Source organism: Catharus ustulatus, chromosome 1 (genome assembly GCF_009819885.2).
Source record: "Catharus ustulatus isolate bCatUst1 chromosome 1, bCatUst1.pri.v2, whole genome shotgun sequence".
NCBI lineage: Eukaryota > Metazoa > Chordata > Aves > Passeriformes > Turdidae > Catharus > Catharus ustulatus.
In genome coordinates, this window is record NC_046221.1 from 116,260,233 (window position 1) to 116,319,461 (window position 59,229).

The window sequence follows — 59,229 nt, forward strand, 5'->3', positions numbered from 1 at the left end:
TGGAACAAATGCCCCCTCAAGACAGCATTGGGTGTATTACCTACTGCCATGGGCTGCATGTAAGCTTCCATTTACAGTGCAAGATGAGACTTAAAATAAGCAAAATTAGTTAAATGAAAGCTGTTTTGAAAGGATAGCAAGAAGTGAATATTCTATTTAAAATAAGAAAAAATTGAACACTGTTCAAGTGAATGGAATCTTTTAATTAACTTCTTACTGTTTAAGTTTAAAAAAATATGTCCTTTTTTTAACATATACAGTATAACACAGTCTCTTTCAAACATGCACTTGATCTGTAAAAATTAAAATTCATGTTCATTCATTGAAGCATATACAGTGATTAAAGCAGTTTTACTCACATGGTAACATATTAACAAGGAAACTGCTCTCTAGACTTAAGGTTTTGGAATCAGAAAGTGGCTCCCTTTTGGGAAAAGAAGAGTTCAATGTGTCACGTGCCTGGGAAAGTTTCTTTCCTTTTCTTTGAGAGCTGCCCTCACAAAAGAAAAATCCTCGGTCAGAAGGATTGACAGTGTTACTCCAAAGGTGTTGCAGTGTTGCTTGATATGGTGGGAACATTTGTGTAACTAAAAAAAAAAACATTTAGTCTGCCAGAGCAAAGTAGCCTAAAACATAGGGAAAAAGTTTTTTTAATTTATGGCTTCCTGGACATCCAAAAACCGTTTTACATGTATGAAATAAGCTGTAGCATTGTTGTCCTTAGTTTTGTCTGTGGCTGCCAGTGTTTGCAGATACACCTGGCAAGAGCAAAAAAGATGTCCAAAAAGATGTCCTCCTTGCACATGGCACCTTCTGATCTCTCTGCAGTTACACAGCTTTGTCTCTTTCCCCTTCTGCTCACATCCATCTTTGACTGCTCCCACAGAACAAATCTCTGCATTTTTCATATTGGCAAGTAGGTGCGCTGTTCTTGCACCAGCATTGTCAAGAAAGCAACCAGAATAATATTTGTACAAAAAGTATTTGTACAAAGTTCTACAATAGTCGTGCAAAGTTGATCTAAAATGTGCTGTTTGAGTGCAGTTTACCCCTGCAAACAGTAGTTTATGAGCAGTTCTAAAAGTTTTCACTGTTGAGATTTCATTTCACAAACACGTTTTATCACAAGGAATAAAAAGTTGGAAGGGCCATTGGTTTCATTTCATCTAAAAAGTCTGATTTAAAACGCTCTCCTTCAAATAAGTGTGTTTCATAAACTTCAGCTGCCTGATTTCTCTTTACATGTTGTTTATGTGAATGGCAGAAACTACATAAGATTTACAAGGTTGGTGCCATGCTCTATATTGCTCCATGGTGCACCAGTTGTCAGCTCCAAGGTCACAGCTTTATTAAAAGATCAAGATTTACAATAACCTTAACAAGAGTATGAATGCCTTCACAGACACCTTCTCATAGTTTACTTCCCTGAAGTCACCTGCACAATTTCTCCCCCTGCCAAAGCTACTAATCAATAAATACTGCGGTCTCCTGAACAAAGTTCAAATGGATCTATCATGTTGCTTTAGTAATAAATCTTTGCTTTTGTTTAACACCTGCCTTCAAAAGACATAACTTTATTTACCTGCAGTAATTAAACTTCCTAAGAGCCTTACTTGGTGATTAAAACCTGATCCCTTTTTAAAGATCGAGAATCTGAGGCATAAGGCCATGTTTTGCTGAAGTAATACAAGAAGAGTAAGAGACTTGGAAGCCCACCTTTGCCAGCCTTCTGTGCACTGAGGCTGAAAGCCATGCTGCCAGTAACCCAATGGTAGTTGTGTAGCATCTGAACTGAGGTTTCTGTAATTCTTCCTTTTCATGTACTGTCATGGCCTGGCTAGGATGACCTTGAAGCTGTTACACAGCTGTGGTTGATCCTCACTGACACATACAAGAAAAACACTGCATGCTACTTGCCACATAAGGTGTAGCTCTGTGTCTTCTGGCTGTCCTGCAGTGCTGATGAGGTTACTGCCACCAACTGCTGCTAATCACCCACTCAGATTGACTGAGTTGCTTCCTGCTTCATTTCATGGAAGATAGTCAATCACTTTAAACAGCAGGGGGTTTTGCCAGCCTCTGAACAGCCCAGATAACAGTAACCTCCTGAGCTAGCACAGCCACATTTACCAGACGACAATTTATCACAAGACCTCAAATCCCAGGCCTGCCTTCCCCTGGGAGATTCTGCCCAAGGAGTTCTGCCTTTTCCACCAGATTTTCTCCCAACCTGAAGCATGGGCAGCAAATATCCCAGCCCAGGCAACTTAATTCACTTGGGCCAAAGGCTTTGGAAGTGCTTCCCTTGAGAGTTTCAGAGCTCTTGGTACTTAGAGGCATGCAAATTCTGTCTCCATGTGGTCTAAAAAGAAGGTATTCAGGGCAGTGATTGGCTTTTGTTCTGCTGTCTCTGCTCTTCTTTAGGAAGGTATTAATGTCAATAGGTCATTGTGACAAGAACACAGAGCCATCATCCTTCACAGAATCACAGGATGGTTCATCTCCTCTCTTCACCTGAAGAGAGACCTTAGCTTCAGCTTCAGCTTCACTCCTTGCAGTTCCCTCTTCCCTCCAAACCATGAGCCGAGATGGTGTCATGGGCATTGCCTCTTGCAGCTGATAACTACCAGCTGAAAGAAACAGCTCTGATGGATGTCTAAAGCATTTAGGCTTTCATTCGGCTTTGAAATGCTGGAGTCTGAAAGCATACGTGAACCACAGCTCTTAATGTCTTGCACTCTCTCTTTCCCAAAAGTCTAATCCCAGGCCAGCGAAGACAGGAGGATCTCCCCACCAAGATATCTCCTCTGAACATCTAACTGTGTTACAGAGAGCAGCAGTCAAGGACACAGGGGAAACAAAAATTAAAGATCCATTTTCTCTCAGTTCTCACACTGGAACATGTTGCCCAGAGAAGTTGTGGATGTTCCATTCCTGGAAGTGTTCAAGCCCAGCTCTGAGCAACCTGGACTAGTGAAAGGTATACCTGCCCAGGGCAGTGGAACTAGATGATCCTTAAGGTCCCTTCCAACCCAAACAATTCTATAATCTCTGAGCAAAAAAGATCAGGCTTAGTCTGAATATTTTGTTTGGTTTTTTGGGTGGGGTTTTTTTTGTTTTGGTTTGGTTTTTTTTGTAGTTTTGGGGGTTTTTTTGGTTTGGGTTTTTTTTGTGTGTTTTTGTGTGTTTTTGTTTTTGTTTGGGGTCATTTAGGAGGATGAAAACCAGCCTGAACTTCAGTAATACCACTAAAACTACTCCACAAAAATCACCGCTAGTGCCAGTCACAGAATTCCAGCATCAGTTAGGTTGGAGAAAACCTTTGAGATCATCAAATCCAACCTGTGATGGAACACCATCATGTCAACTATAGCACAGCACTAAGTGCCATGTCCCATCTTTTCTTAAACATTCCCAGGAATGCTGATGGCATCACCTCCCTGGGAAGCCCATTCCAAAGTTTATTCGTTGAAGAAATTCCTCCTGATGTCTATCAACCTAAACCTCCTCTGGCACAGCTTGAGGCTAATTCCTCTTGTCTTGTCACTCTCTACCTGGGAGAAGAGGCCGATCCCCACCTGGCTACACTCTCCTTTCAGATGGAGAGCATTAAGGTCACCCCTGACCCTCCTTTGCTCCAGGATAAACACCACCAGCTCCTGAGCCGCTCCTTGCTTGTGCTCCAGACCCCTCACCAGCTATGCCGCCCTTCTCTGGACTCGCTCCAGCACCCCAGAGTCCTTGCTGCATTGAGGGGCCCAGCACCGCACACAGGGTTCGAGGCGCGGCCTGTCGGGCGCCGAGCACAGGGGGCTGGGGCCATTGTATCCGCAAACAGCCTGAGCGGGGTCACTGTCCGGGGTTGTGAGCGCTGTTGCTGTGCGCAGGGGCGGCGGGGCGGGCGCAGCGCGGTGGGCGGAGCGGGGAAGCCTCACGGGCAGGGCGGAGCGGGGCCGCGTCGTACAGCCCCGCCGGGCCGGGAGGCGATCGCCATGGAAACCCCGGCCCCGCCCCTGCCCCTGCCCCCCCGGGTGGCGCCGGGATCGCGGCCGGAGCTGCCGGGTCCCTCCTCCCCGGGCAGCGCCAGGTAGAGCGCGGGGCGGGGGCCGCGCCGGGCCGGGCGGGAGGAGCCGCGGGAGGCGGCCGGCGGGGCGCAGGCCGGGCTGGTTCCGCCGCCCTGCTGCAGCCCGGCCCGGATCCCACCCCGCGCCGGTGCCCCCGGCCGTGCGCTCTCGGACCCCCGGCAGCGCCCCCCGGGAGCGAAGCGGAACCGGGCTCTCCTCAGCCGGCCAGGGCGGGGCTTGTTCGTCGTCCGCGATCCCGGCGGAGAGGCCCTTACGTGGTGCCATGGCCGAGGGGGCCGCGGCGGCCCCGGCGTGCTTCAGCGAGGATGATTTTTACTGCCCGGTGTGCCAGGAGGTGTTCAAAACGCCCGTGAGGACCGCCAACTGCCAGCACGTGTGGGTATCCCGGCCCCCCGCCCCTTCCCAAGCCTTTCCTCGCCTCCTCCGGCTCTCCGCCTTGTGCTCCTCGCCCCCGCTCCCGGACCCTCGGCCTGGAGCCGCTGGGGATGCGAGCCCAGTGCTGCCCCAGCCTCCCCTCGCCTCTTTCTTTTGTAGCCGACGAGGACTGGTCATTTAGGAGAGGCCTCCCCCACCTCCCCGGGTGTCTGGTCGGCGGTGGGGGAGTTTTGCTGTGCTGTCTGAGCTAACTCGCGGTTTTTAACTTCATGGTTTTCCCCGTTCCGTTTCGAACAAGGACGGTAGTGTGAGTTGTTCGCTCTTTTCAGTTCATCTATTCAGCATTTTTTTTTTTTCCAGAGGGTCATTTGATTACAACGTGCTACTTTGTAGAAAAGCAAAATAGCTTTGGCAGCTGGTGTGTAAGGAAAGAGCTGTAAAAGCTGGTGAGCTGAGGTCTCTGGAAACGCGTGCTGAATGAAGCTTTGCAGTGGTTTTGGCTCTGCTTAAGGACAATAAACAGGAGTTACTCTGATAAGATTGTCCAAAATCACGTGCTTGCTGCACCATTTAATACCTCATTAGTGATCAATCTGGTGTACAGCTCGGTAATACTCGTCAATAAACAAGAAGAGTTTTACCTAGAGTGCATTGCCAAGCTCCCAGATTTCCATGTACTTCATCGTAAGCACTATTGTTTAATATTTCTTTTAAATATTAAACTATTACTCTGATACTTCTCTTTTTTTTCCCCTAACAATCATCCAGCTCTCTTCAAGGACAAAGTTTCTAACTGTGTATATTTTTCTAACTCTGTGGTAACTTTTCAATTTAGGTTTTGCAGGAAGTGCTTCTTGACAGCTATAAGAGAAAGTGGAACACATTGTCCTCTCTGCCGGGGGAGCGTGACTAAAAAAGAAAGAACGTATCCCAAAAGGGCTCTAGATGTTGAAAACAGTATGAAGAAAGCTTCTGGGGGCTGTAGATGCTGTGAGAAGCAGGTAGAGTAAAACTTTAAAAAAAGTTGAATAAATTTTTCATGTTTTTGTCCAGACACGCCTTACTGTGTGTCATTCTTGTTTTGGAGTTGAAGAGCCTTAAAGCAGTACTAGGCATGCAGTGCTTGCCAACTGTACCTAACAGGTGTAAACTGAAAGAGCATCTTGAATTGTAAATAAAGACATTTTAAGTGGAGTGCCAGTTTTTCCCTAAAAAGATGAAGAAAAATGGATATAGCTATGAAACTGGCAAAAGGAAAGTTAAGGAGCTGAACATGAAAATTGCAGATATATGAAAAACCTCAGAAACTCTCAGTATGGAAATTCAACTGCTTTGAGCTGCCATAAAATTTAATTTGAAACCAAAAAAATGTGAGTTGATTAGTTGCAGTGCCCACATGATCAATCATATGTAATTTCCTTCTTCCCCATCAGTCCTTTTACATTCCTTCAATTTCCTTTCTAAAGGGATCATTATTTTTGGAACTCTGGGTGATATCTTGACCCTCACTGAAACCAAGAGTAATGTCTCTTTTGATATAAACAGATGCAGGATTTCGGGCACACTATTCATTTATAACAAAATGCATCAAGTCCAGGTAGTCTTTATGTGGGTTTCATTGCACTTGGGACTTCTGCCAATGTCAAGATCAGCACTAATGGAATCCTCAGCTGCTTGCATTGTTCCACAATTCATTTGGATGAAAAGTGGGAGAAAGAAACTGATAGCAAGTTGGTAAATTGGAAGGAAGAACCAAACAGATTAACTTCAATGAAACTTAGGCACAGGCATGTGAGATCCAATCTTTTTCAGCCTTCTAGACCTGTGAGCACCTTCTGACAGTGTTATTGGACCTGAAATTCAGATTTAGGGCATGTCCAACACAGCTGTCTTCTTAAAAATCTAAGCAACTCATTCTCTTAATTTGAATCAAAGGTCAATAGGCAGCCTTAAGTTGGTGATCATTCACTTCCCCTGCTAGTGAGTAAAGGAACACACCTAATGCAAAAAGAAAATGTTCCTCTGCATGAGGTAACAGCGGGCCAGAGAAGACTGAAGGAGCAGTGGTTCTTATCCCATCCTCACAGCCAGTCTGTGTTATAGCTCATCACCTATTGACCCTGGATCTGGGAGGTGTAGTTCCAGTGACTTTGTTTCACTTAAATGGTGTTTACTTGCATTTTTCACCCCTGAGAGAGCTTTCGGATGTTCAGCAGTTTGAGTGGCAATGTTCTCCAGGAGAGAGGAATTGATGTCCTGTTGGTGAAGAAAGTGGTTTCTGCTGCAGATGAGGTCTAAATAATTCCTGTATGCATTGCTTTCTGGTGGCAGAATTCTCTCTTCCTTCTGTGTATCCCCGATTGTTTCATATGGTTTTAGTAATTTGGCATTTTATTTTCAGGTTAGATTTTCATGGATGAGACAGCATTATAAAACGTGTAAGAAGTATCAGGATGAATATGGTGTTCCTTCAATTATTCCAAACTTACAGATTTCCCAAGATGCAACAGGGAACAGGTAATCAGGGTGTTCTGTGTGTAACTGTAACAGTGCATCTTCTTTCCCCATCCCCTCAACCCATGGAAAGTATTTTTTTCCAGGGCATTCCTTCTTTTTGCATTAATTATTATCCATATTTTGTGCTTCAAAATATGGGTTTTTCCAGGTCTTTTTCTCTACTCTTAGCAGACAGAAGAAAACCTTTCTACATGATGGCTTTGAAATGTCTTCTAGAGACTCTCCTAAAAAGTATTTAATATTTGTAGCTTGCTTTCCTTGCCTTGACAGCATTTGAGCAGCTTACTTTGTAATGTATTTCATAATATTTACCTCTGGAGAAGCTCCTGTCTATTTTTATCCCCCCTCCCCTTTCCTAAGTTTGTTTTAGTGGGTATCCTGTTTCAAAACATTACTGTGTGAGCTTTTGCTTTCTGATTGAATCTATTTTTAACAGATCTCTTATGAAATATATAAAGAAGTCCAGTATGTTACCCACCATAAAATCAAATGACACTTGCTATTTGTTTTCAGGCAGTAAAGCTAACCTTTTTTCATATATTCTCACTGATGATAGGGCTTGGGGATTTTTGGTTATTTTTGAAAAGCTTTTTATATGTTCATTTCACAGAGCTTTATTATATATATATATATCCCTTTTTTGCCATTGATTTTCTATTTTTAGCAGTCTGAACTTCCCTATGTTTAGTTGAAAACACAGTCTATTGAAAGTTGAAGCTGTTACTGGAATTAGCTGCAGCAATGTTTCACCAAAGTGACTGCATATTCTGATATCATTATTTAAGCAGTCTGCCACAGTAGAATACCTGTGATTATAATATTACAGAAGTATTAAAAAATTTACCAATACCATATTTGTGACTAAATATTAATGTTCTTAGCATGTCTGTGCAGTTTCTTCTGGCTTAGCTAGAGGTGCATATACAGTTAAATTTCCTTTCTCAAGTGTTCTTGGGCTTTACTCTTCCTTTGGGGAAAAAAGTTTTTGTGCTCAGCATGAGAAAACTTACCTTGCTGTAGTTGAAAGTTGCAAATTATTTGTGTGAATACATGGCAGTTAAAGGCCTATTTACACGTTCCTAAGCAAAAGAACTTAAACTGTCTTATATTCACATAGTTCTTAATGCTTTTTGAGCTACTTGGCTGTCACCTGCATTGCCAGTCTTGTTGACTAGATGTTTGTTTTATTATATACCATTTTCCTGTAAAGTTGTGTAGTATGCCACCAAGCATCACCATGGCAATTAAATTGCCATGATCCCAGTTGATTGGAAATTAGCAAATGTAGTGCCCATCTACAAGGAGGATGATCCAGGGAACTACAGACCTGTCAGACTGACCTTGGTGTGTTGAGGAAGGTCAAGGAGAGATAATCCTGAGTGCCATCATGTGGTATGTGCAGGACTACCCAGGAATCAGGCCCAGCCAACATGGGTTTGCAGAAGTCAGGTCCTGGTTGACCAACCTGATCTCCTTCTATGACAAAGTGACCCACTTAGTAGATGAGGGAGTGACTGTGGATGCTGTCTATCTAGACTTGCGGAAAACATTTGATGCTGTCCCACTGTATTCTTCTGGAGAAGATGGCACCCTATAGCTTGGACAGGTGTGCTCTTCACTGGGTGAAAAAACTGTCTGGATGGCCAGGCCCAGAGAGAGGTGGTGAATGCAGTTACATCCAGTTGGCCCCTGGTTTCCAGTGGTTTTCCCCAAGGGTCAGTTTGGGGCTCCTGTTTAACACCTTAATTGATTATTTGGATGAGGGGATTGAGTGCTCCCTCAGTGAGTTTGTAGATGACTGCAACTTGGGTGGGAGTGTTGATGTGCTGGAGGGCAGGGAGGCTCTGCAGAGGGATCTGGACAGGCTGAATCAGTGGGCTGAGGCCAGTGGTGTGAGGTTCAACAAGGCCAGGTGCTGGGTCCACACTCTGGTCACAACAACCCCAGGCAGCACCACAGGCTGGGGGAAGAGTGGCTGAAAAGTGACCCAGTGGAAAAGGACCTGGGGGTGCTGGTTGACAGAGGTTGAGCCATGATCCCGCAGTGTGCCCAGGTGGCTGAGAAGACCAGTGGCATCCTGGCCTGCATCAAGAATAGTGTGGGTAGCAGGACTGGGTCAGTGATGGTCCCCCTTTGCTCAGCACCAGTCAGGCCACACCTTGAATCCTGTGTTCAGTTCTGGGCCCCTGAATCCAGGAAGGACATTTAGGTGCTGGAACAAGTTCAGAGAAGGGCAGTGGAGCTGGTGAAGGATCTGGAGCACAACTCCTCTGGTGAGCGGCTGAGGGAGCTGGGATTGTTTATCCTGGAGAAAAGGAGGCTCAGGGAAGACCTCGTTGCTGCAGTTACCTGAGAGGAGGTTGTAGTGAGGTGAGGGTCAGTTCCTTCTGCCATGTCTTGAAGTGAAAGAATGAGGTGAAATGGCCTTAAGTTGCACCAGGGGAGGTTGAGGTTAGATAGCAGAAACTTTTTTTGCTGAGAGCATGGTCAGGTATTGAAATAAATTACCCAGGATGGTGGTGGAGTCACTGTCTCTGGAGGTGTTCAGGAGGTGTCTGGATGTGGCACTTGGGGATATGATTTAGGGGTGATTATGGTGGTGCTGGGTTAACATTTGGACAGATGATCTTGAAGGTTTCTTTTAGTGATTCTGTAAATATTGAGACATACCTTGAGCCAAAGGAAAAGTTGTGAGGTTTAGGATATATGCCATTGTATGTTGCCTTGAAATTCATGGGACTTAATGCATATTCCCCCAACTTTGTTACTGTTAAACTTTTTAAATGTTGATAGTCCAGTAAAATAATCTCAAGTTTTGTTGTTTTTTTCCCTCCGTTTAAAGTAGCAGGAGTGATGCAATATCTGATACTGGTGAGATGGCTAATAATCAAATACTTCAAGGAGAATCAAGGTAGGTTGCTTACTTGTTTACAGTTGTTATTAAAATAGATTCTGATAGTCACAGTGCAAACTTCTGCTAATGCTAAAACCAAAAAATCCACACAAAAACACCAGGAACTGTATTTATAGGATCCTGTAGTTTCTTGTACACTTGTATCTATTTGTTATAATTTGGGTATTTTAATACTTTCCTGAAGGATTTGCACTAAAAGATGTTGCAAGAAAGCAAAACTGGGGTGTAGCTGCAGTGGGAACTAAAGAAGCCCAAGTCACAGAAGAGTGCATTTAGGCATACCAATTGTAAATGTACCTCAAAATTGTAATTTGGTAGTAGCACTGGGACTCGCTTTAGATCTGCTGATATGTCACTGGAGTTGTGGGGGGTTTTTGTCAAAGCAAGGGAAAACAATGGTAGCTTCATTTGTATGCTTTCTTAATACTACTTCTGAAACTCTTTTCTGTTTAAAACCGTTGCATTTCTGTTTACAGTGGACACCCAACCTTCAAATGCCCCCTATGTCAGGAAGCCAATTTTACCAGACAGCGCTTGCTGGATCACTGTAATAATAGACATCTTTATCAGATCGTTCCTGTGGTAAGTACAGTTGCTTATGTATGTTTCTTAAGCTACTTTCATTGTAATTATGTGGACAATTTTAAATGTGCAGTTGCTACTCTGTATCTATAACAATCACTGTGGTTTGAGAAAGACAGACGATGTACTTCATGCAGTGCATTTAAATTGGGGAGTGACTTTGATGTGGAAACGTTTCATGTCCAGCCTGCTGGTTCTAAGGCATTTCTGACTTAGCTGTCTCATTTATCTTGATGTGAAACAGGCTCAGTTTTTGAGCTTGATGCTTAACTCTTCTTTATTGAGTAGTTCAGGTCTGTTTCTATAGAATCTCATTTGTAACGTAACTACTGTTTCATGTGAAACTGGCAGTTACTTGAAAAGTAATCCAAGGTAACCAAAGGGTCTGGAAGAGAAAAAACTAAACAGTTTTCTATGATTTTCATCTGTATAGGGTGTGTTATTTTTTCCTCTGGCTTACTTGATCATCTCAATTGTATGAAGAATCTCCCAAACAATAAATAGGATGCAGTAGTCACTTTTTCTAAATTACGTCAAACAGATATGATAATCTTCTACTCCTAAGAGAAACACTTTAGAAATATTTGAAATGTCGTTTTTGAATGTTACGTAATTGAGGAAAAGCACACTTAGCAGTATGATTTGATTGTAATTCCTTACTGTATTTTGGTAATGGATGAGTAATAGACTAGTTATTCCTGTAGAACGTGTCTTTAATGCATTCCGTATTGCCATTAACTTTTTTTTTTCATTCTGTCTCTTCCCTTCTCCCTCCACCTTCAGATCTGTCCTATCTGTGTATCTCTTCCTTGGGCAGATACTAACCAGGTTACTAGAAATCTTGTTAGCCATCTAAATCTAAGACATCGGTTTGACTACGGAGAATTTGTGGTAAGCTTTCTCTTCTTTGATGTGTGGAGCAATAAATGGTAATTTTTTCTAAAAATCAAAATGCCGAATAAAAATTTTGTACCTTACATATGCTCTGGACATGCTGTGTTCCTGTTCTGTATGGAACTCAGAAGCAGACCTGTCTGTTCTTAAACTTCATTATCAACATGAAGTTCTGCTGGGAATAGGTGTTGTCAATAGTTAAACTGCTCTGAGCTGAGTCTTTGGCACAGTGTTCTTAATCTGAACTATTTATTGCTTTTACTCTGTTATTAGAACAGTTTATTACCACTGTTTCTGCAGGAGATAAAATAGATGCTACTCTGTTTTATGGACATTATTGACCTTTTAACGCAGAAACTGTGAAATTACAATCTCAGGACTCAATGTGCAGCTTGACTAGCTGGTATTGCTGCTACAGTTGCTTTTCCTGTGTTTTGTGAGAGAGTGAAAGAGTTGTGTCAATCAGTGTTTGCCTCTTTTCAGGCTCTCTTTGAGTAAATGGTCTTGAAGTAGATGCAGAACTACACACACTGATGTAGTCAGTGGCTGATTCATGAGTCAAGCCAAACATTTGGGTTCTGCATGTGGGATCAGAGAGCTGGAGAGTTTGTGGCTTTTTCTGTAGAGTTTGATAGGCTTTGGGGTGTGCAACAGGTATAGTATTTGAGACACAGGCAGCCTCACTGCATCAGGATGGCAAAGATGATATATTTTGTCCTTTGAGTTGAGTGAGCTGTGATAAAGGCCTGAAAAGCTAGGGTTTGATACAGGGGATTGTGGTCTTCACCATAACTGCATGTTTGATGTCCTGAAACTGGTGATAGGAATTCTGATTTGGGCAGACTGACAGAATTGCGCATAAAAGATCCATTATTCATTACTCAATACTCATATTAAGAACCTGGAGGATATTTCTGCAAAAAGTAGCAGACTTTTTGCTTTCTGTGTTTACTTTTACATTTTAAGCAGCGTATTTCAAGAATCTATGGATTACTGTTTTCTGAGGCTCCCATATTGGTTTTATTAATGGAGGATGTTATGGCTGGTTGGAAGCCCTGTTAAAAGAATTGCATGACACAGTCAGCTTTCCTGAGCTGGCTATTCCGTAATGTAATTGAACCAGGGAGAGAAGATGGACCCTTCTGCTTAATGAGCCTTGTCCCACTCAACTGATCCTTCTCCTGTCTCATGTGTCTCTTGGTACTTGGTTCAATAAAAGATTCTGTGCAATATAAACAATCATCTAGTAGCATCAAGAGTCTTTGTCTAGGTGCCATTTCCTATGTAAAAACATAGCAGATGAGTGATTAAACTAATGACTATGCTATATCTTGAGTATTTGTCTATTTTGATGATGTTTTCATTTTGTTTAGAATCTTCAGCTTGATGAAGAAGCCCAATACCAAAATGCAGTTCAAGAATCCTGTCATGTGAACTTTTGAAGTAGAGCCCCCTTCACCTTCATACTGATTATATGAGAGAAAAATTACTTTATTCTGTTGGCTTTCCGAAGGGTATGTTAATAAAAATGTTCAGTACCGACTTTTTGGGCTAAGCTTCTTTTCACACTCGTAAGGACTACTGATAATTGATTTTTCTGAAACTCAGGCTTGACATCTGACTGAGTTCTGCCCCTGTGGAATTAGGGACATCTTTGGAATTTCTCACTCTTGTCTTGATTTTTCTCTAACTTTTACTACTCTGTTAATTACATGTTCATATGATTAATATAGGATGTTTAAATTCACCAAAACTTTGAAAGTATCTTTAGAAAGACATGCAATGATGCTCTGTTGCACTGTTCGGTTTCTTCAAGTTCATCTGTCTTCTAAAGTATCTTATGAAATGATAATTTATTTTCTTTTCCCTCTTTCTGCCAAGGACAGGCATTTGTCCTGCCAAGAACTAATTTTATTTTGATGTTGTGATTTGTTTTTTACTATTGCTATGTGACTGAAAATAACAGCTTAAAATATTAAAATATTTCTCTTCTATAGATCAACAATGCAGAGCAGGGCTTTTTTTACCTTTCATTGAGAAAGAATGATGCCATTGCCTAGGAATTACTAAATCTATTTTTTCCTCTTTGGGAATAACTAAAATAACATGCTTGCTTACTAATGTGATGAGTGAGGAGTATTCTCTGTACTCCCAGCTCCTAAGGAAGATTACATATTTTCTGAGCAGTCCAAGATGACATGCAAAAGGTATACTTTTGGCCTATGCCTGTGACCAGATTTTGCTAGGGCTTTTTAAGAACATCTGGTTTTGCATTTGGAGTTGAAATTTTGGTCTGTCCTGTCTTTCATGGAAGGCTGTGTAGCTAAATAACTAAACTGGCTTCACACCTACAAAACATCTTTTATTTTCATAAAGCTGTTTAAAATTTGTACGTCTCCTGCATCCAAAGGCTTCAAAAAACAGTTAAGAAGAAAAAAACTTACTCTAAAATAGTTACCGACATATTTTAAAGAATTCCTGTTCTAGATTTTCATCTTCCCAGCAAGAACATCATTAAAATTAGAGAAAATAGTAATAATGCAATTTTGAATTTAAATGGAAAATCTGTTTGTAAAAACTTCAGGATCTTTTATATAATATTGAAAGGGAGAAGGGAAAAGAAGGCTGCACAGCATACATTTTTGGGTTTTAAGTAGTGTTCTGAACATACACCTGTTAGAACTGACTGCATTCTGTGTTTCCATTACCCATTGTCAAGCTATTGTTATTGAGCATTACGTATGTGGTGGAGAACATCCCCAGTACTTTTCTTAGTCTAGGTGGTGATTTATGTGTTGTAATATCAGTTGTGCAGCCAAAGTACAGTCTGCTTCTTGTGCCCTGCCTCCCTGCTCCTCTCTAAACAGAGGTTTTTATTATTCTTTAAATCCTGAGATAGTCCATATTCCAAAACTGGTAAGGTTGAAATGCCTCATTTTACAATATAATGTGTTTCAGAACTTAAAGTGATAATTTATTGAGTGTTGGAACTAATTCACCGTACATTTAAACATGACTTTACTATCTTAATTTTTTTATGAGTGTAAAATATTACTGAAGGTATTGCTGGCTAAAATTCAGAGAAAGTTGTCTATTTCAGAAATAACTGTCTATTTCAAAATCTTATCTGAAGCTTATACCCTTTTTATAACAACTTTTTTTGCATTTTGTTACCGTCTCACTACAGTATTTTGACAGCAGACCACACTTGGAACTTTTATTCCAATTTCCCTATTTGGCCCCATACACGTCTGTGTATTCTCACTTGTCTGTCAGCTCTAGTGCTTGTGCAACCACATACTGATTCGGAGTGGTTCACTGAGCCAACAGAAAAAAATTTAGATTTTTACTTCTGCTCTGTAAAGCCAACTATGAAACAGTGCCCTTACACAGAAAAGAACGTCAAGGTACCTGATGCTGAAGTTTTACCTTTTTCAAATAAAAACATATACTATGGTGATTTATTACTGCATACATTTCCTAAGGAGTTTACCAGTTACATATTAGTTTAGTTAACTTTTTTAGATTCAATGAAATGTTTAAATGATCTGGCAATAAATGCCTACAGCCAATACAGATTCTGAATGCCTCATGGACACTGGAACTAGTTATTTCTATTACTTGAATATATCCTGGGAATTGCAAGTGAAATGACATCTGTTTTAAAACTCTGGGAAACAATTTTTTCTATAGCAATAATTAGTTGTCACTTGATGCATAGTTACTGAGCATTTTAGTCATGTTTAAATGTTGAGAGACTTGAATGCACATTTTAAAGCAACAAATGTGTATTAATGCAATACAAAAAGACCTTTCAAAATGTTTATCTTTATTTGAAATCTGTATTGGCAGGTGCTGCCTTGCTTAAGATTTTGTACTTTTAATATTAAGAGATTACATCCAATACATTCACTAGGTAAGTGTTTAATGAAAATGAAACGATTTGAATATGTTGCTGCTGGTCATGATCTTTCTCACTGAAACTCAACATGAGCAAAAAGCTGTGTATTTGTGATGGGTTTTTTAAGTTGCCCAGAACATTAAATCTGTACTAGAAGATTGCTTCTTAACAATGTTTTCATGTTTACATTGCATTATGTATGGTTTCAATATGTTATGTTTGAATTGTACCTTCTGGGTTTTTTCCTATTAAAGTATTTTATTTTCTATTTGTCTTTTTGTTGCATAATAAAGATGATCAGTTCCCTTGGTGCTACTTCTTCCTTTTCAGATGCTTTCTCAAACCTAAATATGTGATCAGTTGTATGTATGTGAGTTATTGAAATGGTGTGTGTGCTGCTGGAATGATGAGATGTGACTGGTGATGCATCTGTGACCTTATATCACATCTTGAGTACTTCCAGCTAGCAGAAAAGACTAGATTGGCCCAAATCTACTTTGTGCATATTTTCTTACTTCCATGTTTGTTTGTTGTTGTCCCATGTAATGTTAATAGAGAAATAAGATCCTAAAAGGAGATGGACAGAGGTATGTAACACTTGGGGTCATTAACAAACCTTGTTATTTAAAGGTATGTTTTCTGACAAGATGTAATGCTTTTCTGAAGAAAGAATTGCCAGAAATTTGGGCTGGTTGTAAGTTTTAACCAGCAAGGTGGCAGCTTGATGATTTATCCTTCTGCCCTTTGTTCTTGCACTTAAAAGTCTTAAATTATTTCTTGTGCTTCTGCATTCTAAGGACATACAGATGTAATACAGTAATAAAATTGACTTAATGTGTTACTTTAAATGACAGAGATGTAACAAAATTATGTAAATTTCCTTTTTGTTAATTTAGTCTTTCCCCATAGAATCTAATTTTCTGATCCCTAAGTAAACCACTCTATCTTCTGAATCTCTTTATTAGCCCTTTGTTAGATATTTCATTTGATTTGATTTTATTACAGCAACTCGTATTTCATTACTTAGAGAGAATGCTTGTGATGTGTTTAATTCTCATTGGCAGTACCTTGGTTATAGGATACTTGAGCTCTGTAAAACTGCTCTTTGTTCTCCAGTCTTAAGCCAGGGCCTTGTTCCCAGGGAGAGAGGGGGCTTTTTGTGCACCCAGGTCATCTTACGGCAGGTAGTCAGGACTAAAATGCTTTCTGTGTTTGGGAAGCGTTCCTGGGTCCCTCCTTTTTAGATTTGACTTTTGAGTCTGGTGAGATTTGAGCAAATGTGATGACTCTGCTATGAAAGAGTGAATAGAGTTGTTTAATGCAGAAACAGACGCACCAATTCATGAACACTGTTAGGGGATGGGACAGTGTTTACTACATGTGGTAAAGTGGCACATTTGTGAAATGGCTCCAGAACCTGGCATCCAAGGTTGCCTTGCTGCAAGACAGAAGAGCTACAAGATTACCTGACAAAGGTATCTTCAGGTTTTTTTAGAATTGGAGAAACAAGCAATGAAAGGGCACAAAAGCGACATAGAAATGCTCTAGAATCAGATTTCTTTTGTTTCCTGTTGTGGCTGTATTTGAAAACACATAAGAGGCAAAATTCAGGCCATCTGCAATGAGAAGGCATTTCAATAATGTTAAAACTTCTACTTCCTAGGGAATTGCCAGACTTACTAGGGTCAAAGCATGGGCTTTTTATTGTCTCATTAGTGGAGCAGGTCTGTACTATTTCTTGTATTTCTCAAACTCTAGGTCTGCTTTGGGAAGGACCAGTTTTCACCTCTTAATTTCCCAGCTCAAACCAGCCTTATTTATCTGTAACATTTTTGTGGCCATGATCAGGAAAGAGCTAAGAAAGTGAATTTTACATTTATTACCTCACCATGGCTCACTTAAAAAAAAATTGAGGGCAAGGAGGTAGGAAGGAGGAGTCATCACTGCCAGATACATTCTGTGGAATAGCATTTAATTCTATTTCAAATATGTGCCTTCAAGTACTCTGTATACATTTGGAGTCATTCCTCAGCTCTGTGAAGCTGTAGGTTATTTCCCAGGGCTTAAAGACAGAATGCTGTTTTTATGAACTTGCTTAATCTGTATGAGGATGTATAGTCATTGAGAAAAGTACTTTACATTCTTTCTCCACTGTTGTGTTTCTGTCACTCATTTTTTCATCGAATGGCTTGGGTTAGAATGAACCTTAAAAATAATCTCATTCCAACCACCTGCCAAGGGCAGGGACACCTTCCACCAGACCAGGCTGCTCAAAGCCTCATCCAGCCTGGCTTGAACACTTGCACAGCTGGGGTGTTGACAACTTTTTGGGTAACCTCTTACAGTGTCTCACCGCCTCTGTTCCTCTATGTGCATTTCCCTACACCAGTTCCAGTAAATATACACTACCCATTTCCCTCCTACTCCTTTTTCTCTCTTTTAAAGTAGTCAGCAATTAAACTGCTATGATTATATTACTTGGCTACTAATTATTGTTTCATATTCTGCATGTTTTATAAGCTCCTCTGGCTGTGCCCTTTAATGTGTGGCTGGTGTGGGCCACATGGGTAAATACAGAAACTAAGAAGCTTAGCAGCAATAATTTCCAGAGTTCTCCAGACACATTTACTTTTATGGCTAGAGGAGTTTATGTTTCTCAGAGTGTGTTTGCACTTGGAAATAATCTGAAAGTCTTAGCAGATAGATTTTATTGGTTTTAAACACATTTTAAGGCATTTACTTTGTTGTTTTCTGTAAGGAGAGGATCTGGTTTAGGATTGGAGAGACTAGAATCAGGTTGAAAATCAAAAACTTTGTTCACAAAGCCCCGTTCTTTGATGGCAATAGCACCCTTTTTTGCCAGGGAAACCTTGTGTTAGGTTCTCAGATTTTGCAGGTATGGACTGAAGAGTGGAGGATGTTTTTTCTCCAGGATAACCACTGTGGCCCTGCTGCCACAGAGGGTGAAATTTTTGTGTCGTCTGAGTTGTGAGACTGATCAAACTCAAGTAGTTTCTTTTATGATTTTTTTTTCCTGTCTTTTATAATTCAAACCACCAGAGGGCACTGAATATTTTTGGGTACTCTCTAAATAAGTATTTAAGGGTGATAATTCAATAACTAGTTGTCTCTGAAACTCTATAAGATACAGAATTTCTCTCCTGATGTTTCATAAGATGCAATAAATATTTTATGGGTTTTGGGGAGGCTAAGAGACTGGCTGGGGTCATTCCATTCTACAGAAAGAATACTTGCAACTTACTTTAAAAGCTTAAAATTACAGATATACTTACATTGCTTTAAAGCAGTGTTGTCCCCGGGCTCCACTCTGGGAAGGATGGAGTGCTCCCCTGTTGGCGAGCGGACATCAGACGCGACGCGTTCCTGCAAACGCCGTGTACTTGCCGGAGCTCTCCTTGCCCAAGGGCGTTCTGCAGAGGCCGCTCGGGCGCTGCAGTGCAGGCAGGAGGCACACGGGGGCACACGGGGACTGATGCATTCTGCGACAGGGACAAGTGCTCCTTGCTGGCTTCTCGCTCTGTGAGACTGCACAGCAGTCGCACGGCATCGCCCCCGCTAATTCCACCTGCCGCGGTGCTGTGAGGTCTGCCAGGTGCCCCTGCGTTATCCCTTCGTAGCACCCCCAATAGTCTGGGGTTGGGACAGCCCTCTGCTATGACGGGAGGAATCGTACAGCCAGGGCTTCTGTTGCCTCGACTGAGAAGGAATGAAGTCTCGAGTGTGCTGCTGCAGTGGCAGGGTAGTGGGCAGCCACAGCCTCTTTAGCAGCTGCTCATCAGTGACAGTTCGTTTCACACCGTGATCTGATTCATATTTAGTGTGAAATGTGTTTGTGTAAAAACATGTCAGACATGATTCAGCACCCTGGGAGAGGGAAGGAGATGTAATCCTTTATGAGTAGTTATTTAATTTAAGAAATACTGTTTTCTTACACATACAAAAAATGGTGGTCAAACTATGTCTGAGGTGACAGTGGGCAGGAAGGTGTGCAATGTTATACCCAAGCTTCTGCCACTTGCTTTTTAACCTTGCTTTTTAATTTACCTGTAGCTAAGCAGTGTGAGGAAGCTGAAGGTCTGCTCCGTTTTCTCAATAAACTCTTAATGAAAGCAAACATGCCTTGTTTTCTCCTCTGCAAGTAGTTGGAACACTTGTGTTTGATATCTGGTATAACTTTCACTCTTTTACATTACATCCCACGCAACTTGCTAGGTTTGTAAACACTGGAGCTTCCTCACTTGAAATATTTAGGTGTTCAACTTGTAACATTCTGAATTGGATTGAGGGCCTGTTATCTTTCAGGTTTATCTGCCAACTCTTATCTTGATTGCTGCTTTTGCCTCATCGGCCAAGGAGATAACACTGCAACAGTATCTCTGTTTGGGAGATAATTGAAAAAGTGAACCTAATTTGTGCAAGATAATGCAGGAATCTTGAGGCAGGGCAAGGGACAATCCACTATCTGAGGGTAATAGACCATCTAAGTATCCTCCTGCTTTTTTCACGTTTGAACTATAAGCACTGCTGTGAGTGGGACACGTATTGTTCTGCAAACCAGCACTTTTCACGTTATGTAATGAATCCATATCACTTGAAGCTGACATTGAAACTTGCAATCAGACAGGTTACACCCAAATGTCAACGAGCAGACACGAATCGCTACTTTTGGCTGAGTACTATACAGATGGCAAAATTACTAAAGCGTCTCTGCTACCTTACAGAAGATTAACAAAGCTATTCAAATATGAAAGTACCTACCAAAAATTCTAAAAAATCACTATATGTATGGAGCTAATTTTACTTGGGTTTATGGTTCTCAGTAGTTAGCTGAAATTGTGTTTTGCAATTAAGTTCCTTTGGCTTTTAAGAGAGCATCCTTGCCCTCCTCCACTAATTTTTCCCAATCTCTCTCCCCCATTACTGTCTCTTCACAGATTATGATAAAGCTTTGTAGCTTTACAACGAAGTGTAAAACAGGTGATGCTTCCCATGACGAATGTTCCTTCTGCAGCTAGGCAGGGGAAAAACACTGCAGTGTCTTTATTACTGTGCTGTGGAAGAGCCCACAGGCAACAGTGCCACTAGGAAGGCATGATGACATGGTGTCTGCCCCAGGGAACATGCAGTCTGCTCTGGGATGCTCTCCGTCTCTCTGATGCTCTCAAAGCAAGCTCAGCAGGAGATCCAGGCAGTCACTTGCAATAGATCTGCAGCAAGCTCCACAACAAGCTCTGATGTCTTTCATTTTCCTTGTTTCTCCTAGCAGCGTTAAAGCATGAGAGTCTGTGGGGAAAGAAATGTAATTGACTGGCAAAGGCTCAGATTTTGCAGGTGTCTCTTATAGTTACTCAGGGCTCATTAGATATCTTAGCACTTGTAAAAGTTGTGAAACATGCTCAAGGCAAAGAATTGCAAGAAAGGAAAAAGCAATCGACCAGTTAAAGACCTCCTTCTACTCCTTTGTGTTTTATTTTTCTTCAGACTCAGAGCTTGCAATCAGGATAGTGGTGGTCCACTTGCAGATCAAAATGTTACTGGAAACAACATTCTTGAATTCAAGAAAGGACATGCATTATGTTGGCTGTCATATGTTAAGGGAACAACTCAGCCTAAGCATTCACAACACTCTCAGGCACCTCAATCTGCAGCTTGCAACCTGAGCTACCTTGACCAGGTGCTCAACCATACCTCAATATACATGCCCTGGTAGCTGTGGAACAAAGACATAATCTAAGACTACCGTTCTTGTTCTTCTGAAAATGCACTGTCTATTCAAGTAAGCTACACTACTCTTTATTAATTAATCTCCAGTAATAATCACTTATTTCTTACTGTGGTCCTCAGTCTTGGTGGTATGGTGTGGCTGTATTCATCTGGTAAGAAAAATGCAAGAAGTCCTGTAGGAAAACCCTGATCAAATATGAGGGGTAGGTATATTGCCTGAACACAGGTTACAAAAGTAGATTAGGTTTATTGAAAAGATCTTCCTTGGTTAGGTAGTAAAAAACTTCCTGAAGACTGTCCGTATATGAATTACTTTATTTTCCACAAGTATGGAAAAGTCCATTTTAGCTACTTACTGGGTGACGCTGAATTTTCTGCCAAGAACTTGTCTAAGAAGTCCTGATGTTCATATTATTTATTAACATTATTTATATTTATAAAGTCCTGATTAACATATTATTTATTTTTCAATTGCTGTCAAGGCTTATCTTCCAACACATTGTATCTTGTTTTATTTTAGCAGATGACCAGTTGAGGTGTCAAAACTTTGAGTTTATTTAATGAAACAGCACTGTGTGTTAGCATATAACTTTCATGCCTTTTCTCACTGGTGTCACTATATGCCATTTCCCACACCTGCTAATATTTTTTTTAGGTAACTCACTTTTTAGCCAGTCCTGAAAGCAACAGTGGTCATGACACAGAGGTTCACACAACCCTTCATCCCTCTACCTACTATTGACAAGAATTTGGAGTGAGCTCCTAGTAGTGGTTGTTACATTTTAGAAGTGGGGATGGGGAACAGAGAGCAATTGTAGTGATTATTTCCATTTAAAGGGGAGCAGAAAAGCAGAGTGTTAGGCTTTCTTACAAAATCAAATAGTAAGACCAAAATTGTGCTATTTCTGTTGAGTTCACCATCTATGAAAAGCCTTTGTAAGGTGCTATAATCAAGAAACAATGGGTACAGTTTTTCAGTTGTAATAAGGAGTGTATTTTTAAAGCAAGCATTATCATCATTACCGTTTCTATTTACTATGGTTTCACTCACATCAAGGAGTAGTTCTGACATGTATAAATTGAATTCCTTTGTTTTGAAGCTAATCCAGAATATGCTCTGCAGATCCCTGCCTAATGCAGTCCAGTTCTTACCACTGATGTCCAGTGCTTGGGATCAAATCAGGGCCAGACTAAAGCAGAACCCTTTGAGATTTGTACAGCATAGATGCCAGGTTCTTACCACCATGTGTTTCAATGTATGGATCTGTTCCAGTTAGTTTGAAGTAATGGTTACTGTGGACATGACCAGTCTAACCCAGGGAGCCTTCAAAAGAATTACCATCAGTGTCAGGAACCAAAGTCGGGTCTAAGGCCCTGCCATATTTGGTCTGCTGTTGTGCACAGTGACAAGATAAGACAATGAAGAAAAGTCATTGAAGAAATCCTTATTGTTTAACTGGTGAGAACTTGACCCTTAAGAGAAGAAACGTATTTAGTCAATTGATGGGAACTTAACCTGTGAAAGGAGAACAATATACAATGGGGCTGTTGTTAACATGAAGGTGGATTTGTAAGTTGTTGTGGCCTCAACTCATGCTCTGGCCAAGTGTGAGATGTCATTGCAACTGGAAAGATTCCACTCCAAGAGGAGGAGATATGAGGTGCGGCTCTGGGGTGGAGGGGCAGAAGAGGACAAGATGCACAAAATTTCAAGGAGTCCAGGGGATTCCCTGAAGGTGCAGTGCCTGTCTGCCCCTCTCACCTGGGCAGCATGCTCTATCTCCTTCTCCTGTTCACCAGTTTTTCAAAAAACCCAAGGGTTGGTATGTATTATTTGCAACTGCATCTAATAGAAACAAATCTGCTTTGCAATCACATTTGTGTTTCAGTTTTTTTTGTGCACGGGCATCCTCCAGAAACCGTAACATTAATGGTGATGAGGATGGAATGCCCAGAGCACAAAAACTGATGTAAAGAAAGGACAGGGCTTGGGCAGTGGGGCACATGATTGTGCCAAGAGAACAAAACACATAGCTGTACTGGGAAACACTGCTCTCTGTGTGTGCAGCATATGGGAGGTCTTGGTCTGGGTACCCAGTTGTGTGTGAGAACTTAGTTATGTTTTTCTGTGTCCAAAGTGTAATCACTGTCATACATTTGAGCAGTGTATTGTAAATGCAGCTCAAGTACATTTCAGATTCCATCAGAAAGAACTCTTAGTCTTTGCATTTTTGGTGTCTCTGGACGATACCACTAGAACAGAGTTACTGCCCTCACTATTTTTGTTGTTGTTATCACATCCTTGTATGAGTGCATTGGTAAAGATGTTTCACGAAAAGGAGCCTCAGGCTATGGCTCCACCAGTGGAGCAACCGGGCTGGACACCGGAACCAAGGAGCACATTTTGGGACAAGCTAGAAACTTGTGCAGGTATTGAGCCCAAGCCATGGGAGGCTAAAGGTCCCATGGAAGTGTTGAAATATTGGGGAAAGTTTGTGCAAGCTCCTCAGAAACGCTCTAAAGAGTGGCTTTTCCATGCTGGATGTATGACAGAATGCCTGTTATTTACATACAAAGTTACAAAGAAATTTGAAAAGAACACAGAGCTTGAAAAACAGTCAAACAAAACAAGGACATAGAACTTTGAGGACCAATATAATGTTGCAAAGGCAAGTGTTTGTAGCTGCTGCTGCTGCACTGCAATCTGAGATCTCAGTAAGTTAGGCCTGTAAGTTTAAGTTTTAAATTGTAAGTTAGTTTAAATGCTGCATGATTACTCTGTTAAATGCTTACAATTAAGGTATAACTGAAGTTTAAGTTTTAAATTAAGTTAGGCATAAGTTGTGCTGTTCCTCTGTTAAATTTTTAAGTTTAAAGTGTAAGTTCTGTTGAGTGATATTAAGCTTTTAAGCCTTATTCATTTTTATCCTTGCCTCACTGTCCTTTTGTTACACACACACACACACACAGATAGTTCTGGTTCAATTCTGTTTCAATTTGGCTTTATTGGGTTTTGTTGTTGTTTGTTTTAACTTGGGGTACCTTAACTGTTCTGTAGTAGTAGAGTGAATCTTGTCAACAAACTTTGTCATGCTGTAACTTAATATGAAATCTAGTTTTCGCTGATACCCTTGCTGATGATTCTTTAAGCAATCTATAACTCTTGTTCATAACCTTGGATGCTGGAGATTGAAAGAAATTCTTGGTGCTAAGCCAAAATTTCTTTTAAAGAGAATGCATTTAAAACTAATGCACAGGATGTTCATTTGCTAGCCATGGTTGCTCAGGGATGTAGTATTAAATACCCTACAGAAAGTACTTAACCAGGGTCTGAGTGTCCATGGTGTACCTTGTGAGATTGTATGCAGCGAATGAAGGAGGAAGGAGTGAAAGCAGCATTTTTTACTGGGGACACTGACACTGATGCAAAGTCCCCATTTGTTATCGTGAGAAATAGACTGATTAAGATTGCTCCCCCAGCATATAGAAATGTAGTAATGACCCTTTTGATTAATGAAACAGGAAATCCTCTGGATGAGATAATTGAAAAGTAAGGCAGCTAGGTAGCCTTGGGGAGTGGAACCCCTGGGGAAGTGCTGGGAATCAAAGAAACCTACTGATTGGGCTTTTGACACCACACAGTGGCTACATGCCAGAATTAAGATTCCAGGAAGAGATGCAAAAAATCCAAGCAACTATTAATGATTTGTTACAAGCAAGTGCTTTTTATATTTTGCTTTCAACCCTGCGTTAGTAGTAAGTGGATTTGTAGTGTTAAATTCTTTATACACACAGCACAAAAGCAGCCCTTACAAGTTGCTGTTTTTTATGTGTTTTTCCAATCAAAGTGCGTCACGTAACTTGTGTTTCAGTTTTTTGGAGTGGAGATTTCATTACATGAATCTCAAAGTATGTTCTGCAAGTTCTGAAGTATGGTGGAAAAGAATGTGAAGTTTTTTGCAATAGCGTTGGAGAACTACACTGAGCAGAACCTACAGAGTACAGGCTGGTCCGTACTATCTTTTTGGGAGGGTTGGTAGAGAGCTATCCACAGAGCTACCCTCGTGCTTTGATGTGAATAGACCTGGCCGATTTCCTTCAAAGGAAAACTGGAGAGCAAAGTAGCTAGGTGACTTCTACCTGGGAGATTGTCCAGGAGCTAAGCACAATGTGAACATGTCCACTGAGGTCCTGATGTGATGTAGTTTATCTCCTGAAAGATACTATGTCATACTGGGGTATTGCAGGTTACAGAGCCAAATACCCAGCTCCTACAGCAGTTTCGTGGAGTTGTTAGTACTTCTAATGTAAATCACCAAGTTTCATCTGCTCTGAAAATTATGACCTTTGCTGTTTTCATAGCCTTGATAGTAAGCCTATCCACAAGGCTTTCAAGAGTGGCACAAGAAACTTAAAAAACATTTTCTGTAGCTTGATCTAACATTTTAATAATATTACTTTATTTGTAATCATCACTTTAAGTAATTTTCATACTTCTTCTATTTTTATGATTTGTAATATTATACTGAGCTGCCTTCAATATTGATTTAAAACAAAACTCGGTTCATATTTCTCACCATTGTTGAATAAAACTGTTGTTCTGGAAGTTATCTTTCCTCTCCTTCACAGTGTATGCCAATGTTGAAACAACACTCCCTATTGTTTCTACTGACTGTACTTTGGTTATCATTGTGGGATGGTTTTGGCTCATATGGGCTGGATGCCTATGGATAAAACTAAAATCCTCCTGATTAAAAGACTCTTTGTGTAGAGGAAGGATGAGAAAAGCAGGGACATTTTCAGATGTATATAGTTTGTTTTTAAAATTGTTTCTACTTTTGTTTCAGAGGAGTTATTCTGTGGTTGCACTGTTTTAAAAAATAAGAAAATTAACATCCACTCACTTTAGGCATTAGGAACACCACTCCTTCTACTTGTATACTCCCCAGTGGAATTACTGGGTCAATTTTCTTTTGGATTATGCCCTCCCTATCCATTCAAGGTGCAGTTTTACTTTTCAGGTGCAAAGGTGTAGTATGCACCCGCCATGGAACCTGGTTCTATGGCGGCTGAGGTGATAGCAGCAGAAAGCAGGTTGCTATCGCCATTCCAGAACAGCAGTGGTGCTGAGTACCTGCTAAACACTTCTGTCACAGGAGTAACAGGTGGGAGTGGAAAAAGAGGTGGGAAGGTGACTTTTCTTCTGTTTGTTTTAACAGGGTTCCTCAGGCTCATATCCCACTTGGAAAAAACATCTGGGTGACTCTGGCTAAGGGAACCAGACCTTTCAATGCCTCAGCACTGCTGTGCCTCAGAACCCACTCAAGATGTGTCTGATCCGTGTTGCTCTCACTGCCCACGAGCTGCAACATTTATGTAACAGCACCCCTGCATCTGTGGCCTGCCCAGCTACTGGATCCTGGCAACAACAGTCAGGAAATCCCCTGTTTACCCTCAAAGGAGTTGCAGATTTTAGGCACCTTGAATGCAGATAATTGTACCACCTTTAAATTCATTAGCACAAGAAATAGCCCTATAACTGGGTGAGTCAATGACACAATACCATGGTATTAAAATACTTCATGCTGGTATACTTCAACCCTAGCACAGCTAACCCTGCGTTTTATTACATATATGCAACTCCCGCAAGGTATCTTCTTAATCTGCCTGGACCGAGCCTAGGCCAAGAGTGCCAATGGCAATCAAAGGTAGTCCATGCACTCTAAGAAAACAAACCTTCTTATCTCCAAATATAACTACTTCAGTATGCACCCAACAAAACCAAACTCAGCACTGCTATACTCAGGGCAGACATGTTTTTATCCCTGCCTACAAAAATACTGCAAAAGTCTAGAACACTGCCAAGACAATCACTGCCTCTTCGTTGGTTCCTGGGGTTGCAAGTGTACAAACCCTCATGAGCCTGAATAGAGTTAGTTGTTGGTTAGCAAAGTTATCAATTCTACCAGCACAGCTATATCTGATTTGTTAATTGATATAGACAGCATTAAACATGCTATGCTGCAAAATCGAGCAGCAATTGATTTTTAGCTTTTAACACATGAGCATGGATGTGAAGATTTTGATAAGTTATGTTGTATAAGCTTAAGTGACCATTTTAACTCTGTCCATGCATGATTACGAATTACGGACACTTACTCAACATTTTGTAGTAGACACCAGGTGGAATCCTGGTTTTCTGTAGGGTCATCGTGTTGGAATTGGTTGGAAAAGGGATTAGTGTTATTTTTGCCTTAAGTGCTGGGTTTCTATGTACATTTGTTGTATTTCTAGTTTAGTATCATTGAACTGATCTTCAGTAGATACCCCGTTGCATTGTACAGTTGTTCGTACGGTGGAATATTGGCATGTTCCAACCGCGGATCACACGGTCGCATGTGTCAGGGTCCAAAGTCGGGTCTAAGGCCCTGCCATATTTGGTCCACTGCTGGGCATGTCGACCAGGTAATAAAGAAAAGGTAATGAAGAAATCCTTATTGTTTAACTGGTGGGAATTTGACCCTTAAGAGAAACAATGTTTTGGGAACTTAACCTGGGAAAGGAGAACAATATACAATGGAGCTGTTGTTAACATGAAGGTGGCATCATGAGCCGTTATGGTCTCATCTCACACTCTGGCCAAGTGTGAGATGATGTCGTAACTAGAAAAATTCCACTCCAAGAGGAGGAGATATGAGGTGTGGCTCTGGAGTGGAAGGGCAGAAGAGGACAAGATGCATGCCATTTCGACCCAGGGGACTCCCTGAAGGTGCAGTGCCTGCCTGCCCCTCCCACCTGAGCACCATGCTCCATCTCCTTCTCCTGCTCAGCAGCTTTTCAAAAAACCCAGGGGTTGGTATGTATTATTTGCGACTGCATCTAATTAAAACAAATCTGCTTTGCAATCACATTTGGGTTTCAGGGGTTTTTTTGTGCACGGGCATCCTCCAGACCCCGTACCAATCATCTCCCAGCAGCTGGAGATGACAACATGCAGACTTCAAAGGCTGCTGAACTTGCAGAAGAAATCTTGACAAAAGAGCTTTTTGACCTACCAAACATCCCTGATTTCAGAACAGTTGCCACCATCATTATTGGTGAGTAGGGGATATAACATTTAGTTGCTTTAATAGAAAAAGACCATTATAAGAACAATAATATCTACAACTGCTACTTCTCATGTATCAGCAATGAAACAAGTATGGATCTGAGCATGATAAATGGCTTAGGTGTGCTCATTACTTAGGATCTTATCAGCTCTGATACTTAAAATAGAATGCAACGTTATTAATTTTGATATAAAAATTTTGTGATTCTGAATTTGAAATTAAAAAAAATCTAAATGCCATTCTTAATTTTTGTATTGGTCTATACATGTAGTTGGTCTGGCAAAGTAAAAAGTTAGCAAAGCCTGACCATGCAATTGCCAGAAGTACCTGCAGTTTAAGCATAAGAAGAAGTTGTGGCAATTCTAGCTCTCACTCACAGCTAGGAAGTAGAAGAGATGGTTAAATTTGAAAGAAATACCCAAGAGTCACAGACAATGGTGACAGTACAATGGTACTGACATTTAAAAAATTCATTTGAATGGAATCTTTAAGTAATCCAGAGCGATGCCATTACTTACACTAGTGATAAATGCAGTGTCTCACATGTATCAACAATAGAAATAGCTTTGCATTTTCCAAAAGCAGGATACTGAAATTATGTTGCTGACAGATTTTTTTTATGCACACACATTTCTCATTTTCAATTTCTGTCAAAAATTCTCAATTATCAATATATTAATATCTTACCAAGAGTCTTGTTAGTTTTCTGTTGTTCAAAAGGTTTTAGTGCCAGCTTTATTCTCTGAATCACAGGATGACTGAGGTGGGAAGGCACCTCTGGAGATGTCCTAGTTCAGTTCCCCTGTAGTCCTGCTGGGGATTACCTGCAGCAGGTCACTCAGATTTGTGTCTGGTTGTGTTTTGATTGTCATCAAGGAGAGAGACTCCACAACTTCTCTGGGCAGCTTGCCCTAGTGCTTAAAAACACAAAGAGAAAAGAAAAAATTCTTAAATTTAGATGGAATTTCCTGTGTTTCAGTGTGTCTTTCCCTTGTATTTCCTTTTTCTTATTTCCATTTCATCCTGTACTTTAATTTGTCTCCAACGCTTTTCCTCATAGCTGTTCTGAAAAATAATTGAGGTGTTTCTGTTATTGTTATTGCAATGCAGTAATGATGGACTTACTTGACAATGATGTGCTTACTTGACAAGAAAGAAGTAGGTTAAGGTAGGTGAGTTAATCATTGAGAGGACAAAGGTTTTGATTTATGATATCTTAAATACCAAGTTGATGTAAAATTGTATCCACAAAACTGTAGACCAGAGAACGGCATGGGCTTGTTTTCTGTGTCTGGGCTTTTAACTTGTCTTCTTCTTCAGGTGGTCTGGAGTCTGGTAAGAAAACAAAGAATATATATTCTTTATATGACTGAGTAAATAATGCAGCTTAAGATGAGCTTGAGAGGAAAAGACTTAATTCTTATTTTGCAGAAACAATATAATTCTATTGTTGTCTGCATGGGAGAGATAAATGATTTCTGTTTCCTTGGGGTCTTAGTGTTGCTATTTTTCATAGATCTGGCTATACATGGAAAGAGATTATCTTGTGTTCCCCATCTAAGCAAAATGTCTACTGGTAGTCAAAGTTACCAGAACAGCAAGTCTGGGGTTAAAATCAAGAACTGAAATTTATTTCAAGTTTCCATGTCTGAATGTTTTGGTTGTGTTTTGTTTGGGGTTTTTTCCCCCTTTTTCCCCTGTTTTGTTTTGTTTATTTTGGTTTTGTTTGTTTTGGTTTTGGTTTTTTTTATTTTTATTTTGATTTGGTTTGGTTTGTGTTCTTTTTGCTATAACACACTATAATTGATATTGAAATTTATACTTTTTTAGCCACTGGATGTACTTGGGAAATGACTGCTCCTTGTTCCTCCAATCCAGCTGAAATATTTCGCGTCAAAAAGTGGCAGTTGAGATTTTGATACTACCTGACTTTTTTTGTGAAATGTAGCATTCTGCTCATGTTGGGAGGCTTTGTTGTAGAGGTCAGGAACTTTTGGTGATGTACAATATGACTTGTTCAGAGGACAAAAACCAGAAGGTTCTTGATATTTTGTTTCAGCTGTTCATATCTTCAGGGTAATCTACAGATTAAGGTATTACTTTTTATGACATTACCTAATTGCAATAACATCATCTGAGTTATCAATGTAAGTATCTGTGGCAGCCATGACACTGACACATGCTCATACATCTCCCTAAGTTGAGCACTCAGCCTCACATTCCTAATTTCCTGTAGTCCTCATGTATTCCCCATCACCCCAGCCCCATCCTTCCCTACTATTCCCACTACCTGTCCCAGTTTTTGGAAACTCAAACCTCAGTCTTGTTTAGATTCCACCTAAGGCTTTGTTAAAGCCTATAGGAGATGGCACAGGTTATTGCTAACATCTGGAAGTTTTCTGACATCAAACTGATTCCTAAAAACTTGGTCTTGTATGAGAGACCACCAGGGCTAATTATTTCATTTCTATGTGGTCTATGGCCAGGAAGAACTAATTTCAAATTTCTGGATGCCAATACTAAAATAATATAGTCTGGAGAAATCACTGGTAAGTTAGGTGTCTCATCCAAACAAGTTGAGTATTTTCTATCTGAATAGATGTCCAGGCTAGGTGAGGTGGATCATCTTATGATGATGCCAGGGCATCATGGTGGTGCCATAGGTGTTCTTGGCACGTAAGAATTACCAAATTAACAAATTATTAATAAATTATTATTTGTTTCTTGATTGATTACTGAGTCCCTTCACCAGATTTTTACATTATTACAATAGGTGAGATGTTTCCCACCTGTCCAAGACAATTCAAAAAAATTTGAATTTTTTGCCAGTTAAGTGTGCTCTCACAAGCCATGGTTTAACCAACCATTATGTCTTAATTCACATGTTGTCCATGTTCAAAATTAGGGACTGATATTAAAAATTATCAGAAATTCATATGTGCGTAGATTAGACTAAATTAAATTCCTCTTTGGCACACCTCAGGTAACCCAACCTTCCACAGCACAAGATGATGAACTATGTATTTGTAGTGTGCTTACAATACTTTCACAGCCTAGAAATGCATCGTGCATTTTGTCAGGCTGGTATTGAGACCAAAGTCACTGCCATGCGATCGACTGACACTTTGTATGCAGAGATGCTCCTTTTGAAACAGAGTATTTAGATCTGTTGAGTTGAGATTCATAGGACTAAAGACCTGATTTTGTTGGGAACACAGTGGAAAGAAGTGATAGAAGGGATTGCTTTAGTATAAAACATTCAGTGGCAGTTTTCAGACACTGAGGACCAGCCTGGATTTCACTGAGTTGCTGCATTTAGTATTGTTCAGTCATGGAATCAAATTTTGATTTGTACACCAAAAGTACCACAGTACTTAGCTCCTGATCTCAGTTTGTGAGCTTCTGCTGCTGCTGCTAGAGGAACTTTTCCAGGAGTTACCCAGTTTGTACCTGTAGGACAGTTATACTTTCTGACTAGTAGATATGGGTACATTGTAGTTAATGGTTATCGGAACTGCAGATAATTTTTACTCACTGTTAATGCTTATAAGAGGATTCAGCATATATGGGTGTGGTTCTTCTTCTCCATCAATAATTTTTAACCTAAAATGCAATAAAGTGATTTTTATTTTTAGTATTGCAAGCTTTACTTGTAATTCTTTTTTTTTTCACAGAAATCCATTTGAGTGGGAGTTCAAAAGCAAATGAAGTCTTTAAAATGCGTGTTGCACACTTTGCCCAAGTATTTGCAACTTGTTTTACAAGCTGCACCTTCATTTCAGAACTTGAATATGTAGATACTTTTATGCACAGTGATAATGAATTGTCCTATGCAGTGATAACAAAGTACATTATGTACTTTGTGCCATATATTGTAATGGTACAATATATGAACAACAAAATTTCAATGTGTAGGAGGAGTCTGTTGACATTTCAGATGTAAGGATGGTTTGTCTGAACAAGATATCTGCAGTTATTAAGCTGTATGTTATATGATTGTGGGTTTTCTCCCAAAAGTCCCCATCCTTATTTCTCGTGTATCAATGTAAACCTGAATGACACCAGTTAATTTTGAAATGTGAGATCAATATTAGTCCTTCAACATTTGCACCTGCCCAACCCTGAAACTAGTTTTATTGGAGTCAGTCAATTTTCCACAATGATACTGGGGTTTTAAGAGTCACCACTCTTAAAACCTGATAAATTTAAAAACATCCAAAAATGTAAAGTGCTGAAGCAGGGCAGTTTCAGGAGAAATTCAGTCAGGAAACAGATTCTACTCAGTGGTTTCTGTTATTGGCCCTTCAAGGTTAAAATCCTGTCTTTAGACCGGACAAGGACATGTGTGAGTGGTAGTTTTCACTAAAAAAAGAAAAAGAAACCAGGAGAAGGTGATTAAAAACTTTGGCTGTTTATTAGAGTTAGATATTAAGTGTTTGCTGTGCCAGCTGATACCAATGAGGAATTATGTCTCTTAAACATAGAAATTATAGCCTCCACTTGGTTTGGCAAAAATGGTTTTCCTCACTTAGGCAACCAGATTAAATGATCAAAAATCTGACAAAAACTGTGAAGCAACACCTTGTGTGAATTTTAGCTCAGGTGAATAATAAAATGAGATTTCTGGCCTTTGTATTCACAATATTTATCTCCTGCCATTTACTGAAGTTTTTAAAAGACAGTAATTTCAGATTAAAAATTAATCTTTCATTATGAAGCTAGGATAGGGCAATCTGACAATTTCAAATCTTTCTTTCTGAACCTTGAAATTTTATGGGAGGTAGGATTTTCTTTCTGTGTTTGGTTAAAATTTTTATATGAAGTCAGTTCTAGGGCTCACACTTGTTTCACTCAAAATTGTTCCCATCCTTATGTGTTGAAACTCAGGTCTAGAAGAACATGTGCCTTTGAATTTCTCTTGAATATTCTGGCCATAGTATTGTCTTACATATCGTAGAGATGTTAGAGGTTACCACAATTAGTGTTCCTAGGGACTTGATTTTTGCTGTTTTTCAGCATTCTGGTTTTGTGTTGTTCATTATTTCTAGTGAAAGTTGCAGATGCTTATCACACTGGAAAAGGAAGTCCTACATGCCAAGCTGCATGTATAGAAAATACATTATTTATATGGAGATAGAAAAACAGGGGGAAAACTGTGGTAAAAATAAAAGTGAAAATCTCACACTTTTTTCCAGAATTGCTGTTACATTTATTTTAGAATAGAAAGATGTTTTTTATCTTCATTTTGTGAACTTCTAATCAAACATACAAATACAAGACACCCAGGATCGATTGCTTAGAAAGGATATTCATGATTTTACTCACTATGTGAGAAATAGTCACATAATGTTATGCCATGTATGTCCAAAGCAGTCAAAAAACGGAGAGTCCAGTCAAAAAAAAAAGTTAAGATTAGATTCTATCAGCATGTTATGGCAAGGAAATTGTTCTATGTATATCATCATATGTCACTATATGTCATTATGGTCTGTGGCTTGTCCATGTTGCAAAGGGAGTGTTTGAGTTGTAATTTCTCACGTAAATGGAGTCCAGATAGGGCACTGGACTGGGGCTGAGGTGACCTGGGCTCTGTACCCAGTCCTTCAAATCCTCACTGCGCAATGCCAGACCACTCATTCTCTCTCCCAGTCTTCAGATTCGTGATGGGAAGTTTAGCATAACTTCCATGGGTTCTGCACAGCTGCTCACTAGTAGCAATACTTGATTCCATAGAAATCCTTGATTCCATAGGCTCCTTTTTTTCCCATTTATGAAGGACAATTTAGCACCACCTGAGTTGTGAGAGAAAAGCAGCTGTGAAACCTCCACAGAAGCAGGACTAGCTGAATTACTTCTTGGGGACCCTGAGGTGGGGAGGTCACAAAGCTGCCACATGAGCAAACACAGATTTCCTGTCAGATGAGGAGGCAATGGTTGCAGTCAATCCAGTACAAAGCCATGCACTAAGTGCTGTCAGTTGAGCTTGAATCACATCTCTAATACTGTTGACAAAGTAATGCGAGCTGCATTTCATTATGTGCCTTTCTAATAATATCTTTTTTCTCTTTCCCCTCCCCAGCCTTCTCCAGAGACAACTGGTGAGTTCTGTTTAGAGATCAATTTGTATGCACGGGAGGCAGTCAACAAAACCAGCTGCTCATAAACATCTCTAGGACAGACACAGATTTATAATTACTGTTATTGTTATTGCATTAATTTTCACACTTCATAAAGATAACAGCAAGGGCTAATGTCCTACCTCACTTGTCTTTTTATTTTTCAGAAATAGATGTAGATGGAGGAATTGATCAGGACATCTTCGACATAAATGAAGGTTTTTCAAAATTCAGTCTCAATTTTTTTTTTAATAGTTTTCATTATAGTAGTCACAGATCAATGCAATAACCCAATATTAATCTCCTCTTCCCTTTAGCTTTAGGACTAGACCTTTTTGAGGGAGACATCAAACTTCCTGGGGTGAGTTCAAATATAAAATACAAAGCCAAAATGTGTCATTGACTTAAATGTAAAGTATCACTGACATGGAAATAATAGATGCATCCTGCTCTTACAAACAATAAATGCTGTTTATGTAACAATAAACCGAAGATGATAGGGGATGGAATTCAACAAAATGTCATAGATGGGGAAGGAGTCAGCAGCATTTGCAGAAACATTATCCAGCATGAGATCTCTTCAGTGATTAGATCAATATTATTAGCTTCTTGTTTCCTCTTTTACATTGTCACTTTTAAGAGATTAGGCAGCACTGATCATCATCCAGGCAGGTTTGTATAAAAAGAATTCTTCATTCATCTGTACAATATTTATCCTGAGCCAGTCAAGTTTACTGAGCAGCACTGCAACCTGTAAGTAGATTGACTAAAACCGATGAAAAATTTAGATCTCTAATACCACATTTTAAGGCATCTGGCCAGCATCCTTATTTGATCAATGAAAAAAAAAATTATGTTTGCATCTCAAAAAGATATAGTAGGAAACCCCCAATGTGTGTTGCACATAGTTTGAAATAGTGTTGCATGGTTTGCATAGTTTGAAAATAGTGTTTTTCTCTCCCTTTTGGGAGATATTCTGAATATGTCACTGGAAACAAGGACAGTACTTGCTAAAGGCACAGAAACAAACCCTTGTGTTATGAAAAATTACAAAACTATTGATCTCTGTACAGTTTTCAGGACTTTAGATCTTAAGGCTTCCCACAGGAGCAGAAGCTCCTGTGCACATGCATCAGAAGCTTGGGTAATTTCTAGGAGAAAATGCAGCAGAAGTTGGAGACACTGGAGAAGGGCATGAAGGGATTTCAAACCCAAACCTCAGACCTCTGAATAATCTTTCAAGGTTTTTGAGCTCTTTGTTTTCTTTTATGTCTTACTTGGAATTGTAGGTTTGCTTTAGCACTACTGCAGTCCCTGATGCTAAATCCCTTTTAAGTGAGGACTGCATACTTGTTTTCTTTCTTGGGTACAGGAGCGAAACTCCATCATTGGTGACAACTATCGGTGGCCCCATGTTATCCCTTACGTCCTCGAGGACAGCCTGGGTACGGTACTTGCCTTTCACAATGTCTGCATGTTGTAGTGATTGAACTGTTTAACACAGGTTGATAAAGCTCCTGTGGTGTCCTTTCCTCTCTTAATCTAGAGCAGGCCATTTCCCACAGCAGGAATGGGGCTGAGCATGCACAAACAAGATTTATAATCTTGGTATCAGTGCTGGCTCTCTCTTCCTTTCTTGAATTATTATCCTGCTACAGACCAGCAGATTGTTTGGGGTTTGAAATCTTTTGTCTGAGACGTAAAGCTCTGCAAAGCAGAAGTGCAAAGAGGGCACTGAAGATATTTTTGAGGACAGGAAGGTTACCTGACCACTTACATAATTTACAGTAGTGAAGGCAAAATGACATTCTGACAGACAGTTTGCAATGGCACATTGTCAAGCCCCCTAATATGAGTCAGAGACACATCATAATTTGACTCCATCCTTTAAATCTTTATGTTGAAACTATGCAAGTTGCTTAGAGGAGATAACACAGATATAATCTGAAAAATTCAAGTCCTGGAGAAATTCAGTGAGGGATCTGTAGCCTGCATTCTGTACTAGGTAAAATATGAAGTCTTCATTTCCTATCTATTCAATACTTGTCTGCACAAATAAAAAAAAAAAGAAAGAATCTAGAAAAATCTACTAAATTAAACCCCCACACACACTATCCTTCTATATAGTCATCATTTCATATTTGATACATAAGTACCAAAGAAAAATTACACAGAAGCAAAACAAGAGTAAGATACAGTGTTACAAGACCCTAATTTATGTTTTTTAGGTCCCCCCTTGGGTCTTAATCCAACAAAAAATCTGAATATTTTGATCAAAGATTGCTGGAGCAAGACCCACCCTTGGGACTTGCTCCATAAGAATAATAGAAATCTTTCAGTTCAGTATTGACAAGAACACTGTTTGGTCTGCAGAAATGAATGCTAAGGGACTCATCCTCAAGGCATTTGAACAGTATCGACTGAAAACCTGTATTGACTTCAAACCTTGGAGTGGGGAGAAGAATTACATATCTGTGTTCAAAGGAAGTGGGTAAGAGAAGCAATTCAAAATAACTTTCATTATTTTTGCTTTCAGACTATTCTCATGGCCAGTATTCACTCCAGAACTCATATATCTGATCATAATTTTACGTTTTTGTTGTCTCTATTTACCCAGTCTTTTTTAAACTGTCACAGTTTCCAAAAGAGATATTACCTTAGTGGTAACGAACAATTTTTACAGATATTTTATTCTTAAATATAACAAGAAATCAAGTCCTTTAAGGGGTATTTTACTGAGCATGGTAAAAGATATCACAAAAAAAGCAATTATGTTCCTAACTGATCTTTGGATATGTGGAGTATCACTTTCAGCTGGTCATTCCTAGTATACCTTGGCTTTTAGGGGAAAAGAAAAACCAAGGAGAAATATGATAATTCTCACTGTGGGGCAGTGAATTATTTGAATGTAACAATGGAACTGCACTTGAACAAGCTCACATCAGCATTCAGATAAAGAGCAATATTTTTAAATTCTGTACAGCACTGAGATATTTTGCTGATGTTTTGCTTTATTTACTTCTTTTGATGAATAGTCATGCTATTTCATCTTAAATTTTGCAAAATAAGACTCCAGTAAAGAAGACAAAATTGTCCCAGCTTCTTCCCTTCTAAGACATTCTTTGCCAAAACAGTGCAACAAGAACAAATAAATCCTTCACTCTGTGCTGAAGCATTTCTCATATAGAAAAAGAGAACAGGGAGAGCTTGATAGCCTGGTGAGGAAATTTGCTTTCAGAAATTCATTTCCTGATATGAGAATGCTTTCATAAATGGAAAAAGATTTTCTGATAATAAAAATGTTTCTCTTTCCCTTTGGCTTGTTCTGAGATATTTGTAGCAGATAATTGTTTCAAAATTTCTTTGGTTTCTGGCTCTTTGTATTTGCTGCTGTTCATGCTGTACACATGACACTGAAACTCAGCTCTAAAAGATGTATAATTGGAGACTCAGGGAGCAGTGCATTTTCCTGTGCTAATGACTCCAGCTTTTCGAGCTAAATGGAAAACTCATGTAGCCGAATTTTGTAATCCTTCATCCCCTAAAGTATGCATTGAGTTTGCTAATAACTGTACCTGAAAAAGAACCACACTATTTAGCCTATGGCAAGTAGGAGGCCTCTGCACAATGTTTCATTTTTATGTCTATTAAAAATAGATGACTCATGGTGATGAAGAAGATGAATCCATCTAGTTGGATAACAACTTGCCCTCACTGCCTGGTGTGTGGCTTGCCCTGAAGTGTTTCCGTCACCTTAGCTGACACATCCAGAGCAGAACTTTTTAAAAGATTAGAGCTAAATGGTGCAGTCTTCTGAAAAGGTCCATCCAGCTTCAATGAGTCATCTTGGGTAGTACAAAGAACTCAGGACTGACCCTGAGTGAACTGCTTTCATTTCAAGCCATTCCTTACTTCTGGTGTTATGGAACAAAGTGTAAGCTGAGTAAACCAGCCCGTTTTTGCTCTGTTGTTCCTAATGTTTTGGAGTTTTTTTAATCAATTAGGATTCTTCTATCTGCTGACTAAAGACCTCAGTCCAGAGGGTACAGTGCAGACAGGCACACAAAGTTCCTGGCAACATAAAATTTTGCCACACCAAGTAAAGGTTGATAAATCACATCTTTGCCTTTCTGATCTTGGCTAGCATCTATAAAACAGAGGAATGTCATGGAACTTTTGTGTCAAAAGGATTTGAAGTAGGCCATAAAGTCCTCATCTGGAATACTCTTTTGAATTCAAATGAAGTCAGCCACAAAAGAAGCCAGCTGTCTTTTGTTGTATTGGCTGCCCTGTGTAAAAATGCATTTGTAGTCTCTGGTATAGTTACAGAGTGTATCAAGATCCTGTACAAAGAGCCCTCTCCCTGTACGCATTCTTCACCTGTCATTCACATTGGCTACTACCAGTAGTATGTTAACCCTTGCCTATGTGCTGAGCAAAACAAACAAGGTGTAATTGTGAATTACAGAAATGCAGAATAATCAGATGTGGCAAGATATCACTGAAAAGTTCACAGAGAAGTCTGTAAACCTGCAATGGATGTGCCTTTTCACCTTACTCTTCTCATGAAGAGCAGGATTCATTCAGCAGGAAAACTAGCATGATGTGGTAGAATTGAATGATTAACAGACCAGGGAGGGTGAACATCATGTCTAGTATTTCCACGTGGAAAATCAGGTTTTCATGGAGCACTCATAGGAGGCTGCTTCAGCTCTTTGCCACTGTTGCACAGGGCAAAGGGAATCCATGCAGGAGTGGATTGACACAGATCTCTGGCTATCCAGCTTGGTGCTGGTAAGTCAAAGTGTCTGTGAGCTGATATTGGTGATCCGTGGTACTGTGGGAAGAAAATAAGTAGCAGGACATTAGTATAAAAATGTGCCTGAAGTAAGCAGCACCACTGCAACTGATGGGGTGTGTCTACAGCCCCAAGAGGGGATGGTGGAATTAGTCTGAGCAAGTACTTCCCTGTTCCTCCAGCCTCTGATAGCGTTGAGTCACAGGCAATACAGCTCTCACACAGCTGGGGAAAGTTGGGACTTCCCTCTCCTTTCTCCCCTCCAGAAGACACTGCTGACACAGGGTTCTGTGTGCCCGTTGCTCTGGAGTGCCGTGTCCCACTCGCCTGGGCTTTATTCTCAGTGCAGGGTGGCACAGACCATGTATTTACTCCCTCTGTAGCTGGGATAACAGTGTTGTAGGCATCTGGCTGACCAAAGGCAAGGGGCAGCTGCACCTACTGTAATTTGGATCCCACTTTTGCCAAGTGTCTTGGATGTGCCTGCTGTAGCCTGCTGTGCACTGTGCAGCAGCTGTGAAGCCAGAGGTGGCTTTGCTAGGAGGTGGACCCAGGCCTGTGATGGACTTCTTCTGCACAACACAAGAATCAATATGAGGCCTTGTTCTAGAAAATACCTTGCAATTATGGATGCTACATGTGCTTCTTACCAGGTCTCATGTTGTGATTTTAATGAGTAACCAATAGGCAAGACCTGTGTTGCTCTGTGGAAAATGAAATACTGGGGAATATGTTGCACTAATAAGTTACAGAGTTTGAAAGCACATGGCGTGCTTGTATTTTTAAATTTCTGGAGTGATAGGACTGCAAATCCTATGGCATATTTTGTGCCCGATTAATTTTATGTACTTCATTGGGTAAGTATTGATTTATTTGCTGCATAAAATATCAATTTAAGTGTAGCTTTCTGTGCCTGCTAGTTTGTGGACATGGGGTGCCATTTTATTGGCCTGTGCAGATAATTCATTGAATTCTTTCACCCTTTAATAAAAACTTGCAGCACAACTGCAGTTTTGCTCTTACTTGGGAGAGTATGAGAGCAGCAAGTGCTCTAGCACGGCAGCTCACAGGGAGCCAGAAAGAAAAGAGCTTGTGGAAGGTACTGTCAAGCCCACCAACCTGTGAGAAGGTAAACACACCATGCAGAAGCACACCTTGCCTGGCAGCCACAGCTCCATGCAAAATAAAAGGCCAAACAGTGCAGAGAAAAGCAGGCAGGGGAGAAAATATTCATGAACCCACTTCTTATGAAACGGACAGGCTCAAAGTGTGCTCCCAGTCACACATTGTGGTCTAGCTGAAAATGTTAATTTGCAGTAATTTAATTGCTCTGAGTGATGTGCTCACAACCTTTGATGTTCCAGAGTACCAGATAAATCATCATCAGTTTTCTTTTGTCACAAATAGCTCAACATTTCTCTTCTAATAGAACCAGAGATGAGGAACTTCTTGTTCATTGAAACAGAGCTAAGTGTGAGAGGAAGGGGTATGATAAGGAACAGATTGATGGAAAAGTGCTCTTTATAACAAAATGTGACTCCAATGCTCAGGTTAAAAATATACCTGTTGAATAGACTGGTTTTGAGGCTTGCATGGCATGGGGATGGTGTGTATCTCACAGAGCCCTCTCTCATTTTATGTCAATGCCAGCTGCTGGTCCTCAGTGGGAAACATGCAAATGGGCTTGCAGCAGCTCTCCATCGGAACCAACTGTGACAGGATTGGGACAATCGAGCATGAATTCCTGCACGCCCTGGGATTCTGGCATGAGCAGTCACGGTCTGACCGGGATGACTACGTGACCATTGTCTGGGACAGGATTCAGTCTGGTCAGTCACTCCTCTGCTTTTCCTTTCAATCTCTGGTGCTAGCAGTTTAGCTGTGGAACTTCCCTTCTGGCCATCTTTTGGTGGTCATGCTATTCTCTCACCTGAACTTACTTTTCAAAGCCATTATATCAATAAACTAGATATGAAGGGATAAGTATTTGAAACAGAAATTCTCATTTGTTGTTGCTGTTTAATTCCTGTGTCATGACAGTTTCCAAAGCTCTAATTAGAGATCTGAATCCTGTTATTCTACGTGTTGTACTGCAGAGCAGCAGAAGAGGATAATTTAGTTTGTTTAAATGAATACACTAAAAGCACACTTACTCTAGAAACCTTTAATGAAATTAAAATAACTAAACCTCACTTCCCCCCATCCCACCCTAGTCTGAAAAATCCAGTGTGACCAAAGCCAGTAGAAAATCTCCAGGGAAAACACTGGTCATTCTCTTTCTACCTGTCTACTACACCTGGCACAGGGAGCAGAGCTGAGAGAGCAGAGTGTGCAGAGGGTGGGCAGGCAGGAGAGATCTTTCAAGGTCTGTGTCACACCAGCCGTTACTTTAGCAAAGCAGCTAGTGAATTGTAAGTGTTGTCATGTTTGGCACAACCCTGAGAGATGGCACAGAATTCCTCAGGACTTTGTTCTGTCTCTGCCTCTTTAGCTTGTCATCCTCTGTGACTTACAGGCTGTTCAAAAACAAAGTTATGTACACAGACTTGATGTTTCCCTAACATAGTGCACACAGAAGACTGAAAAACTGGATAATGATTAAATCTAATGCATTCTTATTTAGTTGTGATCAATAGTCAGGTGCATATGCAATTACATATTACAGAAAACTACTTAGACTCTGTTATTTGTTTTCCATTATATTTTGCTGACTCTTTAGTGACAAGTTGCATTATTGTGAAACATTTGAAACTACTGCAGTTTTTTTGCACTGACCAGAATATAGTTGCTGTATTTTGACTGATTTAAATATTGACTCCCCATGGGTAGTAAGCAATTGGTTTTTTGCTCATACTCCAGAAAACATCTGTAAAGCTAAATTCTGGAAGCTTATCTGATGACAACTCTAAATTGTTTATTGTTACCTAAAATGGCTAGGAATTTAACATCAGGATACAGATTAGAAAAAGTTGCAAATTGCAGTAATTTGAGGACTGAAACACTCTCTTCACTCTTGGGTATCACAAGCCCATCAAAGTCTACAAGTAGTTCCACAGGAAAGAGTTTTCTGGTAGCAAAAAGTTTACTTCATCCAGCAGAAGTCAACAGTGGCTGAAAGAGCAAAATAAATATAAGTGTTTTACAGAGTAAGAACAAGTAAATGTCTACAAAAATATTTTGAGATGTGATAGATTCTCTGTCACTGCAAGTTTTTACATCAAAACTTGATTCCCTTGAGCAATGGACAATCTTTCTTTTCAATTTTACCATTTAGGTAAAGAACATAATTTCAATAAATATGATGATAAAAGATCAGACTTCCTGAATGTTCCCTATGACTACAATTCTGTGATGCACTACAGCAAGACTGCATTCAGGAATGGAACTGAGCCCACCATTGTCACCAACATACCAGAGTTCTTGGATGTCATAGGCCAGCGAATGGATTTCAGCGAGTACGACCTTCAGAAACTGAACAAGTTGTACAATTGCAGTAAGTTTCTCAATTTTTAAAAAATATTATTAGAAAGAATAATTTGAAAGAAATGAGAGTGATACATATATGCTGGACCCATCCAGACACAAGTGAAAAAGATACTAACATATTTAGAGGAGTGAATTGTGTTAAAAACACCAGAAATAATGGTACAGCTAGAAATAACAGGCCTCCTGCAGAACCACTGCTGAGTAGAGGAGGTTTCTGTGCAATTTTATCTGACCTTTAGTTAAAAACCAGCTTTGCTCAGCAGCTGATTTTTGTTCATCCCTTGGGTGGCTGTTTAAAATGTGTGCTTCTGCACAAAGCCTTTTGTTTTTTCGCTGTATTATTCCACAGCTGTTGCTCAGACACTGCACAGAAATGAGTATCTTTACTGTGGCTGTCGTACCTACTCCACTTTCATGGAATCTGTGAGACAGAGTGGGCATTCATACAAATAGGGTACAGATGCTATTCTGAATAAAGTGCAAACTTTCCAAATTTTCATGTTTAGCTTCAAACCTGGTCTCTTACAAAAGTGATCAAAAGAGTTGTTTTGCTCAGGTGGGGTTTATTTACAAATCTGAATGAAAGTAAGAGAAAGAGAAACCTAGATAATTCTATTATCAAATTGCAATATAATTCTGTAATTGTTACTGCATTCAGTATGCACTGGCACTCAGAAGAAAACTTTTACAATATCGCAAGTAGTGAGTACTGGCTTACAATTATATTTAAGCCTCTTTATACAGATTCCTTTAAAATTATCAAGCTGGTTTATTAAAATGGTGCTGTTTTTTGAGTGCAAAATTCTTATGAAAATATTTCTATTCATCTAGGTCTACATTGAAAATCCAGTACATGCAGCCTTAGTTTTTGACACCTGCTGCACAGTCATTTAGGCATTATAAAAATGCTTCCAGCTAAGGATGTCTTTAACAGGGGATGGGGTCCTTCTTCATCTGCATTAATCTTATCTATTTTCTATCATTCTTGTGCATTACAGAAATACTTCACGACATTTAAAGTTTATTCTTAACTCATAGGTACATTCCCCAAATGAAAATAAGCCCCAGTCCTGCTGAAATCAGTGACAAAACTTCCACCACCTTCAGTGCATCAGGACCTGCCCTGTTCCCCAGTCCATCTCTTGGCTTCACGTGATGTGTATAGTGTGGATGATATTTGCAGAGACATAAATATTGTCAGATCACCCACCTGTGCCATGGTGCTTAACAGGTCCCAGCCCTCACCCACACAAAAGATTACTTCATTTGCTGCACATGATTTAAGGAAACGTTTAAGCAAAATTTCTGCTAGAGGCCCATGTGGACAGGAAATTGCATTAGAAATGCAAATCTTGGTTCCTAAATTGAAGAAAACAACTCACAGCAGAAGAAATTCTGACTGTAGTTTAGGGCAGCTCCAATCTGTAATTCATTGCTGTCTTTCAGGCCAAATGATAAAAGTAGATTTTAGTCTGGTTTCCCCTTGGAGAATACTGCTTGACAGAACTGACCATGAGGTTTCCCTCAGGCTCTGGAAGTTAGGCACTCATCCCCCATATATTTTCTTCTGAGTCCAGTCTTTCATACCAAATTTACTGCATACCAAGCAAATATCTGGCTTTTGGTGCAGATGGAATTCACAACCTGCCCCTTCACCTGTTTCAGGAATGAATCTCAGAAGGTCATTAGATTACTTCCTTCCTGTTTGGCCAAATCAATTTCATGCTTCGTTTTGGATTTTGCTTTCAAAGAGTTCTTTCATCTAATAATTCTCCATTTTTGCTTTCTTTCTTTCTCCAGCAGTCAACATAACATTTGCTCTGACGGCCTTTTCTTAGTTTTTATGAGATTGTACTGAACTGTATCTCAAAAGATATCAGTCATCCAACACTTCTGACTATCTTGCAGCCTCTAGAGGGATTTTAGCTTTCTCTGAGGACAGCACAAAATATCTCAGCAGTAGAACTGATTTGGCAGGAGTTCATACCTAAGTGCTTCCCAGAGCTACAGCTTAAGTGAAGCATTTGGCATGTTATTGAGGTTGAGTTTCGTGATACTCAAGGTCTTTTTGTTATGCAATGAAACCTTTAAACCTTTGAGCCACAATATTTTATGCATAGTTTTAAAAGCATTTCATTAACTTAGCTGTTTTCAAGTCATGGCTGGTATAACACATGATCTTAGACACAATAAAGGGGAAACAAAAATAAGAACAGGGATAAACCTGGACTGTAGTATCTCCCACCTAGCCAGAGTTTGCTTTAGACAGAGAAAATATTTCATGTGGTGTTCTCCCTTTCATATTTAACTTCACTGTTTTCCTTCACCTAATTTTTCACTTGTTATATGAAAGATTGTAAAATTTGTATGACATGAAATATTCACTGGTCCCAAATATACTTCTGCCAAATGTTTTTTTTTTTTTAAATTTAACATTTTGAAAATCAAGATCAATCAAAATAATTTGTTTATTTCATTCAAATAGCTTCTGCTTTTCTATATTTCAAAATTTGCACTCCAACTGATACATTAGTGAGGTTGTATCAAAATCTGTGGCCATGTTTGAACTGGCCCAAAGAAAGCAGAACAAAGAATGGGAAGTTTCAGGACCTTTTGACTATAATATGAAGGTGTGTGGATTGGATTGGTATTAGTGTTCCTTTTATAAATAAAAGATGTGATATGATAATGAGCAGATGCCCTCCTGTGATTGCTGAGAACCCAGAGAGTTCCTGATGACATCTTATTAATGTCAGTGTTAATCACCAAGTGTTTTAAGTTCCTGAACATTGTATGTATGAATGCTGATCATATTTAAAACCACTGATTACTTGAGGCTTGCATTTAGTCTTTCTCTGCTCATGGCTTTGGATCTTCAGAATTAAAATGTGTTATGTAATAGAGATTAACTTTTTTTTTTTTAATGTTGTAGCCTCCTCCCTAAGTTTCATGGACACGTGCAGTTTTGAACTTGAAAATATATGTGGCATGATTCAAAGTTCAGCTGATATGAGTGACTGGCAGCGTTTGTCTCAGGTTCCTGCTGGGCCAAATGCTGATCACACTAATATGGGAAAGTGCGAAGGTATGAGAAAAAAACTCTTATCTTTCTGGAAAATGTTTTCTGCAGAGGCATGCAAGTTTTCTTCAAGCTTGGCCTTGTTATCTGTTTATTTTTTGACTAAGAAGCATAAATCTACATACCTAGGAACATCATGTGATATATTGATTTTCTGCTTATTTCAGAGGATCTAATGTCCTTATCTCTTTTGATGTGTTTTTCAGTCTTAGTATCACATGCTGTCATGAGAGGTATATAAACCATTGAACTAGTGACACAGGCATGTCAAATAGATTGCTGCTTTTCTGAATAATTGCTCAGTAAGTCCTTGGAGAAGAGGAGGATTTTGAAATGTATATTATCAGGGCTGAGATGAAAAATTAATTGACAATCTAGCTAGGTGTATATGAAGCTGTCAGAATGGTCCAAGAATTCAGGAGCTTAAACCAGTCCTCCAGAGAGTCAACTATGAGTAACTGGCACTGGGTAAAGAGTAAAAACCCATGGTTTTGAGTACAATTTGCTAAAGATAGTGAAATGAGGACAAAAGCTGCAAAGGGAGTAGTTCTACCTTTGGAAAATGTGAGCAGGTAACAGTCCTCAGTCAGAGATTTGTACTGGATCTACCTAACCCTGACCTGACTGTATCTTCTAGAGTTATTGGAATACAGCATTAAGAAACCCACCACACCAGGAAAATTCTGTTTTCTCTCCCCTCCACCACTCATTTCTCATTGGCTTTTGGCAGATTCTGGCTACTTCATGCATTTTAACACAAGTGCTGGAGAAGAAGGAAACACAGCTATCCTGGAGAGCCGAATTCTGTATCCCAAAAGAGGTTTTCAGTGCTTACAATTCTATTTATATAACAGTGGTAACGAGAGTGACCAGCTGAATGTCTGGGTCAGGGAGTACACGTCAGCCGATCCAAATGGCACTCTGAGATTCATTGAAGAGATAAAAGGTATGGAATAAAGTTGCATCTTGTTTTAATCTGTACTCAGTATTTTTCAAAGTACTGGGGGAAGTTATTGTGGCAAAGTCACTCATTTCCTGGTGCTGTTCTTTGGCTTCTTCTCCATCTATGTAATTGACTCCTTGCTGCTGAAATCATACCTGATGGATCCTCAGTCAGCTGTTTTCCTATAATATAATGAATTAACACAAATTTCAAACTCTTGTATTAGCAAGATAATTTTCTCACCAAACTAGCTAAAATTCCATGTGCAATCATTTTAACTGTTCTAGAATTGCTGGTATCAATAGCAGCTGATGAAGTTGGAACATTAGAGTAAATTACAATTAGTAAGAAAGTATAATAAAGAAATGGAAAGCACAAGTGCCCTGGAATACCTAATAAATAAGTTAAAAAAAGATAAATAAAACTTAAATGACTTAACTGAAATAAACGGGCAGCAGATCATGATTTGAGTTGTAGTTTGAAGAGGATTAAATTCCTAGTTTTTAGGAGCCTATGGCCTACAGAATGATCAGTTGAGGTCAGCTAATGGACAAGAGCTCTTTAAGCTGGAATTGCCGAAGTCACCTTATGATTAAATTAGTATCTCAAATATTTGACTATTATGTAGTCTCCATTTCAGTTACACCAAGTTCAGAAGGATCTGAGCAAGTTCTTTCATTAAATAGGTATCATTTCTGTCTCTTTTTGTCTCACCTGCTGCCGGTGCCTGCTTTCTTTTTCCACATTTTTCTTCACTCTGGCTTCACCCTCTGTGCCCTCTGAGCTAACAGGCATCCTTAATGCAAGAGTTGCTAAGGCAGGTGTAGACTTCACATCAGTCTGAGCTCTCCAAGCTCCTTCAAACCCTACTTTGATGCCAAGATTAATTTCTCCAGACTTCAACCTTCCTCACAAACATTCTTTTGTGTCTATTAGGCCTCATCTCCCAGTCCTGCTTTTTCAAGCCCATAATTTCCCTTGAAGCCTCTGATCTCAAAAGTGTGTCCAAAGAGGCATCCTATTTTGACAATCTGTGGCAAAACTGAGGAATGACTCAAGATAATTTTTCCCCCAAGCTGTTTCACTTCTCTCAAGTGAGAAGTTACCCTCACCAATGCAGTCAATAACCTGGAAATAACAGTGATGCTACAGCCTCTTCCATCCCTGGTCTGACAGGCTGTCTGAGCTGCTCACAGGTTAGCACTGAACTGCAGTGTTCAAGAACCCCTAAACCCTTCCCACTGGTCTGTGGCAGCTGGGGATTTTTGAACTGGACATATTACATGTAAACATCCTTTAGCTTATGCAGAAGGAAATCTCATGGAAAAAACAGTAGGGTGCTTTTCTTCTTGCTTCTGAGTTAATTTTCTCTCTCCTAATTATAACAGTAATGAAAAATGTCAAGAAATTAAGACTTGTTTTTGAGATCGATTGTGTTGTGTTTAGGGTTGTTAGGAGAGTGATGCATGAGTTCTGTACCTGGGATTGGTGCTGCTTGTTCAATAAATGGAGCTGGTCTTTAGTGCAGATGAACTAAAACCAGTCCACAAAAGAAACTACTTTGGTGCACATACTTTTAAAAAAAGTATGTTCTACTTTCATTGGCCTCACAGGACCCCTGTGCAAAGGTCTTTGCTTCTGTGTACACTGCTCTTGGAGTCAAGTGGAATTTGCTAGTGCAGGCACTTTTGGATGCAGCATCAAACTTGCAGTGAGGTTTTACTGCACGAAGTAGGTTTTGCAAACGACTGGCTTTAATTTGACCTCAGTACCATTAATCATGTGATGGGTGAATAGTGCTTCTGCATAGGCAAGTTTCCAACAAACCATTTAAAAATACAAAAACAAATGAATGAACTAGTCTTGTAGTTCTGGGTTCCCAGAATCCTCTGGAACATTTTTTGTTGAGGTATATTGTTGTTCAGTTATTTGAATATAACTTGTTCTGATTTTTTTCTTTTAACAATACAGGTGAAACTATTTTTGTGGATTTAATAATCTCAATATCTGAATTAATTTAATGAAATTTTATTTTAAAATAGAAAAGAAAAAAGCAGTTATAAACCCATCAATAGACACTATTATGCATATTAATTCTGTTAAAATACTGTATTGAGCCAATGTGATCTTGAACTGAAAAGGTAACATCCACAGAAAAAATATTCCATCACATCAGTGCCAGTGGAACTGAATTCCTACACAGTCTTAGTATAGGATCCTCAGACCTGTGCAGTGTTTGAATGTACTGCTGGCTCAGAAATCTCTACCCTTGCACTTGTTTTTCAGGTTCACCAGAGACCTACTGGCAGCTCCATCATGTTTCTTTGAATGTCACGAGTAAATTCCGGGTTGTGTTTCAAGGAGTGAAAGGAAGTGGCTTATCAAATGGAGGCCTCTCTATTGATGACATCAACTTGTCAGAAACTGAGTGTCCCCACCACATCTGGCATATCAGAAATTTCACACATCTCCTCAACACAAGTCCAGCAGGGAGCAATGGGATAATATACAGTCCACCATTTTACTCTAGTAAAGGATATGCTTTTCAGGTCAGCTTGTATGTAAATGGTACCACTGATAACCCATTTAATTTAGGAATATACTTGTCCTTGGTTTCTGGAGCAAACGATGATTATTTGGAATGGCCCTGTCCATGGCAACAAGTTACCATGATCCTGCTTGACCAGCATCCTGATATTCGTCAACGGATGTCAAACCAAAGAAGTATAACAACAGACCCTGAAAGAACATCAGGTTAGTTAAAATCAAACATGTAAAACACAACCAAAAGGGGTCACATCTCCTCTTTGTGTAAATTAATGCATATTTTTTAGGTTCTGGAATGTTTCAAATGTTTGCAGCAACAATAATATTGATCCACGGACAAGAAAAAAATTACACCTACAAGCAAGTTAAACTGGAACTCTGTATTTCAAAGTTGCATTTGCATAAGAATGGTGGATGATCTATTCCTAAAATTTCTTTCATATACTCTGTGAGGATACATTTATTTCTGTCTTAATGAGAAGGGAGTTTTCCAGAAGTCATGAAAAGAAAAATACTGAATTAAAAATGCAGGCGGTTTATACTAGATAAAAGTGCAGCAACTGTCAAACAAATCCCTGCCCTCCTTGTCAAAGGTACAGTGATGTCAGCACAACCCTCCAGATGGACAAAGTACTGATTAATGTTATGTAATCTGTACTTGTTCAAAGAGTGAGGAGATAAGGGCCATTGTCCACAATAACTTGGCAAGGTGGCAGTTGAGGTAAAAAGTAACTCTGAGAAAAGGTAGGAATCTCTACAGAGAGCGATATTAAAGAAAACGCCCACACTCAGCATTGGACAGACTTTGGATTTAAGCCAGAATGACTTTCTTCTTTTTGCCAAAAGAAATCATCTCTGCCACCAAATTAGTTTTTTGGACTTTAAGACTAGAATGGAAGGAAGGAAGGCACAAAACCATCCAACTCATATTATTATTTTTAAAACCAGTATGTTTTACATTCAATTTTCTATCACACTGGTTCTACATGAAAACAAAGTGGGTAATCTAGAAAGACTTAATGTCCTCTCTGTAAATGAAAGACACATCACACCATGTCCTCCACAGATGTTTAAAAAAGCACATTTTCCTTGTGCTTTCTGCTATTATAGCCACAGTGCATAGCCCTTTTCCTTCTCTGACCCTGCGGACATGCAGTCTGTTTGCCCTCTGCTCCTTCTCCCTGGTTTGTTTTTATATTTCAAATAGTCCACAATTCCCAAGGGAAGCCTTGTAACTCACTCTTTATCTAACCAGAGAGGTGTTGGAGCAGGCAGTTCTTTCTCCCTCTGTCAGATTCTGTCATGGACAATCAGGCTCAGCTTTGAGCTTTAGAACAGGGTTTGATGGAGCAGGCATCAAGTGATCTGTGATCATTTAGGTTGTTCAAATATCTTGTGCCTCACATCTACTGCAGGAGGTGCTCTCTTTTGAGAAGCACTGCATTGACTCATGTTACAGATGATTTATGAGCTACTTATCTTCTTGACCACCTCACTTTAAAGAACTAAAAGAAAATACAACAGGTCTTCAATTAGCCCTCCAATAACCTCATCTTCATCAGGTTCTTTTCTCAGTACCTCAGGTTAAACCAAATCATTGAAGATTCCCATTGTCTTGTGCCTCTCATCAGCTGAGAATCTCAGGCAATTGAGGTTTCTGCTGAGAGACAAATCCAGAGCAGTCTCATATTATTTTTTTTTTTTTTTTAAACTCAGATTCCTCATCAAAATTTACTTGGGGTAGGCCAGATGAAGTGGGATCCGAAGCAACTTATCCCAATGGAACTAAATACATGAGAGGCCCAGGAGTTGGAACAAGTGCATTTTTAACTCATGAGAGACTTAGAAGCCGCAACTTTATTAAAGAAGATGGTGTTTATATTCTTTTAACAATGGAAGGTATGTGGACATAGCTGATACTCTTTACAATGCAGTAAACACTGTCATATATTAAGTCACTAGTGCTGCAGTTGTAATACACATGATGTACTTTGCACTTGAACACTATTTGAATTATGACTGTAAAGTCAAATCATATGTTTGAATAAATTTGTGAACAGGTACATACACAATACAATTCCTTTATCTCATGTGAAGGTGTATAAAGCAATGCTAATCCTGTGCAAACTATTTTGAATAGATTAATTTGACTAAAAATATCTCTTTCTGAAAAAATCCTAGAGGACATTTCCAAAGAACATCATGGTCCTGAAATGCAGAAAAGACTGTTTATCCATTGTACCTTTGGACCGGCTTACTGCTCTTTATTATTAGAAACTATCATTAGAATAAGAAGAAAAATAATGTGAAGCAAAGACCTTATTTCCTGTGGGTTCACTGTGCAGATATATCGCATCTCCTGTCAACTCAGCCGAGCATTACCCCTACTGTTACGACTACGAGTGACAATGGCACCAAACCTGTCACTAGCCCTTCTGCCACCAACAAGCCCACCACTGGCACTGAGAACACCACTGGCACTGAGAGCATCACCAACACCATCATAACCACTGCCCCCATCGCAACCTTCATCACCCCGCCCACAAATCCAGAGGCTCCGGCTTTCTGCCCAAACAACCCCTGTGAAAATGACGGTGTTTGTGTTATGGTAAACACAACACCAGTGTGCAGGTAACTAACTGTCTTTATTCACTCTCAAATGCAGTTTTAGGATGAGTAATGAAAGCTCCTAACAAAATAAATCTTTGCTCCTAGTGAAAGGAATGACAGACTGTAGCTGCTTAAGGCAAGTATTTGCAACTGCTCCTGTGAGACTGAACTTATGGCCAGTTTGGGCAACAAAGCTCCTAACCTAAGCATTTGATCATTTTGAAGTACTCTGCTTGACTTTCCTGTAAATTATATTTTAAATGTGTTTATTATTTTAAGTAATGTATTACTCCAAGTTCTTAGAATTAATTCCCTATAGCAAAATGCAGAAGAGTTGAATAAATGTAATTGAAAGAAAAGAGCATTTATATCATTAGAGAAGATATTCAATACTTATCATATAAGAAGCATTGTAGACATTATTTTAAAATTTGATTCAGAAATACTGTATAGTGCAAATTATGACCATGAATTATCAAAGTTTAGTCACCTTTGAGGCCAGCAGTGAAAGCTGAGGAATAAAAGATTGTTTGCCCTGCAAGAAGATTAATATCAACTTTTATTTAATTCTCTGTGTATAAATTTACGTAACCTACCTGCCTGATTAGCATTGTTCCAGGTCTCAAATAAGCTCTGAGGCTAAAGATAGTAACCTTAGATGCTGTGCCAGGGCAGGTAGACTGGAGGAGTGCTGTGAGGAAAACATGAAGGCCAAGAGCCACAAGAGTCAGGATGACTCATTAAGTGTTATATATCCCCATTTAGAAACCTTTAAAAAAATATTTCTTGTGCAACTCATCAGAAGCAGGTCACAAATATGAGTAAATGTCAAGAGGCTATTCCAAGAAGACAAAAATAAAAAATATGCCAAATGTTATGCCTCGTTTCAAAATTATGGAAAGAGAACATTTATTTTCTAACATCTCTGGACTCTTTGAAGCTTTAGTGCCTTTGCAACCTACTTTCTGTCCTATGGACATGTGTGACAATCAGCCAGTTTCCACCCCGATTTTCTGTTAGGAAATGGGTGGGAATGTGATATATCTGTTCAAGCTGAATCTCCTGGAGTTCCCCCAGCAGGCAATATCTTTGCAGTGCACTGCAAACACACTTGTTTTCAGGACTGAGATAGTCTTTAATAAATGGCTTAGACAGGAGCTAGACGATCAATATATCAGGAATAGCCAAGTTTAGAAAGATGGGGGTGGGTATGCTGGCTGCAGTGCTGGGTAAGATGATGGAATCAAAGCCTGGGGGTTGTTTTCAGTCCTAAAACTGGATGACTTCTGGGCTGTTAATTTATTTTCTTACCTGCTTGTTGAGTGAGAGCAGAAGCAGCTCTTACAGGTTCTTTAAATTAGAAAATTAAAAAAAAAAAGCAACTCCATAGATCAGCTGCAACCAAGTACCAAGGTCAAGAGGACCAGGAAGGTATTTGGGATTTCTGGCAAAGGCTCTCTCTGAAGGCACAACCTATGAAACATCAGGAGCTAAAAGAAGCACATTTAGGTGTGCAAGGACAGTGGGCCACTCAGGCCACTCAAGACAACTCTAAAATAGAAGTCCATTTTAATACAACTTTATTATGCTTTAGGATATAGAAACTACATCAGAGAAGCCACCTTTCTGAGGTAGATATTTTCACACCGTTAATCTTCAGGTGATAACACGTTTGTTCTTTTACTTTCTAGATGTCCAGCAGGTGACAACTGGTGGTACATGGGAGAAAGGTGTGAAAGAAAAGGTTCAACTCGAGAAAATACTATAATAGCTGTTTCTTCAACCTTAGCTGTGTTTGTTGTAATGCTTATTGTCACCATCACAACTGCAGTGTGCCTTAAAAAGAAATACAAGCAAGTAAAGGAGAATAAGGATAGCCTGACTTTAGAAGAAGTAAGTATTTTACCTCTTTCAACAAATATACAGACACATGCACCCATATCTATATTCACTAAAAAGCAAACAAATTAAGTAAGACGTAAATGGGAAGATGTCACCTTTTCGAAGCCTAAAGAATCCAGATTAAGAATTGAAGAGCTCCTTTAAGTGTCACTAACTTATCAAACACCAAAACCCCACTTACTTAAAAATCTGTTCTCTTCCAGCCCCCCTCCACTCTGCCCCAATGGCAGCCTGCATTGAGTGGGATAGTGTGAGCAAAGGGGTTCATTTTCAATTTGTAATTAAACCATATTTTTTGCTCAGTAAACTTGTATTTCATCTATTACTGCCTATTTTATGCAAGGCATGAAGTAGCCGTGGAAATAAGGAAAGGTTAAGAAGACAGCAGATTAAAACTGTCTAGATGACAGGATCAGAAATGCCATGTACTGGATAGAAGCAGCATTTGGGCATGTTTTCACAGGAAATTTCATACAGCCTGAGACACATGGACTCTCACGTTAAGTAGAGGCTTGTCTTGGAAATAGCAAGCGTGACATAGTTTAGAGGGACTCACAGGGCACAGGAGAAATTTTGTAAACAATCTGAAGAGGAATGTCCTTCAGAAAGCAGAGTTCCACTTTTAATTTTCTACTAATACTCTTTGTGTGATACCCCATTGAGTTGCAGTACCTCTGTGCAGTGTCAGATACTTGACACTGCTACTTCATGACCTTCCAATAAATAGTTTTGGTTTCTTAGCAAGTAATGCTCTTACATTATACACATTCTTCCCTTCCCTATACACTTTTAAGATGTGGGCTTGTTTTTTTTTCCCCACTTAGACTAAAACATCCTTCTGAAGATAATGCAAGCAAGCATCAAAGACACAAGATGAACATCACTTCAAAACCACAACTACGTCATCATTCTTTCTGTTCCTTTTATCTCAACCATCATGATAAAAGTTTATAAAGTCTGGAAAATAATTCATCATCTGGATAAAATACTGTGCTAAAGGCAGTGGAGTGTCTGACAGGGCTGTGTATCATCATGCAATGGAGAAAAATGGAAATATGTTGTGTGACATGGCTGCCTTGTCCTCCAAGTCTGCCTAAACATGAAGAAAACATGAAAATGGCATCCTGGATTTCAGTCAACACAGGAAAGTCTAAGTTTGCTATAATATCATTGTACAGTTGTCTATAATAAAGGGGAGCTGGAGCCTGTATTCACAGGGTACCCAGCAGCTCTCAGGTCTGCTGCAGCTGTCAGTCTGTAGTGTGAGAGTTTGTGGAGTGTGGGAGAGTCTGGCTCATTATGTTATTTGGTTGTGATCTACTCACTATAAAAGAAATAACAAGTAATGAGGAAAGTAATAAATGAACCTCACAGACACACATTAATGAGGAAGTAACAGTAGAGATTAAAATGAGAATCCAGAATGCTTCAGCCACTGATTGATGGTCCATTAGAGAAACTACTCAGGCAGAACCCTCAATAATGCCAACCTGAAAAATTATTAACTGATAGGAAGGGAAAATATGACTAACATGAGCGTTGTGGAAAAGTTGAGGCTGCTTGAGATATGGGCTATCAGAAAAAGCTTGTAGGTTTATGTAGAAATGACTAGGGGAAGGATCAAAAGATCCAAAATCAAGTGGGGGAAAATAGGGTAGAAACTGGAGAGACTCTCTTGCAAAAGGGAGTGTGTGCCAATGGCCAGAGGAGACCACAGGTCTCAGGGCTCATGGATCTAGGTACTAGCACATGCAGGGACTTCCATGGAGGGGTCTGTGTGCCAGGAACAGAGGGGTCTGTAGGCCACAGGGCTTGTAGATCTAAAGACCAGCACTGGAGGGAGTGGTATGTGTGTTTTGTATGTGTCTTGAAAGGTCCAGGTGCCAGCAGCAGCTGGAGGGATCAGGCTGTGCGTTGGTGTGCAAGAGGTCTAAGTGCTGGCAACTGGAGAGATCTGTGTGTGTGTTAATATTTCTTCAGTGAATTTAAGGACAGGGCAATGTGCCCTTCTCTGAGTTTGGGTAGTGTACATGGGTTGTGCTGCCCATGCTGTTCTGTGTGTGTGTTCAGCAGCGTGTCCTGCCTGTCACTTCAGGGACGCCTGTGTGTGTGGTGTGTGTCAGCGTGTCTCAGACACAACCTTGCTGCCAGCCAGACCCGCGAGCTGGAGAGGAACAGCTGCCAGATCCTTAGGACTGGGATGCAAAGATCATCTGGGACCATTCCTGGCTGAGCATGTTGGCTGCAGAGCTGGATCTGGGAGATTTAGTGGCTCCCTTAACACTCCTGACAAATAGATTCACTAGGATTTAGAGAAAAAAGTAAGCATGAAAATAAAAGGGCCAGAGGAAGCAAAACGTCCCTCCCTAAGGACACTTCACAGAGGGAGATGGCAGCCACCATGGGCACAAATCATCACATTTGTGGTGTTTTGGAGAGGGGCTGTGAGAGACAGGAGTGTTAGTAATGGAAATGTCAGGTCACACCAGATGGTTGGTAGACTGGTATGTGAATGTGTTCACATTTAAAGGTCAGCAGCTACTTTGATTGCCTGGGATGGGTGGTGATGATTTTAACATTTGTCATGCAATTTCCCCTAACTCTGGGCAGGAGCAGCTCAAATGTATGGAAATTTGATGAGGGAGCAAGTCTTCCTCTGAATGCTACTGCACAGCACAAAGCAACAAATGTGTATTCTTCTGTATCAACACTATATATGTAGTCCTTCTCTGATTCATATTCTCTGAAATGTAGTTGTATTTAAAGCATTCATAGCTGGATTTATTAGCTTTTGTTGGAATCCAAAGATTCATGAAAACAGCCAGACAAAATTAACAAAGATTTGTCAGAGCTAACAAACATCCTGGATAGGAAAATACCCTACTATAGCTGTCTTAAAATAACTTTCCTATTTCCACACATCTTCATCAGCAGTTTTCATGCAAATAATCCTCCAAATGCGCCTTCAATTAAGATATGCACATAGATTTACATGGAGTTAAGAAGACACAAATGAGACTGTTCATAAATTCAACCCTGGCTACAATCCTTAACATTATAAACTGTGAGCATTTGATAATTTCAGATGTGAAGTACCAGATTTGTGACTGTAGAGATCATTTATACTTTTGAAATACAGATTATATGAGATACTTACCTGTACTTTCATCAGAGGAGAGCTTAATACACAGAGCAGTATTACAATATAATTTCAATACATTGTGGAAGACACAAATTCTATAGAGTATATCCTGAAATGTTAAACTTTCATGGGAAAAAAATCTTAAACCTTAAAAATCTTTAAATCTTAAAAAATCTTAAGCTTCTGCTTATTCATTTCAAACAGGAATCAATGAAGAGCATGATTTAAAATTGAACCTCCCAGTCAGTGTGTGTGAACAACTCATTTCCGTAGAGCCAAAAGAGGGGTTCTTAAATGTCCTTAACTGACCTAAAAATACTCAAGAGGAGTATTTTTTTTTTCAATTTTACAATGCAGAAAAATTACTCAGGAAATGCAGAATGAGATTCAATATTATACTTTATTGTTTATCCCAAAAGTTATGCTGCCAGCTCAAGTTCCTGAACAAATACAATTTTCTTAAAAATATCTAGCACAAATGACTTCATCTTAATTTTGGAAAGGTACATTTTACACACTTAGAGATAATATGGATACTTATCCCAGGTCACATAGTGTGTTGGCTGGTCAGAGAGCTATACATGGGCTTGCAGCCTGGGTGCTTACTTTATTTTCCTGGAGCAAGTATATTCACAGGAAATTTTACTAAAAATCTTTTCTGTAAAGATCCCTTTGTAGAATCACTGAGATGCTAATGTGATGGTAAACACCACCAGTGTTAAATCTGCACCGATCCATTTATCTTTCCTGTCCTTCTCACTGAGTCACTGTAGTGATTCAGGTTGCTTTGTAACAAGGATTTACTCTGCCCACATGCCTGCTCAGGCACATTCCACTCTCTACACTCCAGGACTAGTGTGAAAACCCTATTACTGTGTTCCCACAATCTGCAGGACAAGGGGTTGGGCTGTGGACGTTGACTCCTTGGGTTGCCTGCCCTTCTCCTGCTCCTCATTCGAGAGCATCTCTAGCAAACACCCAGACCTAAATGAATGTTTCCTTCTCTGCTCCTCCTTTTCTGGGCTCCAGATTTGCTGTACAGCTGGACCCAGCAGAGTATGTGCACATTGTATCCAGAACTGTGTGCATGACTCATTCCCCACTGCTGAGTCTATCAGAAGTCACAGCATAAATAAACTAACTCCAATATTCAAGTCAGTGGTTCAGGTGTGGAATAATAAAGGAAGAAAAAAAAAAAACAAAAAACATGGATCATTGTTCTAGCTGCTTCTTGTTCTTTCTTCAAGAATCTCAGCACTTCAGAAAATCTTTTAGTCATGCCACCTACTATCTATTCTAAACAGGATACGAAGCCTCCTATTCCTGATACAGGCAAACCAACTCACTGCTATTTGCATCACACAGATCAGCTCTGCTCAGTTTAGCTTTTGCACAAGAAGCGAATTATTGAGTCATAATGTCTGAGTCTGGCTGGCACAGCTTTGTCTGAATGCAAAAAAGGGACTGATCCTAGACACCAGCCCTCCTATTTGAGCTGAGTGTGTCAGGTGTCTCGTGCCACCCACGCCGGGCAGACGCAGTCCCAGGGTGCAGGGTGCAGTCATGACCTGTCATTTTCTTCAGGTGCAATTCAGAACAGATAAGTAGCTTTTTCCCTTTTTATTTTCCCCACAGGTCTCCTTATCCAGTTATTAGAGCTCGGGGTCTTTTGCTAAGACACAGATGCCATCAGCTGGACTACCTTTGACTCTGATAAATAGGATATTAATTCTCCTCTCTTCTTGGAGTGCATTTTCAAGCTATCTTTGGGGCTGGTAGTACAGATAGTTATGTCTCAAAAGGAAAGCTAACCAACAATTAAGCTGCCTTTTCTGAAACAACCAGTGCTTTTCTTCAAATCTAATTATTTCTTAGAGACTTTTGTAGTATTGATGCAGTAATAGCAAAATATCTGTATTTTGCTCTGTGTTATGAAATTATGAAGAAATATATGGTGATGTCATTTTCCCAATTCTTTCAGTGACATATGTTCTAGTTTATAAAAAATATAGCTCTAAAGTTGAGATTTAAGGATTTGTTTCATGTAAGAAGGTTATGAATTTTTTTTCAGCAGACAGATTCCATGTGATTGCTCTTCTTGTCTTCTCCCTTTTATGAGCATCAACAGAAATAACTGTGAAAAAACAATGACCACAACAACTCAGGCTGACGACTATTTACACTGGATACACTCTAACTGGTATCATAAAGGCTGCAGTCAGCTTTACACTGGAGTTCTTTTGCTCATAAATTCCTAAACTTCTATTGGGGAATGAAAAGTTCCATGCTTGATCTATGCCTTTGACTTCACCTACTGTGAAAACAAAATAGCATCAAAGAAGTTTAACTGGAATGTCAAGAACTTAAAAGAACAAAACCAAACCTCATTGTTTCCCAAGGCTGCAATGCTTAATCCTACAATACATAAACATGGTCACTCTTCCAATGCAATACTCATGGGAAAAAAGATCCATGTGCTCTTTA

At 39.8% G+C, this 59,229-nt stretch overlaps 2 protein-coding genes across 3 annotated transcripts; both read left to right on the forward strand.

Annotated features, from left to right (window-relative positions):
* The first annotated feature begins 4,129 nt into the window (after nucleotides 1-4,129).
* Nucleotides 4,130-15,578, forward strand: RNF138 (ring finger protein 138). Of its 2 annotated transcripts, none has more exons than XM_033070309.2 (7): nucleotides 4,130-4,460; nucleotides 5,296-5,461; nucleotides 6,862-6,977; nucleotides 9,820-9,888; nucleotides 10,368-10,473; nucleotides 11,257-11,364; nucleotides 12,741-15,578. In XM_033070309.2, exons 1-7 carry the CDS (start codon nucleotides 4,348-4,350, stop codon nucleotides 12,807-12,809), a joined length of 747 nt encoding a protein of 248 aa, XP_032926200.1. In that variant the 5' UTR covers nucleotides 4,130-4,347; the 3' UTR covers nucleotides 12,810-15,578. The 2 variants fall into 2 exon arrangements, with proteins under 2 accessions (XP_032926200.1, XP_032926208.1); XM_033070317.2 differs by having other exon boundaries at nucleotides 4,194-4,460; nucleotides 9,823-9,888.
* A 10,482-nt stretch (nucleotides 15,579-26,060) lies between these two features.
* MEP1B (meprin A subunit beta) lies at nucleotides 26,061-54,498 on the forward strand. The gene is made up of 18 exons (XM_033060711.1): nucleotides 26,061-26,204; nucleotides 27,308-27,478; nucleotides 27,936-28,110; nucleotides 29,351-29,457; nucleotides 34,202-34,220; nucleotides 34,406-34,456; nucleotides 34,556-34,599; nucleotides 35,611-35,683; nucleotides 36,612-36,729; nucleotides 40,687-40,865; nucleotides 42,311-42,529; nucleotides 45,455-45,607; nucleotides 46,332-46,547; nucleotides 48,831-49,298; nucleotides 50,808-50,990; nucleotides 51,437-51,722; nucleotides 53,393-53,594; nucleotides 54,428-54,498. The coding sequence occupies exons 1-18, from the start codon at nucleotides 26,061-26,063 to the stop codon at nucleotides 54,443-54,445; spliced, it is 2,826 nt and encodes a 941-aa protein (XP_032916602.1). The 3' UTR covers nucleotides 54,446-54,498.
* The last annotated feature ends 4,731 nt before the right edge of the window (nucleotides 54,499-59,229 follow it).

What these genes read in the sequence shown, in the direction of transcription:
- MEP1B (XM_033060711.1), top strand. Translation starts at nt 26,061, where the DNA reads ATGGAACCTGGTTCTATGGCGGCTGAGGTGATAGCAGCAGAAAGCAGG. An exon ending in GAGACATCAAACTTCCTGGG is followed by an intron (nt 34,600 to 35,610) that starts GTGAGTTCAAAT and finishes TCTTGGGTACAG; the next exon opens with GAGCGAAACTCCATCATTGG. An exon ending in AACACAACACCAGTGTGCAG is followed by an intron (nt 51,723 to 53,392) that starts GTAACTAACTGT and finishes TTTACTTTCTAG; the next exon opens with ATGTCCAGCAGGTGACAACT.
- RNF138 (XM_033070309.2), top strand. Translation starts at nt 4,348, where the DNA reads ATGGCCGAGGGGGCCGCGGCGGCCCCGGCGTGCTTCAGCGAGGATGAT. An exon ending in CAAGATGCAACAGGGAACAG is followed by an intron (nt 6,978 to 9,819) that starts GTAATCAGGGTG and finishes CTCCGTTTAAAG; the next exon opens with TAGCAGGAGTGATGCAATAT. An exon ending in ATACTTCAAGGAGAATCAAG is followed by an intron (nt 9,889 to 10,367) that starts GTAGGTTGCTTA and finishes TTCTGTTTACAG; the next exon opens with TGGACACCCAACCTTCAAAT.